The sequence below is a fragment of the Microcaecilia unicolor genome, unplaced genomic scaffold (genome assembly GCF_901765095.1).
Source record: "Microcaecilia unicolor unplaced genomic scaffold, aMicUni1.1, whole genome shotgun sequence".
In the NCBI taxonomy this organism is placed as follows: Eukaryota; Metazoa; Chordata; class Amphibia; order Gymnophiona; family Siphonopidae; genus Microcaecilia; species Microcaecilia unicolor.
In genome coordinates, this window is record NW_021963668.1 from 268,423 (window position 1) to 340,511 (window position 72,089).

The following is a 72,089-nucleotide window of genomic DNA, read 5'->3' on the forward strand; positions in this document are numbered from 1 at the left end:
AAATTGTCTGTAGTTCCTGAAGATTGGAGAGTGGCCAATGTAACGCCAATTATTAAAAAGGATTCCAGGGGTGATCTAGGAAATTATAGACCAAGCATGACATCAGTGCCGGGCAAAATAGTGGAAACTATTATAATGAATAAAATTAATGAACACATAGATAAACATGGTTTAAGGGACATAGCATGGATTCAGCCAAGGGAAGTCTTGTCTCACCAATTTGCTTCATGTCTTTGAAGGTATGAATAAACATGTCAATTAAGGTGAGCCAGTTGATGTAGTGTATCTAGATTTTCAGAAAGCTTTTGACAAAGATTCTCTTGAGAGACTCCTGAGAAAATTAAAGAGTCATGGAATAGGAGACAATGTTCTATTGTGGATTAGGAATTGGTTATTGATCAGAAAACAGAGGATAGGGTTAAATGGCCACTTTTCTCATTGGAGGAGGGTGAATAGTGGAGTGCCACAGGGATCTGTACTGGGACTGGTGCTATTTAACATATTTATAAATGATATGGAAATCGGAATGACAAGTGAGGTGATTACATTCACAGATGGCACAAAACTATTCAAAGTTATGAAAATACATGTGGACTGTGAACAATTGCAGGAAGACCTTAGGAAATTGGAAGACTGGGTATCCAAATGGCGGATGAAATTTAATATGGACAAATGCAAAGTAATGCACATTGGGAAGAACAATTTGAATCGTAGTTACCTGATCCTAGATTCCACCTTGGTGATCAGCACCCAAGAAGAAGATCTAGATGTCATTGTAGACAATACGCTGAAATCTTTTGCCCAATTTGAGGCAGTGGCCCAAAAAGCAAACAGAATGCTAGGAATTATTAGAAAAGGGATGGTAAATAATACCAAGAATACTATAATGCCTCTGTGTCGCTCCATGGTGCAACCTGACCTTGAGTATTGCATGCAATTCTGGTCACCATATCTCAAAAAATATATAGCGGAATTAGAAAAGGTTCAAAGAAGAGCGATCAAAATGATAGAGGATGGAACTCCTCTCATATGAGGAAAGGTTAAAGAGGTTAAGTCTCTTCAGCTTGGAAAAGAGATGGCTGAGGGGATATTGAGGTCTACAAAATACCGAGTAGGTATAAGTGAATTGATTTTTTACTCTTTTTTTTATTTTATTTTTATTTATCATTTTAATATGAAATATACAAAGAATAACTCTTTGATAAGATACACCAATCTAGGAAACATATTCTAACTTAATAGGTAAATTTTACAAACAAAAGTATATATTCAGTTGGTTATTATAGTCCACAAATTGAGAGATTCAAGATATAGTAATACCAAAGGAAGTTGGTACTAAAACACTATTAAATTTAAAAAAAAAAAAACAAGCAGTGGTTATCCATAATTATATAGGACTCATTTATCTGGGATTAAGCCTGGTCTCGCTTCGTATCAAGGAATAACCTCAATTGATCTGGCTCAAAAAACACATACTTCTTCTCTTTAAATATCAAAACACATTTACATGGAAAACGTAGTTGGAATACTGCTCCTATATTTAATGATTCCTGTTTCATAAGCAGGAATTTTTTCCGTCTTTGTTGGGTCCATCGAGCAATGTCTGGAAATATAGAAACTTTGCTTCCCTTAAATTCAGGACACAAGTTTTTAAAATAAAGTCTCAATAAAGATTCTTTATCTTGCAGAAAGACAAAAGATACTATCAGGGTTGCTCTAGTCTCTGTATTATCCTTCGATTGTTCTAGAAAGTTTGTCAAATCTAGTATTTCAGATGGTATATCCTGTGGAGATTTTTCCTGTAATGGAGGAGTCTTCACATCCAAATAGTAAATTTTTTGAATTGGGGGAATTGTTTGTTCAGAGTATTTATATATTTCCTTCAAGAATTTAGCGAACATGTCTTTAGGAGCCACAAATTGAGATCTTAGAAAGTTTAATATTCGCAAGTTCAGATTTCTTGAGTAATTTTCCATATTTTCAATTTTTCTGTGGATTAATATACGATCCCCAGAGATCTGAGCTTGTTGCCGATTCAATTTTTCAACTTGTGTTTCCAGACTAGTCTGCTTTAGTGAAATTCCCTCCATTTGAACTTTTAAGGAATTTATCTGAGAAGAATTATTCAGTGACAACGTAATGAATGAAGTACAGACCTTGTGAAGTGATTCCAGGGCTGCCCAGATAGATTCCAACAACACTACTTGAGGCTTAATCAGCGGTTCAATCGCTAAAGCGCAAGCCGTAGCCTGCGCTGTTGTTTCGGGTGAGTTCCCACCGATTGCCCCAACTAGATCTTCTGGAGTTCGTTGGTCTCCCTGCGCCATCCCAAACGTCTCCACGGGCAGCACGGACGTCTCCAGGGAGCGCCACTCCTTCGAGCTCTCCTTTCCTTCAGGGCTCGGCACAACACCTCCAGGCGTCCGCGGCGGCATTGGGGTCAAAGGTCCAAGCGGACTGAGTGATACGTCGCTCTCCTGAGCAGGGCTCTTCCCTGCCCTGCTAGCAGATACGTCCACCGATTTTTTACTCTTAAAAAGTACAAAGACTATGGGATACTCAATGAAATTAAATGGAAAATACTTTTAAACAAATAGGAGAAAATATTTTTTTCACTCAACGAATAGTTAAGTTCTGTAACTCGTTGTTGGAGGATGTAGTAAGAGTAGTTAGCACATCTGAGTTTTAAAAAGGTTTGGATAGGTTCCTGGAGAAAAGTCCATAGTCTGCTATGGAGATTGACATGGGGAAGCCACTGCTTTCCCTATGGTTGGTAGCATGGAATGTTGCTACTATTTAGGTTTCTGCCAGGTACTTCTGACCTGCATTGGTCACTGTTGGAAACAGGATACTGGGCTAGATGGACTATTAGTCTGACCCAGTATGGCTATTCTTATGTTCTTATGTTCTAAGTGCTTTTGAATAACAGACCAAATACTTTTGTTGGGGAAAACACTGGTGCAAAACCGGTGCAATTTGTGCACTGGTATAGGTCTTTGATTAATCTCATCCACTGTCAGAAAGTTAAAAATATTATAACCAAAAAAAGGGAATTTATATTCTGCATCCCTACTGTGCTTTAATCTATTGAACATGTATGAATTCTAGGATAGTGTATAAGCTATATACTGTTTTTCTTATTCTCTGCCTATTCTGAAAGCAGAACGAGTAGAACTGCCCAGCAAAACCGATGGCAAATTTTTTAAATATCTTTCAAGCAGCTGAGTTAAAATTAAATGCTGAAAATAATCTGAAAACCTACAGAGAATGTTCCATTTCCCTTTGCTTCCCACTGAGAAGGTGATGGGATAGTTGGTACAATTTCTAAGGTTTCCTTCTGCAATGCCGGACTTCCTGGGCTCTGGCTGTGCAGTTTGATCTGCACTAAAGCACTGTAACTGTTTTATTGTGTTCCCCTTGAACAGAAAATTTTAATTTCAAGGTTCTTTGAAAGACAGTCTGCATAATGTCTGTATACCAAGGAAGCCGTTTAAGGAGCTCTTCCTTTCTACCACAGACACACAGCGGAGACCATGAAAGATAATTCTCTAACAGGATGCCTAGGAAGAGAAGGCACATAAGTGTATAGTGTATGTTGTGCTGGTTTTGCACAGGAAAAAAAGCTCTCCCCTATAACAGATCACAAGAATAAAGAATAACTTTTTAAAATTATATATCTACTAGTAAAAGAGGCCCGTTTCTGAGCAAATGAAACGGGCGCTAGCAAGGTTTTCGTCGCCTATACCCCCTCCCCCCTCCCTGCCCAACCCCTTCGGTGTTCTGCCATTGCTCTGCCCTCAACGTCATGACGTTTGACGCAAGGGCGGGGCCCAGAGCGATTTCCCAACACCCCCCCTCCCTGCCTCCCTCCCTGCCAACCCCTTCGTTGTTCTGCCATTGCTCCGCCCTCGAGGGCGGGGCCTGGAGCGATTTTGGTGGCTTCACCACCACGAACCTTCGAACCCTGTTTGAAGGAAGTCAGTGGCTTGGATTCACTGACGTCACTGTCTTCAGAACGTTGAGGGTGAGTTTTAGATATATATACTAGTAAAAAAGGCCCGTTTCTGTTTGAAAGGAAACGGGCGCTAGCAAGGTTTTCCTCTGAGTGTGTATGCTTGAGAGAGTGTATGTGAGAGTAACTGTGTGAGAGAGGCTTCTGTTCCTGCTGCTGTGCATTCCCAGTGTTGTGCTGATTCGCTGCTCCCTGTATCGTGGCTCCACCCCTCTCCCTTCTACTGGCCAATCTGGTGTGGGTTATGTGATGTCACTATTATCTACTACATGAGGGACACCACCTCCAACAGAAACAATGGTTCCAGGCAGCCTCAGAATGTTGGAGGTAAGAATTATTATATAGGATATATATATATATATATATATATATATATATATATATATATATATATATATATATATATATATATATATATATATATATATTTATTTATTTATTTATTTATTTATTTATTGTTCACTTATATCCCACATTTTCCCACTCATGCAGGCACAATGTGGCTTACAAACATTAAATAAAATACAGAATAGAAAAATATATAACATAATATTGAATTAAACGGAAAGGGGGCCTCAATGTCTGAACCAAATGACCTGTTTCAATGGGCTATCGTAACAAAACTGCAATAAATTTGGCTGATCATTAATGCCCTGCGCACATCATCACAGGTCACCCCAGTGAACTGCATAACCGCAGTGAACAAAATAAATGAAATAATAAAATGTCAGTCACTAATTCCTCAATTCTTTAATCTTAGCACCTAAATGTAAGTGTCATTTGTGTGCTAAGGTTATAGATAGTAGCATTTACACGTATGAATGTGACATTCATGCTCATATATGCCAGTTGAGTGGTAAGTGGTATTCTTCAAGCTTAGTGTGCAACTCACATAGGAGACCTTTTACTAAAGCTATTTTATAACTATGGGCCGCTTAGCATTTAGTATGCGCTAATTCCATTAGTGTATGGTAAGTAATAATAAAATGGGCCCTTCCCCCCCCCCCATTTCTATAAGTTACCAAAAATTGTGCATGTAAATTTGGGCGTATGCCCAATTTGCATACGCAATATAATTAAATAATGAGCTAACTAGCGCCAATAATTGGCTTTTTAACAAACATTTATTGGCACTAATTAGATTTAATTAGAATTTACAAATGTAAATTTAGGCAAGGGATCTGCGCTTAAATTTTACACATGAGTAAAAAAAGGAGCACGGAAAAGGGAGGGTCATAGGTGGAACAGGGGCATTCCTAGCATTTTCGCGCATTGTTATAGAATAACGGATGAAATGCACCCAATTTAGGAATGTACATTTGTACCACCTTTCACTTGGTTCAAATGGCCATTCCTAAAGTTAGGTGGGTTTCCCCGGCATAAGCACATTTCTATAAACCATGCCTAACTTTAAGCATGCCTTAGAGAATAGCACTTTTTTTGTGTCAATTTTTTCAGCACCATATATAGAATTCACCCTATACCCTCAGATTCTATATAGGGCACCTAGAGATCTGCACCAAAATCCAAGCATATTGTATAACAATGCGTGTAATTTAATTGGCTTAACAATCTAATCAGTGTTGATAACAGGTCTTAACAATCAATAATGCGCACTAATTGGCAATAATTAGAATTTACGCACACATCTCACCAAGCGTATTCTGTAATGCAGTGGAACTAACTTCTAAAGCGTGCAGGCAAAAGGGGGGTGGTTATGGGGAAATGGGTGTTTTGTGGGCATTCTGAAATTTATACACGGAGTTATACAATATGGCCCAGTGCGCATAAATCTGCATACTGGGAATTATACCACGTTTTAATTGGCGCATAGTGTTAGGCACTGAGATATCAACTAAGCATATTCTATATACCACACCTAAATCTAGGCACCGCTTATAGAATACGTTTAGTCGTCATTGATTTCCGTGCTGATTTTTTAGGCACCATATATATAGAATCTCCCCCTTGGTGTGCGATTGCAAGGGCCGAGCATGGGTGGGTCCTACAATTATGTGCATAACTTATAGAATATTATAAGTTACGTACCAAAGTGTAACATTTATAAGTTAACATTTATGCCTGCATTTTACACTTTTCTATAATGGAATCTGGGCAGCCAGATGATGTTACAAAATTCACGCTCAACGCCCTGCATTTTAGTACCCAAATTTGAATAAAGAATTGGCCCCATATGTTCCTTGTAAAGTCCATTTAATTATTATCACACTTCAAACTGCCCAAATGCAAATCATTCCATAGAATTTCTTTCAATAAATAAAAATATGCTGAAAGTTATCTAATGCACGTTGATGTCATCTGTTCAACAGAGCACTCCATTTCGGATCTCCTTCTTTGGGAACAGTCATCCAAATATACCTCATGGAAAATTATTAGTGTCTCCTTCTCCAAATTAGCATGTTCTATTTCAAAACATAGTGGATACCCTAGGAATGTCAAGCTGTAGAGTAAAACAAGATATGACGACATAAAACAACAGCCACATTTACGACATTTTTATTACAGTAGCTCACTGAGCCAGCTCATTTGGTTCACACTCAGGTCCCCTGGTTTTTCACCTTACTTTAATGTTACATTACGGGGCTCATTTTCAAAGCAAAAAAAGTCCAAAAAACGTCATAAGTTGGCAGAAGGACGTTTTAAGCTCAAGAATGTCCAAGTTGTGAATTTTGACACTCTGATTTTAGAGGTTTCGCTCCACAATTCGTCCAAATTTCAAGTGGGCATGAGTCGGTCTAAATGAGCCAACATTTTCCAGTTCTGTGGTATATATTTATTTCTTCTTCAAGTCTGTTTGGCTGTAAAAGGCATGTGTTTTTTTGGGGGGGGGAGGGGGTTAATTTTTGTATATAGATGAGTCCCTGGAATAATGATGGCTAAAGGAAAGCAGCAGTAGAACAGTTGGAGATGAATGACATTTATGTTCCTACAAAGTTAATTATTTTCAGTGGAAATTAAATCTGTCTGCTTGCTGTGTGAATATTCCACCAATTTTCATTATTGCTACCAAGTATTATGTCCCGTCTTCCTCCGGGACCAACGTGCGCCTGCTCGCCACTGGCGCCGGTGGACCGTGGGACCCGGGGCCGCCAGGGATGGCCGGCCTTCACTGCGGGTCCTCCAGTGGCCGGCCATCGCCAGCCAGAAGGGAAAGGCGGCCATTACCTTAGTCCGGCGGCAGAGGATCGCCGGTTGTTCCCGCCGGTGGCCGGCCTTCCAGTTCCGCTAGGGAACCTCTGCGGGGCCAAGCAGAGGAAGCGGTGGCTGGCGTCATCTTGGATTGGATACAGAAAGGCTCATCCACAGGAAGCACCAGCTGGGGCCCCACACTAATGGGAAGGCCTACTTAAGGAGCACCACTCCTCTTGGCCAGTGCTTCAGCTTCTCGTTCCTGAGAGCTCCGCATCGTTGGATGGAACTCTGTACCTTGCTATCAGACACTGCCTGTCTCGACCATTGCCTGCTACTGACTCTCCTGGACCGCTGCCTTTCTCGACCATTGCCTGCTACTGACTCTCCTGGACCGCTGCCTGTCTCGACCATTGCCTGCTACTGACTCTCCGGGACCGCTGCCTGTCTCGACCACTGCCTGCTACTGACTCTCCTAGACCGCTGCCTGTCTCGACCATTGCCTGCTACTGACTCTCCTAGACCGCTGCCTGTCTCGACCATTGCCTGCTACTGACTCTCCTGGACCGCTGCCTGTCTCAACCACTGCCTGCTACTGACTCCCCTTGTTCGCTGTCTGCTTCTTCCAGAAGCCCTGTCCGCCCCCTGTTCCCGAAGCCCTGTAGGCTGCCCGCACCTGGAGGCTCAACTTCCAGGGAACGGCGGCCTTCCCAGGCGAAGAGTGGGGGTGGGTCGGCTGTCCTCTGGAGAAGGAGGGGTTTACTCCGGATCCAAGAGCTCACACCCGTAATCTACTCAACCTTTGGCGGAGCAAGACATATTACATATTTAGGGCACATGCCTTCAACATTGATTATTTAAATTTGTTTACCTAGACCCCATATGCAGATGGTATTACTTGTTAAAACCTAAGGGTGTTTAAACAATTTGGTATAAACTGTGTTGTTTATGACTTTACTTGTTTTGTTTTGTTTTGCTCTGCTTTGGGTCCTACTGGATGTTCAATGCCAGTCACCGGAAACAGCCTGGCATTGAACATCCAGGGTCAGTGCCAATCACGGCACTTATGTGGGCTAACTCCTGCGGTCTGATTATCGGGCCCACTGTGTCACACATTTTTTTTATCATTTCATGGGTATCTAGGTAATTTATTTATGGGTTTTATTTGAGGGTAGAAAGTGATCTTGCATTTTGCTTCTTACAGTAGATAATGCATTTTTATTTCTCCTGTGCTGTACTGCCTATAGAGAATGTAATTTCTTAAGGTTTTCTTTTCTAATTTTTGGTCCTTTATTCTGTAATTGGTGAAGATTGGTCTGTGTTCTGTGAGTGACTGGTGTAAGAGATTTAAAAATGTCAGCGTTTCCAAAGTTTCCATAAGTGTGAATGTGGTTTATATGGATGCAGAACAGACTGTTTACTTAGCAATCCATCATAAAGTTTGCTCTAAGGCATTCTTTGTTATATTCCTAAACACTAGTCACACCTATATGCCTAGTGCCCCCGATGTCAACTCTGACCCCCTCTGGTGGAGGTGGTAATGGGCCAGTGGAACATGCAGATCGGATGTGGGGCTGCGGGCGGAGCCACCACGGAGGATATAAATTTGAACATTAGCGCCGACCAGGAGGTGTGGAGGCTGGAGAAAGAGAATGAGCAGCTGTGCAGTCTGCAGATTGAGCCCAGCCAGCTGCTCTCGGGCATCTGCCAAGCGGCAGCGGTGATGACGACAGCTGCTGGGAGGACCCGGGGCCTGAGCTCCTGCATGAAGATGCCGCCGTTGCCTCAGGGCGGTGAGAGGGACCTGGCAGGGCTCAGGCTGGCTGCGGACGGTGAGAGCTCGCTGCTGGAAGATGTGGAGCCCTTGAGACCTGAAGAGCTGGAGCGTCTGACCAGAGGTGGAGGCGAGCAGGACGAGAGCTGGTGAGTGCAGAACCGGATAGGAGACCAGGCTGGCCGGCAGGCTAGCGGGGTTGAGAGGCAGAATGTGTGTGTGTGTTCTCCTCTCCCTGTCAGGGACTGTCTTTACACTGGAATGTGTATATTGCACATTAAAGGTCCCAGAAAACAACAAGGCAAACGATCTGCAAAATCCAACGTGGAAAACAAACCAGCAGATCAGTATAATATCCAAAAAGACTTTATTGAGGATACTGTGTATGAAACAAATGCCCGACACAGGCCGTGTTTCGCCCAACAATAGGTCTGCTTCAGGGGCTAATCTGTATCTTTCTTTGTTAGCAGGCTATTCATTGTCTATCTGGCGTCATCCAGGATATTCTATTTTATGCTGCTCATGCTGGTTTTTTATGAAGAAGGTTCCTTATATCCTTGCTTTGACATATAATTTGATACCGATCTTATTTAAGAAAGATACAGGTTAGCCCCTGACACAGCCCTGTTGTTGGGCGAAACACGGCCTGTGTTGGGCATTTGTTTCATACATGGTATCCTCAATAAAGTCTTTTTGGATATTATACTGATCTGCTGGTTTGTTTTCCATATTGCACATTAAATACATAATGATTATTTTCTGCCCAAAGTTACATGTAAATTCATATAAAGTAAAGTAACTTTATTTACTCAAGTCAAGTTTCCTGGATTTTCCAGGAAAACCTGGGTGGCTGCTGTCCATCTCAAACCCTTTGTACTCTCTCCCTCTCACTTTCTGTCATCAGTCGTCCCCCCCCCCCCCCCACACCATCCCCCTATAAGTTTCCCAATCAGGTGCTCAATACTGGAAGGAAATAAGGTGTGGTGGCAACATCATTCCAGAATGAGCAGAAGGAAGAGGATGAGCACAAAGACTGGCAGAAGAGCTTCCCGTCCTATCCTCACAACATCTCCTCCTCCTTTCCTTTGTGATGCTTTTCCTCCTGGAAAATCAACAGCAAAAAAATAGTGGTCTTCAATTCTGCAGAAGATCTAGGTGACAACTCCTATCACCACGGGAGGCAAAAGACCTCAGAAACCTAAGGCTGTTTGACTCCAAGCTGCGTTCTTCTAGCCCAATTGCCAAAATCAGTCACTGGTCAAAAAGCTTCCCAGTGTGGAATCACTTTGAAAATTGTCACTTCTTCAATTTTTAATTTATAACTCATATTTCATTCCATGAATGGAACCAACTCTTAAAAGTTAGAGAAATCAGCACTCGCCTGTATTTTAAAATTTATGGAGAGGGAGAGAATTCCACATTACAGAATTTGTGCAAAATTTTCCCTCCTGCCTGCAAGGGTATGCCTTGCACACCAACGGGGGGGTGGGGGGTGGAGGGAAGGAATGCATTGCTCCCCGGGTCCACCCCTGTGCCCCCTCCCCCAAATTGCAGTGCTGGCTATTCCTGGAGAGAGAGAACCTGGTGTTAATAATTTACCAGCACACCACTGATGATACTCCTGATTTGCAGGATCTCCATTGGCTTACTGTTTACTATCGAAACAGATTGAAATTGTTGACTGTTGTTCAAAAAGCAGTTTATGGCTTGGCTTCATTCATTGTACATGACTAAGGTGCTACAGATTTATCATCTATCTGGGAGATTAAGATCAGAAGGGATGTACCAACTTTCTTTACCCTCTTTTCAGAACTGGCATTATGTAGAAACTAAGTAGAGGAGTGTGGTAGCCGTGTTAGTCCACTCTTAAGGTTATCAATAGAAATCAAACAAAATAAAACATGGAAAAGAAAATAAGATGATACCTTTTTTATTGGACATAACTTAATACATTTCTTGATTAGCTTTCGAAGGTTGCCTTTCTTCGTCAGATCGGGTTCTACATGGAACGTTGCTACTCTTTGAGATTCTGCTGTGGAATCTTGTCACTCTTTAGCATTCCGGAATCTTGCTATTCTTTGGGGTTCTACATGTAGAGAGGTGTGGTAGCCGTGTTAGTCCACTCTTAAGGTTATCAATAGAAATCAAACAAAATAAAACATGGAAAAGAAAATAAGATGATACCTTTTTTATTGGACATAACTTAATACATTTCTTGATTAGCTTTCGAAGGTTGCCCTTCTTCCTCAGATCGGAAATAAGCAAATGTGCTAGCTGAGAGTGTATATAAGTGAAAACATTCAAGCATTACTATGACAGTCTGACAGGGTGGGAGGAGGGGGGTGGGTAGGAAGTATGCATGGGGACATCAAAGCATATCATTGATATTCTAACAGGATGGGTGTGGATAGGTGAGGGGTGAGGTGATCAACAGAGAAATACAGCTTTATGGTTTATGATGGGCTAGGAACCCCAGATCCTTGTTAAGTCCTTTCTGTTGGGTGTTAAAATATTCAATCATTCTGACTTCAAAGGTCTTACGTTCTTGTATGGTTTTAAAGTTACCTTTCAGGATTCTCATGTAGAAACTAAGGAAGCAATATTTTGTATTGCTATGGAACAGCTTGTCTTGGTATTTAAGAATGTGCTTGCTGATTTTTCACAATTGAAAAGACAACTGAAGATATATCTGTTTGTACGTGCATTTTTAGCATGAAGTTGTTACTTCGCTGGCATCCTGCTAACACACTGTGTTTGCTGTAGGAAGCATGCTTTCATCTACTGGTTTGTTTAATATTGTGACTGTTGAATTTACACAGGAAACGCTGCATTGTCGTGACAAAGAATTTTGACCCCTGATGCAGGCACTCGCCAAAACACAGGCTGTGTCGGGCCCTTCAATAAAATCTGCTTCCTCCATTCTTGTTGTTCCTTCAGCGGCCCACTTCACTGTTACTGCTCCATGCTCAAAAATAGGCACCAGGAAAAATCTGCACCAAATGCTATTCTATAAAGAGCACCCCAGGATGAGCATCCTTCATAGAATAATGCACAGTGTAGATTTCCATGCCCAGCTTTGGGAACCAGGACTTGCTCCTCCTGAAACCTGGTGTAAATCCAGGTACGCAAGTTGGGTGTGCTACTCCGGGAATCTATAAAACTGTGCCTAAATATTTGGAATGCCCTTGACCCAGTCATGCCCTTCCCATGGCCATGCCCCTTTTGGTTGCACATGAAATACTTTGGATGCACAGCATTATAGAACAGCGCATAGGCAGATATATGGGTAAACCCCAATTAGGGCCAATTAATTCTAATTAATGTGAATAATTGTTAGCACCCAATTGACTAATTAGTTTATGTCACGTTACAGGGTGAGAGAGCCTTTGGACCGTGGTGGCTTAGTACTACCTGCCTGCCCAGGGAACAGACAGCCTGTAGCAAGTGATAGGCGAGTCCCTGCTAAAGGACTTGCTCCATTAGAGGCGTCGGTCGAAAGAAGCTAGAACCGGAACTGGAAGCTGAAGCCATGTGTGAGCTGGAACCAGGACTGGAAGCAGGAGCTGCGCTGAAAGCTGGAACTAGGGCTGGAAGCTGGAACCTGGACTGGAAGCTGAAGCCATGCTGAGCGCTGGAACCAGAACTGGAAGCAGAAGCTGTGCTGGAAGCTGAAGCCAGAGCTGGAAGCAGGAGCTGAGCGGACCGCTGGAACCAGAATGACATGTTGCAAGGCAAAGAGGCAGAGAGCAGCAACTACAGAAGAAAGCCCAGGGTAATGACGCAGGCGAGGGGTGGCCTCGAGCAGCATCACCCAAATCCAACCTCCCCCAAGCGAGCAAGCACAGCCGTCGGCAGGTCAAGGGAGGGAGCAGCGCGGGAGGCAGCGGAGTGTGTTAGAGGGGCCCCAAAGTGGAGGTAAGGGAGCATGAGGGCAACCATGACAATTTACACGTACATATGGGCTTTAACTTTGGGCAACATATATAGAATTCATGGATATGTGTTGTATGGTTTTATTGTTTTGTGACTTTTATTATTGCATATGTACTTCTGTTAACCACTTATTTGCAGACAGGTTAGATGTAATTTAAATAAATAATACATTTTTGTGATACAACAAAAGTGGTTTGCAAAATTGCATACAGGTACCTTTTATGCCCCTGGTGGGTTCACAATAGAGGGTTAAGTTACTTGCCCAGGGTCACAAGAAGCTATAATAGAAATCAACCCAGTTCCCCCAGGTCTCAGCCCACTGCACTAACCATCATGCTAGTCCTCCACTCTGTGGACGTCCTAGGCTTCCTATTATCATGGAAACGGTAACCCATGAAGTGGAGATAGTGGGATACTTCAGATTCTGACAACACAGAAGGGCATATAGGCCCTGTGCTGAATTTGCTATTGGTATTGCTGCTGTTGATCAGGAACTGGCCTCTATACAGGGCAGAGGTACTGTGTGACCTCAGACCCGGAGCGAGGTATGGCAATGGCTGTGATACTCAAATGCCTATCAAACTTTGGTCCCAGAGGTCATTGTCTGGGTTGCCTATACTTAACTCTGGGTCTGTTTCAATGGAAGGAAAACTCTAGAATGAAGAGTCATAGGATGAGGGTGAAGGGGGGATAGACTCAGGCATACTCTAAAAAATTATTTCTTTACAGAAAGTATGGCTGATGCTAGAACAGCCTCATAGTGGAGGTGGTAGAAGTGGTGGAGATGAAGATCTGAATTCAAGCATGGGACAAGCATAGAGGATCTGTAAGGGAGAGAAAAAGGAATATAGATCTTGTTAGTGGGTATGGATGAGCAAACTAAATAGGCTGTATGGTCTTTATTTGCCATTATGTTCTATATTTCTGTGTTTAAGCTTCCTTTCTCCTTGTGAGCTTTGTACGCCAACAACACTGCAACCAGGTGATATAATTTGCTCAGTACTCAGTGTACTAAGAGTGCTATATGGATAATTATATTCTTCTTAATTAATGAGCATCATCGCCTAGAATACAGATGTCTGGGATTTCCTGAAGAATTAATAACCTGACAACAGAATGTTCAACCATTTACTGAGCTGTCACTCAAGCCCTTCTTAAGACAACTCATGTCATGACAAGAAGCCATAATTCAACTAATGCCATATTGCATCAATGGTGCTAGCACCTTATGGTTGACAGAAGAGCAATGGAATAAAGTATGTATTAAATCATTCAAAGGATGCTACAAAAATTTTTTACTTTTATCCCTCGTGGGCCCCACTCAACTTTTGCTAACCTCCTTCCCAGATTACTGTTAGAAGTTTTAGGAACTGATTTTTCTTTTAGGGAGGTATTTGGAAGCATGAGAGTGCAGGTTTGCAAAGTACCTTGCTGGTGCATCATTTTTGGGATGAGGTGTGTCTGCCAGCATCAGTCACACAATCTGACTAATAACAGTCTGTGTTATACAACACTAGTAAAAAAGGCCCGTTTCTGAAGGCAAGGAAACGGGCCCTAGGCAGGCAATTCCTCCCCCACCCCCCCACCCCCGCGCTACAGCCCCCTCGCCCCTCCTTCGGCGAACCTGTCGCCCCCCTGGACCACCGAAAATCGCCCCCCGCCGCCGTTGTGTACTACCTGTGCTGACGGGGGACCCAAACCCCCGTCAGCCGAAGTGTTGTTGTGCCCTTCGCGTTCCTTCCTCATCTTCTCTAGAAGTTCCTCTGCGTGGCGTTTTTCGGCGGCGGGGGACAGTTTTCGGCGGTCCGGGGGGGGGCGACAGGTTCGTGGAGGGGGGTCGAGGGGGCCGTAGCGCGGGGGGTGACAGATGATTCCGAGGCAGGGGAGGAGTAGGGAAACACGCTGCGCGTTTCCCTACTCCTCCCCTTGCCTTGGAATCAGTTGTCATGACGTAAGTGACGTCAGTGCGTGTCTGCCTAGCAGACCACCTCCAGCCTAGGGAGCTACGGTCCCAGGCACAGAACGTTGGAGGTGAGAACTATTATATAGGATGGTGCTGTCAGCTCAGACGTAAGAGCTTGAGAGCAGTTTGTTTCCACAAAGCAAGTTTCCTGGAGCATTACAAATGCTGGATCTTTTCCTTCAAATTTTACCGTTCTGCACAAGGTTGATTCTTGCAATCCAAAAATAGTTATAATTTCCACTCCCTGAATGATTCCACAGATAAAGCAAGGTACGACATGGTGCAGCGTCCTACGAATCATACCTCCTGTGATTATGGGGGTCCTTTTACAAAGGCACGCTGAAAACTGGCTTGCGGTAGTGTAGGCGTGGGTTTTGGGCGCGCACAGAATCATTTTTCAGCGTGCCTGTAAAAAAGGCCTCTTTTTTTTCCCTGAAAATGGACGTGCGGCAAAATTGCCCCGCATCCATTTTGGGTCTCTGACCTTACCGCCAGCCATAGACCTAGCGGTAAAGAATTTGGGTGGTAAGGACCTACGCGCGTCAGACGTGCGTAGCGGATGCACGCCAAAAATGAAATTACTGCAAGAGCCACGCGGTAGACGGGCGGTAAGTCCATTTTGGCAATTTCATTCTTATTTTGTGCCTAGTAATTTTTTTTACTGTTTTTAAGACATCTAAAGTTTAGCCACCACTATTCTATACAGAGGGAAGGATTTAATCTGTCAATTGAGACCAAGGAGGTGTCAAGCTAAATAGCCTGAACAATTTGTTAACCTCCCTTCTCCTCTTCAAGCCTGGCAGGACTGAGGCTGGACAGTAGGATTTCAGCTTTTGCAAGAAAGGAAGGCTCCAGCAATTTGCTCAGGTTGCACATTTATCACTGTCATGCGCGTACATCCATTTTGCAAAGTGAATCATTTTTAAATTTTAAATAGGTATGTACATGAATAAAATTGGCATGTGACGAGCCGTAAATGGTGAGGCCAATTCAGTCAACTACTTGACCATTTACTTGGATTAGGTTTTGAAAATGCAGTTCGTAGTCTCACAGAAATGATGTTCACAGCTTCTATCATGCTTTCCATAGGCCTGATTTAAAATTAAAAAAAAAAATTAAACTGAGGAAGTGAGAGAAGCATATCCTAAGGGACAGTTTGACTTTTTTTTTTCCAGCAACCTTAAGATTTTTTTGTCTATGCAAATATGTAGATTTGTTTATCCCAAAACCCAACCCTTGTGACTATGGTCCAGAAGTTTTTGAAAATAAAGTGCTTATCTGTAACAAAATGTTCTAAAAAATATCCATTACTTAAAAAGACAATTTTTAAAAGACGCAAACATTGTCTTTTGATGCGAAATGTTTTTGCGCTTTCTATTAATTCTTTTAATGCTACCACTTTGCTGGGTGAGATAATTGCGCTTTATTTTCAGGGGCTGATTTCCAGCATCAGTTGGAAATACAATCTATAAAGTGCATGTTTTTAAAATAAGTGTTTGATACCCCTGTTTGCTCTGTCTCTTGTTTGTTTGAGACATTTTGCATATGTGAACTGGATTTGTTCATTCCTTCATGCATTCATGAAACCAAACTTTTGCCTCAAAAATATTATGACACCGCTTTAGTAAGCTGCTTCGATAGAACTAACTGTTACATAGCTGGTGTAGTTTTGCTTTGGTTGTATGCAAACTAGACTACAGTGGGGTCTGGGTGTTTGAGAAGCAGAAGTTTAAAGAGGCCATTTTTTTTTTACTTGCATTTAAAATCATTCAATGTTGCATTACTTATGAAAACAGACAAAATAAACAGAAATGTGTATTTTCCATGAGCCATCCATGCTAGATATTTTTAAAAAGAGTGCTAGACAATATTTTTGCCGAAGTACAATCAATTTATGATATAAAAGGAAGCCATAACCAGGGATGTACTGAACCACAGCGTATGAGAATAGTCAGCTCCCCAAAGAATCAAAATGAAATTATGAATTTGAAATGCAATTAATACAATTCCATTGAACAATGACAATGAAAAACAAGGGATCTTAATACAACAAGGCCTGGTCCTGCCTAGCCACATTTCAGGAACCACAAGCTTGCTTAGAGGAGACCAAGCTCCTGAATACTTCAGAGAAAACTCATTGTGAAATCCTACAGGCTGCCCACGTTATGCTTCTTATGGCTATAATCATAGGGTTCAGATCTTCATTTTTAAAATGTCTATTTATAATAACTCCAGCTGAATTGTTTCTATTGTCCCTGCCCCAAAGGCCTTACAACCGAATTTCAGAGTGCAGCGATGGGTCTTGTTTAGAGTCATACACAGTAAGAACGGGATGAGAAATAAAATCAAATCAACTTGCCTAAATCTAGTGGAGGAGTGGCCTAGTGGTTAGGGTGGTGGACTTTGGTTCTGGGGAACTGTGTTCAATTCCCAGCACAGGCAGCTCCTTGTGACTCTGGGCAAGTCACTTAACTCTCCATTGCCTACCACATTGAGCCTGCCATGAGTGGGAAAGCACAGGGTACAAATGTAAAATAAAAAATATATATATATACCTATCTGCTGTACTCACTCTGGTGATTTTACCATCTGCCCATGTGGTTTGCAATGGATCTCAGCAGCTACTCATTCAGCTCCTTGTTATTTTCCATCCTGAACAGAACCTGAATGCACCTGGATTCGCTTCTTTTTCACCCAGGCATCCTCATTCATATTTCAAAGATCACCTTCTCCTTGAGACTGTGATGCACAAAGCCAAGTCCCTCAACCAGCATCCAGGCAACATCCCCTCCAGTGTCAGCTTCCCAAAAGATGGATAAACTTTTGATTCCGGCGGCTACTTCCACAGAATACCAAAAAGCCCTCTTTATTCTCCATAAACGGAGTCTTTACTTTGATCTGGCCAAGGGAAGGAGCCAAAGGAAATGCTATCGCTTATCCTTTTTAATTAGTTGGGGGGGGAGGTTGGGGGGGGGAGAAGAATTCCTAAAATGGGTGGGATGCATTCTTTCTCTACTGAATAGTGACTTTATTGCACATGGTTTGATCCATGTTTCCATGAACCCATGTTCTCTATTATTGATACACCAAAATCGGAAGCCATTCATTTGCCCTTTGGTTTCCTTCCTATTTGCAGCCCCTCGGAGTCCTGGATGGATACCAGCCTGTCATGGCCCTGTTGCTGTGACAACCAGCTCTTTAAAGAGCATGAAAAAGGAATGATAGTGACTGGCAGACCAGACTTGCCCCACCATGTAACACAAAGGAAGACAAACTGAAGAGGAAGTGGGTTTCTTATTAGAGCTCTGAGGCCTCTTAACCTTGCTGCACCTGGTGAATGTCAGGAAGCAAGCTTTAAGCCTCAAAAGATTAGAGCAATGTTTGAGTGTTGAATTCAAAGGCCCCAAGGTCCACCAGCAACACTTAATCTTTGATCATCTTTTTTAATTGGCAGGACGTCTATAAATAACCACTGTTTGAGCACTAGTTTCTGCCACCAGTTTTAATGTTTGCAATGATGATATCACACCTGCTATACCCCCGGAATGATCTCACAGCTGCTACATCATCTGATGATGTCATACCTGATGCATTCCGTGCTTACTGTTCTATGCCTGCAACCTAACATCATTTGGCATGAAAATTGCCTCATGTTCATTTTCTTTTAATGTTTCCAGGCCAGGGATTCGCCAATAAACTTTGCATTACTTTTTGAAGGAAGCTGCGGTGGGATGAAGGGGTCAAAATTAATGTTTACCCTGTCTAAAACAAAGCAGAAAAATGAAACTGAGGAACTGAGTTCGATTCCCACTTCAGGCACAGGCAGCTCCTTGCGACTCTGGGCAAGTCACTTAACCCTCCATTGCCCCATGTAAGCCGCATTGAGCCTGCAATGAGTGGGAAAGCGCAGGGTACAAATGTAACAAAAATGAAATAGATACTATTGGAGATTCTAGATGGAATGTTGCTACTATTGGAGATTCTACATGGAATGTTGCTATTCCACTAGCAACATTCCATGTAGAAGGCTGCGCAGGCTTCTGTTTCTGTGAGTCTGACGTCCTGCACGTATGTCAGACTCACAGAAGCAGAAGCCTGCGTGGCCACATTGGTGATCTGCAAGGGCCGACTTCTACATGGAATGTTGCTAGTGGAATAGCAACATTCCATGTAGAATCTCAAATAGGAGTGGCCTAGTGGTTAGAGTGGTGGACTTTGGTCCTGAGGAACTGAGTTCAATTCCCACTTCAGGCAAAGGCAGCTCCTTGTGACTCTGAGCAAGTCACTTAACCCTCCATTGCCCCCTGTAAGCTGCATTGAGCCTGCCATGAGTGGGGAAAGTGTGGGGGTACAAATGTAACAAAAATAAATAAACTGCTAAATATGAGCATCTGGCATAGGGGCTAAATGTGCCCTGTTGGGTATAAAGAAGTAGCATTACTTCATCTCCTCCTCCTTCCCCCCCCCCCCCCCCCCCCCCCCATGTGCTTTTGTCTCATAAGCTTGTGTGTCAGACATGGTCTTCAGATGATGGATGTAGAACAGACTGGACTGCAAAAAGTATGTACTTTGGGGCTTTCTGTTTTGTCCTTTTCCTCCTTATTGTGCAAAATGAAAAATCTGACTGTCAGAAATGTGACATTTTTCTTTGCAGGAAAATTGGCATAAGATTTGGCAAAGCTCATACCTCGAAAAAAAAAAAGAAACCTGAGTGCTTGGTGATGTAAATGTTGCAGTCAAAATTAAAGTACCATAATGGGTTGTGCATGTACATTAAGCTTGGACAGCTTGAATGTAATTAAAAGTCTAAGCAAGTGGGTGATAAATGTGACAGAGTACTATGCCATGAGATGAGACCAAGGGCTTCAATTTATTCTCACTTTCAAAGTCATCAAAGATGAACATGAGCGTTCTTCCTCCCTCCCTCCCTCCTCTCCCCACTGTAACTCTTTTATAGTCTGTTATAATAAAGCACATTTACAGAAAAAAAAAATAAAACAAACAAACAGAGATGCAAATTTGGGCACACTGAGACTTTGAGCTGATTTTAATGCATCAATTTTCTTCCTGTGTTTATCCTGTTGAATTCACTCTTTTCAGTCTGAAGCATCTGTAATTTTGCCAGCCTACGAATATGTTTGGATTGTAGATTGCATTACTGCCTTTCCAAACTTAAGCTCGAGGTGGCTTACAGTCAAGTACAGTAGATAGTTCCCTGCAGCAGAGAGCTTACAGTCTTAAGTTTTGCACCTCAGGCAACCAGAGGGTGAAGTGACTTTCCAAAGATCAGAAGAAATTTCTAAAGATGTTACTCTGCCTGAACTTTGGAGATCACAGACATTCTGGAGAGAATTCTCTACAAATCACCTAAAATATAAGTGCCCAGATGATGACCACTAAGCACAACTTCTATAATGATAGTTCCATGCAGAACTATCATAACTCCACTGCCACGAAATGCCTAGCCACCCACCTGGTGTTAACTCATGGCCACTTAGAGGAACTATCCCCAGAACAGCTCAGGTCTGCCTGCACTTGCCACTAGTGCTCTACACTAGCACCCTCCTCCCACCGACTGGGTCTCAAACGCCTCTGGGCGAGTCTCCCACTCTCAAATTATCCCCCGATTTCTAGGTTACTGGAGCCATACGCCCAATGGTCCCACAGTTCCTAGAAAGCACTCACAGGCCCAACACACAAACCACCAGGATTCTTTATCAGTCCAGACAAACAGGGCGAACAAACAATTATGTTTATGCTCTTAAAAATATTGAACAGTGGAACAAAATAGTGCAATTGGCAAGCAATAACAGGTAACTGAAATATGGATCAATTTTAACACTAACTAAACACTTGCATACTTCTTAGAAAGTATCTGCCTTCAAATCTAGGCTAAAAGTCCACCTTTTTGATGTTGCTTTTAACTCCTAACCCTTACTCACTTGTTCAGCACCCACTTTTATCATTCCCACCTTTGTAACTCCCTTATCTCTTATTTGTCCTGTTTGTCTGTCCTAGTTAGATTGTAAGCTCTTTCGAGCAGGGACTGTCTCTTTATGTCCAGTGAACAGTGCTGCATACATCTAGTAGCACTATAGAAATGATAAGTAGTAGTAGTATCTGGGGAGATCAGGACATATATCTGTTCACAGAGCTTCAGCAAAGAGATCTCTCTTCTTCTCCCAGGCTGAAACCAACAGCCAGCCACTGCTGGATAATTTCAAAACTCCAGGCCAATCAGAGCCCAGAACAGTCAAGTTTCAAATAAAAACTAGTTACATCACTGCAAGGCACTTCCTATTATCTGTGTGCCAACTAAAAGAAAGAGAAGTCAGTCATCTGTAACAGCTTTAAGCATAAACATGCACTATCTGCTGGCCAAAAGGGAGAAATACACTTCAGACATATCCAATACATTTTACAGACTTAAAACACACTGTTTCTTCACATCCACAGTTTCATGTTTAATTTTAGGCCTGAGCACTTAAGCCATGTCAAAGGCTGGTATAAGCGCACATACCTAACTGTTGGCAGTTAGGTGTGTAACTCCTAGTATTCTATAACCTGTGTGCTAAACTACTAGCCATGCCCCTACTGTGTCCACACCCCTAGGAGTTGGGTGCAATTAGGGTTACCATATTTTGTCCCCCCAAAAGGAGGACACTTGCCCCGCCCCCTTTCACGCCCCACCCTGCCCCTTTCATGCCCCACCACACCCACTTTCACACCCTCACTCCGCCCCCTGTCACACACCCCGTCACTCCCCCTCCCTGTCACCCCCCTCCCCTTACCATACTACTGCCCTGGTGGTCTAGTGACCTCTTCGGGGCAGGAAAGAGCCCCCTCTTTCCTGCCTGGAGTGCTGCCCTGCATGCAACCTTCCTGTTCGTGATCTCGGCGCTGATTCAAAATGGCCACTGAGCGTTGAAGTCTCGCAAGGTCACGTCAACTCTCGGCGGCCATTTTGAATCGGGGCTGAGATCACGAGCAGGAAGGATGCATGCAGGGCAGTGCTCTGGGCAGGAAAGAGGGGGCTCTTTCCTGCCCCGAAGGCGGAAGAGGTCACTAGACCCACCCGCCAGCCTGCCCGTTTATCCAGAAATCCGGACAAACGGGCAGATTGGCAAAACCCGCCCGGTTGCCCGGACATGTCCTCAAAATGAGGACATGTCCGGGTAAATCTGGACATATGGTAATCCTAAGTGCAATAGAATATGACATGCAACTTCTAGAATAGCAACTAAGGGAAGCTGGGTGCACGTTTGCTAATTGGTGCCAATTAGAGCTAATTAACACCCATTTAAGACAATAATTGGCTGTTAGCTCTAATTAACAGCCAATTATTAAATTAAGTTACACTCGCTACTGACCTTATTCAATAACTTGCATGCACAAATTTGGGCTTGATGCATAAATTTGGGCTTGCGAGTTTATAGAATTAGAGGGCTTACACCTTATATATTAGGAAAGGGGTGGTAAATATGACCAAGAATATTATAATGCCTCTATATCGCTCCATGGTACAACTTCTCCTTGAGTATTGCTTTCAATTATTTATTTATTTATTTTATTTATTTGTTTCTTACATTTGTATCCCACATTTTCCTACCTATTTGCAGGCTCAATGTGGCTTACATAATACCATGAAAGCGTGTGCCAGGTCCGGTAAAGAAACGAATACAAGTTGATATTGTGGTCGAGTAAGGTATTGTGTTTCAGATACAGAGGGGGTCGAGGAGAGGGAAGGCTATAAAGAGTCCATTTCGAGCTTTGATTTTTCTGTGTTGCAGAGTGTGGGTATTTATGTTGGATCGGTGGCATATGCCTTTTTGAACAGGTAGGTTTTCAGTGATTTCCTGAAGTTTAGATGATTGTAGGTTGTTTTCACAACTTTTGGTAGTGCGTTCCATAGTTGTGTGCTTATGTAGGAGAGGCTGGATGCATAAGTTGCTTTGTATTTAAGTCCTTTGCATTTTGGGTAGTGGAGGTTTAGGTATGTTCGAGATGATCTGGTTGTGTTTCTGGGTGGGAGGTCTATAAGGCTTGTCATGTATCCTGGGACATTGATGTTAGATGATTTTCTGGACCAGGGTACAGATTTTGAAAGTAATACGTTCTTTGATTGGGAGCCAGTGCAGTTTTTCTCAGGGGGGTTTGGCACTGTTGAACCGCGATTTGCCAAATATGAGCCTGGCTGCTGTGCTTTGAGCGGTCTGGAGTTTCTTGGTGGGTTGTTCTTTGCATCCAGCATAGATATTTAGATACATTAAAAGCAGGAAACCGGCCAAAGAGTCGGTTGGGCCGCTGGACGAAAATGGTGTTAAAGGGGCGATCAAGGAGGACAAAGCCGTAGCGGAGAAATTAAATGAATTCTTTGCTTCGGTCTTCACCGAGGAGGATTTGGGGGGGACACCGGTGCCGGAAAGAATATTTGAAGCGGGGGAGTCGGAGAAACTAAACAAATTCTCTGTAACCTTGGAGGATGTAATGGGTCAGTTCAGCAAGCTGAAGAGTAGTAAATCACCGGGACCTGATGGTATTCATCCCAGAGTATTAATAGAACTAAAAAATGAACTTGCGGAGCTACTGTTAGAAATATGCAATCTGTCCCTAAAATCGAGTGTAGTACCGGAAGACTGGAGGGTAGCCAATGTTACTCCGATTTTTAAGAAGGGTTCCAGAGGAGATCCGGGAAATTATAGACCGGTGAGTCTGACGTCGGTGCCGGGCAAGATGGTGGAGGCTATTATTAAGAATAAAATTGCAGAGCATATACAAAAACATGGACTGATGAGACAAAGTCAGCACGGATTTAGTGAAGGGAAGTCTTGCCTCACCAATCTAATGCATTTTTTTGAGGGGGTAAGCAAACATGTGCACAATGGGGAGCCGGTTGATATTGTATATCTGGATTTTCAGAAGGCGTTTGACAAAGTGCCGCACGAAAGACTCCTGAAGAAATTGCAGAGTCATGGAATCGGAGGTAGGGTATTATTATGGATTAAGAACTGGTTGAAAGATAGGAAGCAGAGAGTAGGATTGCGTGGCCAGTATTCTCAGTGGAGGAGGGTAGTTAGTGGGGTCCCGCAGGGGTCTGTGCTGGGTCCGTTGCTTTTTAATGTATTTATAAATGACCTAGAGATGGGAATAACTAGTGAGGTAATTAAATTCGCCGATGACACAAAATTATTCAGGGTCGTCAAGTCGCAGGAGGAATGTGAACGATTACAGGAGGACCTTGCGAGACTGGGAGAATGGGCGTGCAAGTGGCAGATGAAGTTCAATGTTGACAAGTGCAAAGTGATGCATGTGGGTAAGAGGAACCCGAATTATAGCTACGTCTTGCAAGGTTCCGCGTTAGGAGTTACGGATCAAGAAAGGGATCTGGGTGTCGTCGTCGATGATACGCTGAAACCTTCTGCTCAGTGTGCTGCTGCGGCTAGGAAAGCGAATAGAATGTTGGGTGTTATTAGGAAGGGTATGGAGTCCAGGTGTGCGGATGTTATAATGCCGTTGTATCGCTCCATGGTGCGACCGCACCTGGAGTATTGTGTTCAGTACTGGTCTCCGTATCTCAAAAAAGATATAGTAGAATTGGAAAAGGTACAGCGAAGGGCGACGAAAATGATAGTGGGGATGGGACGACTTTCCTATGAAGAGAGGCTGAGAAGGCTAGGGCTTTTCAGCTTGGAGAAGAGACGGCTGAGGGGAGATATGATAGAAGTGTATAAAATAATGAGTGGAATGGATCGGGTGGATGTGAAGCGACTGTTCACGCTATCCAAAAATACTAGGACTAGAGGGCATGAGTTGAAGCTACAGTGTGGTAAATTTAAAACGAATCGGAGAAAATTTTTCTTCACCCAACGTGTAATTAGACTCTGGAATTCGTTGCCGGAGAACGTGGTACGGGCGGTTAGCTTGACGGAGTTTAAAAAGGGGTTAGATAGATTCCTAAAGGACAAGTCCATAGACCGCTATTAAATGGACTTGGAAAAATTCCGCATTTTTAGGTATAACTTGTCTGGAATGTTTTTACGTTTGGGGAGCGTGCCAGGTGCCCTTGACCTGGATTGGCCACTGTCGGTGACAGGATGCTGGGCTAGATGGACCTTTGGTCTTTCCCAGTATGGCACTACTTATGTACTTATGTACTTATGTAGATTCCATTGCAGTAGTCTGGGTGACTTAGTACCATTGATTGTATTAGGTTGTAAAATATTTCCCTCGGGAAGAAAGGTTTTACACACTTAAGTTTCCACATTGAGTGGAACATTTTCTTTATTGTGGAATTCACTTGGGTCTCGAATGTGAGGTTGCGGTCGATTGTAACGCTGAGTTTTTTCAGGCTGTCTGAGATAGGAAGGGTGTGTTCTGGGGTGATTAAGGTTGAGGGTTTGTAAGTATTATGTTGAGATGAGAGGATGAGACAATGTGTTTTTTCAGGATTCAGTTTCAATTGAAAAGCGTTTGCCCATGAGTCCATGGTATTCAAACCGAGCTTGATTTTGTTGTTGATTTCTGTTAGATCATGTCTAAAGGGGATATAGATTGTGGCATTGTCTGCGTAGATGAACGGGTTGAGGCCTTGCTTTGCTAAGGACTTGGCCAGTGGTATCATCATTATGTTGAAGAGTATTGGTGATAGTGGTGATCCTTGAGGTACTCCACAGGCTGCTTTTCATGGTGGTGATATGGTTGCCATATCTCAAAAATATATAGTGGAATTAGAAAAGATTCAAAGAAGAGCGACCAAAACGTTGGGACACGTTCCTGGAGGAAAAGTTCATAGTCTGCTATTGAGATAGACATGGGGGAAGCCACTGCTTGCCCTGGGATTGGTAGCATAGAATGTTGCTACTATTCTGGATTCCGGAATCTTGCTGCTCTTTGGGGTTCTACAAGGAATGTTGCCACTATTTGGATTTCTGTCAGGTACTTGTGATTGGCCACTACTGGAAACAGGATACTGGGCTAGAAGGACCATTGGTCTGATCCGGTATGGCTACTCTTATTTTCTTATAGATTCAGGTTAGTTTTAGTCATAAATTTTGAATTACTTGACCATTCAGTAGTAATTTTCTCTGTGTTTGAGTATAGGTTTTAATATTCTGCTGCTTCTGCCACAGAAGGATTTAAAGTTAGGTTATAGCAGTGTAACCAATAAAATACTTCCAGGCAATATTCAGCCCACAGCAGGTGCCAGTTTTAAAGCCATGGACTGCTGTGGGCTGAATTATACCCAGATATTCAATGCCGAGTCATGCATGGGCATCGACATTGAATATCTGTGATTTCGGCAGACCGGAAAGTTTTTTTTGTTTTGTTTTTTAGTTTAAACACACCTACAATCCTGCACGGGGAACACTATAAATTCACAGTATTAAAGGTATACAACATAATTGATTAAAACATTCCTGAATACATCATTTGTATTAATTCTGTACGGGGAGCACTACACATTCACCGTATTTAAGTCATGCAACATAATCAGTTAAAACATTACTGAAGACGTAATTTGTATTAATTCTGCATCAGCATTGCATCAGTGGTTGACAGCTATTCTTCGAAGAGGACTCTGAACGCTTGCTGGAAGAGGACTGTCCTTAGTGCCTTTTTAAATTCGCCCAGGTTGCGAAGGGCTCGTAGTTGGTGAGTTCCACAATCTGGGACCAGCGATATAGAAAATTTAATTTCTGTTTTTCTCCAGCGGGTGCTGACCAGTATTCAGAGCTGATACCCAAATAATTAACTTGGCAATGACAGGACCGCTTTTTGTGAGGGTCTATCTGCCCAGTTACGTACGTGAGCAACAGCATTGGATATGGCCGGAGCTCATATATCTCCCAGCTCTGCCCCGACTGTACCCACGAACTGCCAGCCGGTGCCATCATGGACAGATGAGATATTCAGTGGCACCTCCCAGTTAAGATCTACTGAATAATTCATCCCAGCCACTGATCAAGGTTTAAGCAGCCAGGAGCCTCTCCTGCCAGCTTAAACTCCTTGAATATTTACCCTTAAGGTTTGTTTGCAACCTACGCTTCCCTTGGTACAAGTTCAAATTCAGGCTTATTAATTTTTATTGTTTTACAAGTTCAAATTTTTATTGACACTTCAGAACAAACAGTAGAACCAATAAGAACATTCAATATTAAACAAGATACAGTCCAAATATATTACAAAGATCTAAATGGTTTGCATCTTGCCCACAAATTAACAAAAGAAACATAGAAATATAAGTTACAATGTATACATAAGAAAAGGAAAAAAAAAGAGAAAATCTCAAAATAATTCTAAAATCAGATAGATTAGCTCTGCTGCATCCCTGGCTCCTCTCCCATAAACACTAGTTAATCTAACTATCCAGCGCTAAAGACCTGTTTGAAAAAAAAATAAGTTTTCAGGCCTGCTTTAACTTTTGGAATGACATCTCCAGTCGTAAAGGACTTGGCAAATCATTCCAAATGTTGGGGCTGTTACTGCAAAAATCACCTAGCGAATGGTATCTAGGTGAATAACCCAACGAGAGGGAAGTATCAAAATGTTCTGCTGGCTAGACCTAAGGGTATGAGCAAAAACTAGGTGGAACTATATAAAGTGGTAAACAAGAAAAGACAGCTGTCCAGTATAATAGAGTTTATGAGCTAGAATCAAAATCTGAAATGGAATACAGTAGATCACTAGTAACCAATGTTCCTCCTTGAGAAGCAAAGTAACATGATCAAATCTGCCTGAACCTGTAGTACATTTGAATAATTTTCAGATGCTTAATATCTTGTTCAAGCATTACAGTAATCCAACCGATGAACAATTAACGCATGTGTAAATAGTAAAGGATTTCCTATCAAAGGGAAAGGGAATGGGACTTGATATAACACCTTTCTGTGGTTTTTTTTGCAACTACATTCAAAGCAGTTTACATATTATATACAGGTACTTATGTGTACCTGAGGCAATAGAGGGTTAAGGGTTCCTTTTACTAAGGTGCGCTGAAAAATAGGCTACGCTAGTGTAGGTATATGTTTTGGGCGGGCGCAGACCCATTTTTCAGTGCATCTGTAAAAAAAGGCTTTTTTTAAAAAAATTTTGCCGAAAATGGACATGCAGCAAAATCAAAATTGATGCACGTCCATTTTGGGTCTGAGACCTTACCGCCACCCATTGACTTAGCGCTAAGGTCTCACGGGGTAACCGTGCAGTAATCTTCTACACGTGTAGAATGACGATTACTGCCCAGTTTCTACCGCGCACCAGAAAATAAAAATTATTTTCTGGCGCACATAGCGGATGCACATAAAAAATGAAATTACCATCCAGGCCATGCGGTAACTCCGAATTGACATGCGTTGGGTGTACAAAGGTAACTCTGAATTGACATGCGTTGGGTGTATGAAGGTGCCTAAGTGGCTTAGTAAAAGGGCTCCTAAGTGACTTGCCCAGAGTCACAAAGAGCTGAGGTGGGAATCAAACTCAGTTCCCCAGGATCAAAGTCCACTGCACTAACCACTAGGCTACTCCTCCACTAGCAACAGTCCATGTAGAAGCCTGCCCTTGCAGATCAGCAATGCGGCCACACAGGCTTCTGTTTCTGTGAGTCACAGAAACAGAAGCCTGCGCGGCCGCGTTGCTGATCTGCAAGGGCAGGCTTCTACATGGAATGTTGCTAGTGGAATAGCAACATTCCATGTAGAATCTCAAATAGTAGCAACAGCCTCTCAATAGTAGCAACATTCCATCTAGAATCTCCAATAGTAGCAACATTCCATCTAGAATCTCATATAGGGAAAGGGAAATGGGACTTGATATACCGCCTTTCTGAGGTTTTTGCAACTACATTCAAAGTGGTTTACATATATTCAGGTGCTTTATTTTGAACCAGGGGGCAACGGAGGGTTAAGTGACTTGCCCAGAATCACAAGGAGCTGCAGTGGGAATCAAACTCAGTTCCCCAGGATCAAAGTCTGCTGTACTAACCACTAGGCTACTCCTTGCATTTGTATATAGAAACTCTTCCTTGCCAGTTCAGAGAAATGGTTCTGGAATGACAACATGAAATCCTCCTGGTCATCACAGTTAACCAGTCATTAACAGTGCATGGACAATAAAAGTCTCTCTTTCAAATTTTAGCTTAGAGGTAGCATCTTACAGAAAGTGTCCATTACTGAGAAAAGAATTCAGTCTATCAGGAAAAAGCAGCTGTCCTCACTAATTTATGTTAGCTACAGAAAAATATGTCCTCTGTTCAATACTCCTCTCGTATATCAATGTTTATTCAGAGGGAACTTACTGCAGATTTTGACAAAAAATTGTCTCATTGGGACATAACTGTCTTTTACTAGGATGATGGGTTCTCTAAGAGTGTGTTAACAAATGCGACCAGGGTCATTGTACTGATTCAGCTTCCCCGATGAGAATGCAGATCTCTGTACACAGAGCTAGCTAGAAATGCTGGAGAAAGAATGTCAGAGCAGACAGACCTTGTCAACTTCTGGGTCAGGGGAAAATCCTTCCGGATTTAGGAAGGAAAACATTCCAGCATTGGTGGGGGGGAAGGGGTGGAAGGGGAGATCACTGGGAGTAAATCTTGGACAAACTGTAGCTTCTTTGGCTGCTTGGAGTGATAATGTGGGAAAGAAAACTCCCAGTGCTATGCCTCATTATGCCAAGAGAGTCCCAGTGACAGAGTCAACTACAACGAGGGCCGGCTGTAATTGTTTTTTCAAGAATAACATTTGACTATTACACATTTTCTTGTCAGAGCATTATCAGTTTCAGGTAAAAAGTGTAAGAGGAGAAAGCTGACCACAGTTGGCTACGAAGCCCAGCTACAGGACAATTTATTTTTCTGAGCAGCAATTGTAAATATTTTTTTTCTGCTTCTGAAATTGGCAAAATGCATAAGTCAAATTTGTGTTATAGTCATGCTCACACAGAAGAAAATAAAGTATTTCAAACACAGCTGACAGCCACCCAAATACTAGTGTGATCCTGAGGAAGTGACAGGGAAAGGAGGTGGGATTTGAAATACTGCCTTTCTGAGGTTACAATCAAAGCGGTTTACATATTGGAAAAATTCTGTATATGGCACCCAAAAAATTGGCACTGAAAAAAGTTCTATTCTATAAACCAAGCTTAAAGTTAAGCGTGGTTTATAAACTAGCATTTATGCCTGGGAATCGCACCTATCATTAGGCACGGCCATTTGCCCCAACTAAAATGAGGTGCAAATGCCCTTGCGTAAATTTAGAAGTGGTTGTCCTTATTCTATAATTACGCATATAACTTAAAGGAATGTCCCCGGTCTGCCCATGACACGCCCATCACCCTCCCATTTTCATGCCCCCTTTTTGGCTCACATGTACAATTTAGGTGCAGATCCCATGCATAAATTTATGTGCATGCATTTTAATTAATTCTAATTAGTGCCAATAATTTCTTGTTAAAAAGCCAATTAGCAGTTCTAATTAGCTTGTTATTCAATTAAATTGCACAGGCAAATGGGGAAAGGGAATGGGACTTGATATACCACATGATTGATTAACCCTTTTCTATTAATGATCAAGCATTACCCATTAAACCTAAGTTCAAATAGGGTCTCTCTATAGTCGATGACCTAATGTATGTTACAATCCAATGTATTACTTAGATACCTTCATGCGATACCATAATGTATTCTGTTTTACCATATATGTATACACATGATATACATATACCCCAGGATCTGTTCCATATATGTATATATATGTATATGTTCCATATATGTTATATACCATGATCTGTTCCATATATGTTATGTTCCATGTATGTTACCATGTATGTATGCACCTTAACGCAACACCAACTGTAATTCTGTTACCCGGAAATGGCAATCACCATTATGGCAAATGTAAGCCACATTGAGCCTGCAAATCGGTGGGAAAATGTGGGATACAAATGCTACAAATAAATAAATAAAATAAATAAATACCACCTTTCTGTGTTTTTTTGCAACTACATTCAAAGTGGTTTACATATATATAGGTATTTATTTGTACCTGGGGCAATGGAGGATTAAGTGAGTTGCCCACAGTCACAAGGAGCTGAACCCAGTTCCCCAGGATCAAAGTCCACTGCACTAACCACTAGGCTACTAAAACGGGCACACACCCAAATTTGCATGCACAATTTTTAGCAATTTTTTATAGAATTTGGAGGATTATATACAGGTACTTATTTTGTACCTGGAGAAAAATTACCATAGAGTTATTTTGGCTTTGTGGACCCTGATTATTATTTTGCATAATTAAGGGAGATTCTATGATTTTTATCACTTACTGTGTTTCAATAGTACTCATCTAGTATTTCATGAGCAGGATGTGAATCACAGATGCTCCCTGATGGTACCAGTGACTGGGAGGTATTTGCATTTGGCTGTCTAGAATTTGGGAACATAGGGTCCAATATTCACCAGAACTTATCCAGGTAGAAAACCTACCCAGATAAGACCCATTCACCTGGTCATCATTGGATTTTCATTGTCAACCCAGATAGTACCATCTTGGCATTATCCGGGCACTGGGAACTTTGAACAATGATTTTTGTATAAACTTTGCACAGATTCAGATTCAAAAGTATTACAGTGACCGAGAACTTACATCATCTCTTGCACTGGAACATTAATCTATAACATCAAGAAGACCAGTAGATCCGTCCACACTCCACCTAAGCTAAGTGGCCTAGTGGTTAGGGTGGTGGACTTTGGTCCTGAGGAACTGAGTTCGATTCCCACTTCAGGCACAGGCAGCTCCTTGTGACTCTGGGCAAGTCACTTAACCCTCCACTGCCCCATGTAAGCCGCATTGAGCCTGCCATGAGTGGGAAAGCGCTGGATACAAATGTAACAAAATAAATAAGTAGCCAATATATATTTTCTATTATTATACCATTATATTGTTTACTGCTAAGTGCTACAATTAGGTTGGAGGAAGGGTGTGCAATGATTTTAGCAAGGTGTTTATATACATCTCAAATCTTTGGGTCATTGTAATACACCAAAAAAACTGAGCACAAATTAATATTATATAAAAAGAAAATTTTTATTTTATTTTTACTATTTTATTTTTTGCAATGTTAATATGTTAATCATCACTTGGTTTCTGTAACAGTTCATCAATTGTGATATTAGAAACCAACCTTTATAGGACACCCAGTAATTTGGTTAGTGCATTATCTGGGCAGTGCCTGGGTGGTGCGTGGGTAGGTCTTGGGGTGTGGAGGCAGAAGTTATCTCAAAGCTGCCAATATCCAGCGCTAGCCACTGGCCAGCACAATAGTTGTCCTAATATGCCTGGATGGCTATCCAGGTACCGGCGGTGAGTATTGGTGGTACCCTGGTATCTTATGGCCACGAAATACCCAGATATTCAGTGCTGGTATCTGGGTACAGTATCCAGGTACAGTAAAGCCCACAGCGACCAGCGTGTAGGAAAACGGATGACCACAGCAGGTTTAATCCAGTATTGCCCCGATAGTTATTCCCAACAAAATTCCAAAAAAATAAAATATGATCATATAACCAAGGAGGAAAATAGATGGAAGCATATTTGGAGTTTTTTCAAAAATGCTGTCGCTTAATCAAAATTTTTGAATAAAGTGGTGTGGTAGCCATGTTAATCCACTTTTAACAAATATAAATAAAACAAAATAAAGAAAAGAAGATGATACCTTTTATTATTAGACTAGCAATACATTTTTTAAATTAGCTTTTGAAAGCAATACCTTCTTGTTCACTTCTGAAGAACTACTAACTACTAACTAACATTTCTAAAGCGCTACTAGGGTTACGCAGCGCTGTACAATTTAAACATAGAAGGACAGTCCCTGCTCCAAGAGCTTACAATCTAAAAGACAAGAGAACAATCTAAAGACAAGTGAACAATCTAGAGGACGAGTGAAGAGTTAATCTGATAGGGTGGATAGATTGGGGCATTCTATATTTCTCGAACGGTTAGGCGCCAAAGGCAGCATTGAACAGGTGAGTATTAAGCAGAGATTTGAAGAAGGAGGCATTGCCTTCGAAAGCTAATCAAAAAAATGTATTATCATCTTTTTTTTATTTTCTTTGTTTTGTTTTACTTCTATTTATTACCTTCAAATTATTTTGAAAAGGACCACTAGCATAGACTTATTTATTTTTGTATTCGTTACATTTGTATCCCACCTATTTGCAGGCTCAATGTGGCTTACATAGGACCGCTATGGCATTCGCCAGTTCCGGTATGAACAAATACAAGGTGTTATTATGATAGAATAAGGTTCAAGTATGGTAGATACATTGGTGAAATTTAGGAAGGAAGTGGGAGGTTGGGGTGTGTCCATTGCGATCTTTAGTTTTGTTGTGTTGCATGTGTTCAGGCTTTTATGTTGGGTCAGTGGGATATGCCTTCCTGAACAGGATTGTTTTTAGTTCCTTCCGGAAATTCAGGTGGTCGTACGTCGTTTTTACTGGTTTTGGCAGAGCGTTCCATAGTTGTGCGCTTAAGTAGGAAAAGCTGGATACATACGTTGATTTGTATTTGAGTCCTTTGGTGCTTGGATAATGAAGATTTAGGTATGTCCGTGCTGATCTTGTTGTGTTCCTAATTGGCAGGTCTATAAGGTCTGTCACGTATCCCGGGGCTTCGCCGTAAAGAATTTTATGAACCATGGTGCAGATTTTGAAGGCAATATGCTCTTTGATTGGGAGCCAGTGCAGTTTTTCTCGGAGGGGTTTGGCGCTTTCAAAATGCGTTTTTCCAAATATAAGCCTGGCTGCTGTGTTTTGAGCGGTTTGAAGTTTCTTTATTATTTGTTCACAGATAACTATACATTTATGCACTTATAGCCAAAGTGATTAGGGTGGGGGTGAATTTATCAAAGTGCGGTAAAGGGGGACTTTGAATTACCATGGGATTTAGCAACGTGTGGAATCTCAGTCCTACATAGTATCAGAATAGCTGCTTGCAAGCCACTTCACAAGCAACGTTATTCCAGCAGCCCGGGACCATTAGGCTGCAAAGCCTCAGCCCAATGCTCCCGGGTCAACAGAGCAGGCCCCCATCCCTGGCTTAAGCCCCACCACCCCCAAAGGCTCCAGGTGTCCCCCAGCTCCAGATCCCCTGCAAGGCTCAAGCCCCCCCCCCCCCCCCCCCCCCCCACTCCCCCCAGCCCTAAAGGTCCTTAGACTCCTAAGAAGGCCTACCATAATCAAGTATTAGTGGTCCAGGAAGGGCAGGAGCGATGACAAGTCCGGCATCAACCTCAAAACGGCACCCCTAGTGGTAGTCTCACAAACTACCGCTAGGGGTCATGTTTCCATGTGAAGCACATGTGAGTGGCATAGCAAGTAAATGCAAGGGGGTTGTCCACATGGATAGAGCATGGGAAGACCATGGGCAGAGCTACCACTTACACGCACAACTTACAGAATACTGTACATTGTATGCTCCTTTGCCGCATTTACATCTATGGCTGATGTAACTGTTGAATACCCAGGTAACAATACTCAGTAGGGGAACTACCGCTCAAAAAATCCAAAATATCAAACAAGAAAAGAGCTATTTTTTGCTTCCACACACAGAGTCTGGAAGGTAGTCTGCAAGATTGTCCAGTTGTCAAAGTATGGTCATGCTGAGGGTCCCCCCATTTGCCCCTGAAGAAGCCCTGTGGTGGTGAAACGGGTCCGATGGGCAGGGAAGCCCGATGGCGACCGCTTTGCAGCTAAGTGATGTTTAACACTATGGGCAATGTAGCTTTTGATATTTAATATTTGATATTTAATATTTGATTTGTTTGTTACAAAATTTGAGCACACAGGAGGATGGTGAGAAAGTGACCAGTGATTGATTTGTAGTGACGCTCATGTAGAGCACAATTTGTTCAGCATTATTGCTGTATGTCACTTATCTGAGGGCCTTTCCACTTTTCCTTATCACTGTTTTTGAACAGGGTTCCCATTCATATAAACCCGTTCTTTTCTTGTTTGATATGATGTAACTGTTGATACATAAACATTAGGTACACACTAATATTATTTATTTATTGATTTATTTATTTATTTATCATTACATTTGTATCCCGCGCTTTCCCACTCAAAGCAAGTTCAATGCGGCTTACATAGTAATAGGGAATACAGAATATTGTTAGAGAGAATAACAATTAAGTATAACAGAATAATAGAGGAGATAAGTAGGTAGAGATAGGTGATGGAGAAGGGAGTAAGGTGGGAGATATAGTTTGGGTCAATGTCATTGTCTCCTGGGTATGTGTAGGGTAGATGGGTGCCCAGGTGCCCTTACAGAATAGGCTGTCACCACATGGCATCGAGATTCCTAAAAGGAGTAACATAGTAACATAGTAGATGACGGCAGAAAAAGACCTGCACGGTCCATCCAGTCTGCCCAACAAGATAAACTCACATGTGCTACTTTTTGTGTATACCTTACCTTGATTTGTACCTGTCCTTTTCAGGGCACAGACCGTATAAGTCTGCCCAGCACTATCCCCGCCTCCCAACCACCAGCCCCTCCTCCCAACCACCGGCTCTGGCACAGACCGTATAAGTCTGCCCAGCACTATCCTCACCTCCCAACCACCAGCCCTGCCTCCCAACCACCGGCTCTGGCACAGACCGTACAAGTCTGTCCAGCACTATCCCCGCCTCCCAACCACCAGTCCTGCTTCCCACCACCGGCTCTGGCACAGACCGTATAAGTCTGCCCAGCACTATCCCCGCCCCCCCAACCACCAGCCCCGCACCTTTTATAGCAGTACCTCAATTGTGCCAAATATTGTCATTTAGATTTATTTTCTAAATACAAGTTCCAAGGCAAGAAGGCTTAAAAATTTAAGTCCTACCTGAGGCGGTGATGATTAAAGACGACAAGTGAGAGAGGCAGGATTTGAACCCCGGCTGTCCAGCTTGCTGCTCTCACCATTGAAACAAACGTAAGGTAGACCTCTACAGTGCTGAGCTTTATCAAATGAATGTAATATATTAATTGAAAAATGGAAAGCTCCCACGAATACCTTTCCAGAAAGTGGAAAATTGACATTTCCATACTTAAGTCAATCTATACTTGAAATATCTCATGAATATATTGTTTGTTATATTGTTTCTGAACTAGGGCTCACACACACAACACCAGTACAAGTAAAGCAATAGGAATTTCTTTCAAACAGCTTTAGAAAGATATAGCTGCATGCCGGTTGATAGACTAACCAGCAGAAGTTTCTGCAGCTTAGTCCCCTGCTCATGTGAAATTCTGCTACTGATATAAATGACCTCCATAGCCAACTTTTGCAGAAAATCTTGCGACGAGGAAGCCAGCAGAAATGATAACTTGACCTACAAATTCAGAATTAATGAGCTGTTTTCCATTATCTTGCATTGTAGCAGCTTATTATTTTTGAATTTAAATGAAATTTCACATGGAGCAAATACATGCAGTGGTGTACTATTTGCAGATTTTCTTGCAAATGGATCATTGCATGAAAAAACTTGACAGGGCAGCATTTCTTCCATGTTTTTGGGGTGCTTCTGCATATTTTTTTCTTGCAAAAACCCCATTTGTAGAAAAATGTATATAGCCAGCAGCAGTAGAAAGGACTTCGGTTTGATTTCCAGGTCAGATATTCAGTTTTTAGGTTGTCTGGACTAGAGGATGCTGGGAAAGTGAGAGCTGAGGATGTTATAGTCCTTGCACAATGGTGCCACCTAGTGGCTGAAAGTAGGGCCTAAATACAGGGTAAGGTTTCAGAAGGAAGCCTAGTGCATGCTGAGGACTGTCCCTGCCATGACTTGATTAACTGAGGGGTCCTTTTACAAAGCCACGCTGAAAAATGGCTTGCAGGAGTGTAGGCATGGGTTTTGGGCGTGCGCCAATCCATTTTTTAGCGCGCCTGTAAAAAAAGGCCTTTTTTGGGTTTTTTTGCCAAAAATGGATGTGCGGCAAAATCAAAATTGCCATGCGTCTATTTTGAGTCTGAGACCTTACCGCCAGCCATTGCGATCAAGAATCCGGATGGTAACGACCTACGCACGCCAAATGTCACTTGGCACGCGTGAACCCAAAAATAAAAAATATTTTTCAGACGCGCGTATCGGATTCGCAAGAAAAATGAAATTACCAAAGAGCCACACGGTAGTCAGGTGGTAACTCCATTTTGGCATGTGTTGGGTGCTTGTAGACACGTGGCTTAGTAAAAGGGCCCCTGAATTCCTTAAAAGCTTGGGAGAAGTTGTAAACTAAGGAGGAAAATCTCTTTGTAGCTTTTGGTGAAGACCAATGATGCTAGTTCTCTACCCCATTCCTACTGAGCTTGAAGTCCTAAGGAACGGGGAACAACTGCAGGACCCTCCTTCTGTCCCATAAAAATACACTGGAAATAAAGTATTACTGATTTACTTCTGACGTTTTCTGAACATCAGTGGAGAATTTCACAAAGCAGTTTGTAAAGGTGACAGTAACTCACAATAACTTTCTTCAGTCCAATTATAGACGGCCCTGGATCAGAGTTTGTGGCTTTTAGATCAGTACATTTGATGCCCCTAATAATATTTACATTAATTGTCCTTGATTGTGGGCTTAGGGGCCCTTTTACTAAGCTGGGCAAATAAATGGGGCTTACTGTGCTCTTGCGCCAGTCTCTCCCGCATGCCAACCCAATTTCTAAAAGAGGCAATGTTCTAAAAAATAAAAATATTACCATAGGAACACTTACCACCTCCTGTTTAGGGGGCACTAATGGCTCCCATGTTACTCCTGGACTCTATAAAAGGTGCCCAAATTTAGAGCCACTGAGAGGGGGGATGGGGGGCAAAATTCCCTGGGCCCAGGCCTCCAAGGGAGGCCTGGCACCGGGGTTTCACTCTCTCTCTCTCCTGCTCCTGATGGGACTCAGGTGATCATGTCCCATCAGGAGCAGGAGAGAGAAAACTCCAGCGCCGGGCCCCCCTTGGAGGCTGGGGAGGACCCTGAGAAGAAGCCACAGCAGGACCTCTGGTTTGGCTGACAGGGGTCCCCCCAGGACCTGCCAGCAGAAGAGGTCTTCCTCCAGCGCTGCTCTTCACTCTGCCGCATTGCCTGCCAAGCAGCTGCTTTTCCCCTTAGGCCGCGCATGCTTGGTTTTGAAACTAAACATGCGTGACGTGAGAGAAAAAGCAGCCACAGGGCAGGCAATGCAGCAGAGGAAAGAGCAGCACTGGAAAAAGACCTCTTCTGCTGACGGGGTCTTGAAATCCCCATCAGCCAAGGTATTTGCAGTTCCGGTGGGTGGGTGGACAGGAGCTGCGGCAGCTGCGGCAATCCTGTGGTGGTGGCAATGGCAACAATCCTGGGGGGGGGGGGGGGGCGGCCCAGCTCAGTCTCTCGGCGGCCCTGCCCAAATTTGCAAGCGATCCTGAGATCCACGCACAAATAAATTAGATAATGAGCCATTAATAACAATAATTGACTTTTAACAAGCAATTATCGATGTTAATTGGCACTAATTTAGATATGCACACAAATCTTGCTGTTCACGATTCTATAAAGATCCGCATCCAAATCCTGTCGTGTGTATGATTACCATGTGACTCCAGAAAAAGGAAGACAGATTGAGCCAGTCTGGGTTTCACTTCCATTTCTTTCAATGGAAGCAAAACCCAGACTGGATCAATGTGTCCTCCTTTTTCTGGAGCCATATGGTAACCCTACTCATGTGCAACCAAAAAGGAGGCGTGGCCATGGGAGGGGCATTTACAAAAGATGCACGCAGTGTTATAGAATTCCTGGTTTTGCATGCCAGAGCGCCCTTTATAGAATAGCGCCGTTCGCTGAGTTTTCCCGGTGCCTATTCCTCAGAGCCATTTACTGAATCTGGACCTTAGCGTGGCAGTAATGTCAGTGCTCTAGCTGATTAGCACTTAGCACATACAGATGGCTAAACTAACAGAATGCTTTAGCGCGTCCTGCATTTGGCTCATGTTCGTGCCTAACACAACTTAGTAAAAGATCCCCTAAGGCTTTTTTTTCTATCATCTACATTACAAATAGTGGATGAAAGTTTCAAAGTACAATTCTTCTGCCATTGTCTGAATAATTTTTCCATGTATCTTTATTCCCTTCTGAGCATCACCATTATTTACATGGCACCAAATCACAGTACCACACAATTTAAGTCACATATAATTTAATTTAAGGCTGGATTTCAAGGTTAAGACAATCGATGTGGATTATAGTCAGTGTAATATAACCCACAATACAAAAAAATAGATATATAACAAAATAACAAAAAGAACATAAGCATTGCCATATTAGGAGAGACCAAAAGTCCATCATGCTCAGTATCCTGTTGACAGCAGTGACCAATCCAGGTCACAAGTACCTGGCAGGATCCCAAAAGAGTAAAATAGATTTTATGCTCCTTATTCTAGAAATAAGCAGTGGATTTTCCTGTGCCCATCTTAATAATGGCTTATGGACTTTTCTTTTATGAAATTAGCCAAACTGTTTTAAAACCCTGCTAAGCTAACTGCTTTTACCACATTCTCTACAATGAATTCCAGAGTTTAATTATACAATGAGTGAAGAAATATTTTCTTCAATTTGATTTCAATTTACTACTTAGTAGCTTCATTGTGTTCCCCCTAGTCCTTGTATTTTTGGAAAGAGCAAACAAGTGATTCACATTTACCCATTCCACTCCAATCGGGATTTTATAGACCTCTATCATCTCTTCTCCAAGTTGAAGAGCCTTAGCCTCTTTAGCCTTTCCTAATAGTGTAGCTGTCCTAACCCCTTTATCATTTTCGTTGCCCTTTTCTGTGGCTTTTTCTAATTCTGGTATATCTTTGTTGAAATGCACTGCCCAAAACTGCACACAGTATTCAAAGTGCAATCCCACCATGGAGCCGTACAAAGGAATTATATTATTCTCAGTTTTGTTTTCCATTGCTTTCCTAATAATTCCTAACATTCTATTTGCTTTCTTAGCTGCTGTTCCACACTGAGCAGTTTTCAACGTATCATCAACGATAACACCTAAATCCTTTTCCTAGGTGGTGACTCCTAATGAGGAACCTTGCATCATGTAGCTATAATTTGGGTTCTTCTTTCCTACTTACATCTATTTGTACTTGTAACAATACAGCTATAATTTGTGAAGGAATAATACCAACAATACAACAAAACAACATAAAACTCAATTCATTAAAAATTACACTCAACAGAATGATAACCAACAGGAGGAAAAAGCCTCAAAGTTTTACATAAATGAAAAACTCTAAACCGCTTACTCAGTCACAACACGGGTATAACCCCCCCCCCCCCCCCCTCCTTAGATTACTATCACTTTGCACCTGCTCACTTTACATGGCCAATTAAAACTAATTAATGTTATACAAAATACAGTTAAAATCCACCCTACCATAAGAATATTAAAACTGTAAATGACCCTGTTCTAAGGAACCTACAGTCCGAGTTTGACCAGAGGAAGGTAAACACACAGTGTGAAAAAAACGAATCAAACTGAGGCCTTTGAGGTTTGCAGCTTTTTACCAACCTGCTGCTTCGCCAGCTGAAGGCAAGCATGCTAGAGAAATAGAGAGACTGATGAAATGTCCCAGAAAACGATAAGGGATAGGTAGCAGGTCACTGTCTCAAAAGTTTACCAGAACAGGCTACGTGTGCTGAAACTGCAATGATTTTGCGCCACCTTCTGGTTTATGAAAGAATATCAAAAACATCAAACAGAATCATGGCTGCAGGTTAGATTGAAGAATCCCAATCATTGTGCGCTGTCATAGGTTATGGCCTTTTGTTATAACCCCTGTATCCCTATCATTTCCTATTAATAATGCACAGCTGTCATCTACAGTATGGCTGTGATTTCAAGTTGGTTAACATGGAAAAGAAAATAAGATGATACCTTTTTTATTGGACATAACTTAATACATTTCTTGATTAGCTTTCGAAGGTTGCCCTTCTTCGTCAGATCGGAAATAAGCAAATGTGCTAGCTGACAGTGTATATAAGTGAAAACATTCAAGCATTACTATGACAGGCTGACAGGGTGGGAGGATGGGGGTGGGTAGGAGGTATGCATGGGGACATCAAAGCATATTATTGATATTCTAACAGGATAGGTGAGGGGAGGGTGATCAACAGAGAAATACAGCTTTATGGTTTATAATGGGCTAGGAACCCCAGATCCTTGTTAAGTCCTTTCTGTTGGGTGTTAAAATATTCAATCATTCTGACTTCAAAGGTCTTACGTTCTTGTATGGTTTTAAAGTTACCTTTCAGGATTCTCACTGTGAAATCACTGGTACAGTGTCCTGGTCCTGTAAAATGCTGACCAACAGGGGTGGGAGCCCTACTGGCACCAGTATTGTTCATGTGATGTCTATGTAAATTGAATCTTGTCTTAAGCATCTGGCCTGTTTCTCCAATATAGCATCCTTCGTTACATTTTTTACACTGAATGATATATACCACATTGGAAGATGAGCAAGTGAAAGATTCCTTTATGTTGAATATCTTTCCTTTGTGGATGACTGTGGGGTCCTGTGAAATATTTTGGCATAGTTTGCAACTGGATAAATTACAGGGAAGTGTGCCCTTCTGTTCCTTTTCAGTCTGTGATGGACTGAAAAGGAACAGAAGGGCACACTTCCCTGTAATTTATCCAGTTGCAAACCATGCCAAAATATTTCACAGGACCCCACAGTCATCCACGTGCTATATAAGTTGGTTAACATAATTCCAAAGAAGGTTTCCAAACAGAAAGAGGCATAAAGGGCCATAGAGCAGTGTGGCATGTCTGCCCTACCCTGTGTTCAGTGCAGTTGTCCTATGGCAAATGGAAAAGCACAGAGAGAAGAGTATAATCATCTTATTTTTATACCTCATATATTTGACGCAAAAGAAGAGAAAACAAAGAATTCTACACCATTTAACAAAATGGCCGTCATCCACGATATCATAAAATAATCATTATCCACAATTAATCACAATGATGCATTGTGTTCAGGGCTTTAGTAAGGCTCCAGCTAGAAGTGTACAGACATGGCCCTTTTTGCCTTCCCATTCTTCACTGTTATTTATGGATACAAAAAGGAAAACAAATGAGTGGGCAAAATGGCATCCACCTACCTTTTATTCTGCTGGGTTTCTTTGGCAAAATCTTACCAGATCACCCATGACTGATTTGCCTTTTGGTCATCAGAGAGTTCAGCCCTTGTGCCTCCTTCTACCACATCCAGCGTGACCTTGAGAAAAACATCTCAACACTCTGGAAACCAGTTTGACAAAAACTTAACTGGTTAACTTCAGATACTGCTTTTAAAAATGTTTCCCCAATGACCAGCTAAATTCATTCATCTAACTTCACAGAGTGAGAAGACTGAGCCAGACTTTAAAAAAAATGAGCTGCTTCAGGGTGTTTCCAACAGTGACCTATCCAGTTCACAAGTACCTGGCAAGATCCCAAAACAGTACAATACATTTTATGCTGTTTATCCCAGAAATAAGCAGTGGAGTTTCCCAAGTCCACTTTAATAATGGCTTATGGACTTTTAGGAAGCTATCCAAACTTTTTTAAAATCCCGCTAAGCTAACTGCTTTTACCATATTCTCTGGCAACAAATTCCAGAGTTTAATTACACGCTGAGTGAAGAAATATTTTCTCCAATTCATTTTAAATTTACTAATTTGTAGCTTCATTGTGTTCCCCCTAATCCTAGTATTTTTGGAAAGCGTAAACAAGCAATTCAAGTCTACCCATTCCACTCCATTCAGTATTTTATATACCTCTATCATACTCCCCCCCAGCCATCTTTTCTCCAAGCTGAAGAGCCCAAGCCATTTTGAGTCTTTCCTCATAGGGAAGTTGCCCCATCCTCTTTATCGTTTTCGTCATCCTTCTCTGTACCTTTTCTAATTCCACTATATCTTTCTTGAGATGTGGTATCCAGAATTGCACACAGTATTCAGGGTGCGGTTGCACCATAGAGCAATACAAAGGTATTATAACATCCTCGTTTTTATTTTCCATTCCTTTCCTAATAATACCTAACATTCTATTTGCTTTCTTTGCCGTTGCAGCACATTGAGCAGAGGGTTTCAAAGTATCGTCAACGATGAGTCCTAGATCCTTTTCCTGGTTGGTGACTCCTAACGTGAAACCTTGCATCACGTACCTATAGTTCGGGTTCCTCTTTCTCACATGCATCACTTTGCACTTACTTTCCTTTGACTGCAGCTGCTCTTTGCCACCCTCCACAAGCTGTTTCCCTAGGCAACAGAATAGTCTGCCTAGCGGTTAAGCCAGCTCTGATCATAGCACAGTATAGACTCACTTATCGGACCTTCACTTTTCCGATGCTCTGGGTTATCTGACATACCCCAGTAATATCACAGCATTGTCAATGAGATGTGTGCAGAGTTCTCTTTCTCTTGCCTGGCATCATGATTAGTTAATAGGCAGTAGTGCTAGTGGAGGAGTGGCCTAGTGGTTAGGGTGGTAAACTTTGGTCCTGGGGAACTGAGGAACTGAGTTGGATTCCCACTTCAGGCACAGGCAGCTCCTTGTGACTCTGGGCAAGTCACTTAACCCTCCATTGCCCCATGTAAGCCGCATTGAGCCTGCCATGAGTGGGAAAGCGCTGGGTACAAATGCAACAAAAATAAATAAGATTCTGGAACCAATAAACCCTTTTTACTGCTTCCTCTTTTGAAACATGCATTCAATATACTTCTACTGTATCCCTCATCCACTTTTTTTCTGTAATATCCGACTTTGATTATCCAACAATCTGTCATTCTTGTTTACGTCAGATAATCAAGACTCTACTGTATTGCTTTTTCTGTCTTAACCAGCTAATTTCATCCAGGCAATCCTAACCATACGTAAAGGACGCCTAAATCTAGCTAGTCAAATTTCACACAGCTAGATTTCAGTAAAACTTTTAACCTAAAAACTAGCTGGCTTGGTTTAGATAAAAACTTGTCTAAAGATAACCAGATAAAATTGACTGTTATCATACCCACTCAATGAGTCTTTCAAAAACTGTCATGGTCCTTGCGCAATGGTGCCACCTAGTGGCTGGAGGTAGGACCTAAATATTGGGCAAGGTTTTGGCTGCCATGACTTGATTAAGGGCCCTGCTTACAAAGGCGTGCTACCGTTTTTAGCGTGCAGTAAAAATTAGCACGTGCTAACCCTGTACACACCCATAGGAATATTATGGGCTTCTACATGGTTAGCATGTGCTAAAAACGCCAGCGCGCCTTTGTAAACAGGGCCCTAAGTGAGTTAAAAAATTTGGGAAAAGATATAAAATAAGGAAGAAACCCTCTGTGTAGTCATGGGTGAAGACCGGTGATGCTAGTTCCCTTCTGAACTTTTAGCGTCGTTTCCTGATTGTGGAGCCTTCCGCATGTTTGCTCTTCACAAAGGTATTTCATCCCTCATCTTCCAGCGAGCGTGGAATGACAGCTGCGACTCACCTCTTTCTCGCAAAGTGCAGAAGGAATGCAGATTGCGTGAAAATGCTCCAGAAGGCACAATTACATATTTTTTTCTCCAGAGCAGTACATTTATATTTCCAATGCCCCTTGCTATCTATATCAATTCAGTCCTCTTTGATGTCATTCATCCCTAAGAGCATTAGATGTGAACTTTAAAAAGCTGTTAAGGGAAAATAAACCGCATTTTTATATCTCATTTTATGCCATTGCAGGTCCTTGTATTGTGATGAAAATAGGCAGGTCATATATTTTTTTACGGCCTAGACGGTATATTCTGTTTATGAAAAAATACATGACAAGCTGTTGCCATAGAGCTCCATTCTTCAAGAGTTCTGTGGAAATGTTTTAGGGTATTAAACTGAATAAGCATATGATTCATGTCAGAGCCCTACGTTTCCATTTGATTTAAAAAAAAAAAAAAAAAAAAGAGACAGTTTTCAATGTTCTTGAAGTTGGAAGGTTAACAGCACAAGATGGCTGAAAGTCAGGCACACTGTCCAGTATAGTAAGGGGAAGGGTCTGGGCAAGGGGTAATGCATTCGATATACCGCCTTTTTGTGGTGGCACTGCCCAGGTAAGTCTTTTTTTTTTATTACATTTGTACCCTACGCTTTCCCACTCATGGCAGGCTCAATGTGGCTTACATGGGGCAATGGAGGGTTAAGTGACTTGCCCAGAGTCACAAGGAGCTGCCTGTGCCTGAAGTGGGAATTGAACTCAGTTCCTCAGGACCAAAGTCCACCATCCTAACCACTAGGCCACTCCTCCACTGTTGCTACTATTTGAGATTCTACATGGAATGTTGCTATCATTCCATGTAGAAGTCGGCCTTTGCAGATCACCAATGTTCACATATATGCCACTTAATCAAGAATTGAGAGAGAAAATAACAGGTACATACGTCAGAAATTTCACCTACTGGTTTAAACAGAGTACATAGAAAATCACAGAAAGAAAAAAAGGTCCATCTCTTGATTCAAGCCTTTAGGTTTGACTAAACATCAGTCTCTGTTACGTCCTCAATAGGATCTTGTCAAGGTCGCCTCCTCTCCATGAGGCATCTTGTCTTGCAATTTTTCATTCCCCTTCGCAACTGTTGTGATCGCTCAATGATCATAGACTGGATCTTCCTTCTCCATCTCAGGCATGTTGGGAATCTATGAGATCCTCTGCCTTTTTCTTCCTGTCCCCTTGCCTCTGAAATAATTTACCTCTGGACTTGGAGCTGAGTAATCTTTTCAGTCCTTTAAGAAAAAATTCAAGACCCATCTTTTTGCTGTGACTTTTAATATGTGTTAGTTCTGGTGAACTTTTCAGCAACAACAGTAACATAGGCAGGCTGCACTCCCTCTCGCTCCGGCCCTCGCTTTGCCCCTGGCGTGCTCACAGACCAAACATGAGACAGGTTTTAGGAATAAATGGCCACAGCTTTTATTGAAAACACATTAAACAATCCCTAGGAAGCACCCGAGCCTTGGGTTTAACGTTGCAGATGCTTACGCACTCCGCCGTAGCTTATCCAGCTAGAGAGCAAGCATCCCAGCCCATGCTGCGGCCAGCCTTTCTCTGCCTCCAGTGTGGCCAAGCCTCCATCTGCCTGGGGCATCCCCCCTAGACCAGAGCCCCACCTGCCATGCCTAACCAGCGAGGTGATTGGTCTGCCAGCAGTGAGTGCTCCTGCACTGCTCGCGGCCGACAAAGGGGCCCTCATCACCTTGTCGGCAGCTCTTATGCAGTGCACGGGGCTCCCGCTGCAGCCCCGCCCTTTCCAGCCTCCCAACCAACAGCAGGCAGGGTCTCTGGCCGCATCATCCAGACCGTCGGTGGGGAAGCCGGAAGGGAAGGGTCGCTCCGGCTAGGGAGCTGCCATGCGGCAGCCGCCATGTTATGTGCGGCTGCTCAGCATGCTCCTCGCTGGCCTTCCTTTACTTACAATTTTTATTTGTTAAATTTTAGTCATCTCTGCTTTCCTCTGTAGCTTTCTAAAGTTAGTTTTGGGTGTGTCTGTTTTCTGGTGTACCTGGGACCTGTCCTGTCACTCAATGGCATTCTGTTTTCTTTTTATATATTTGTGAAATTTTGTACATTGCTTAGATATGGGATTTCCCAGGATTTGGCAATTCATCAAATCATTAATAAACATAAACAAACATAAACATAATGCCAGACTCTCAAATCCCATAGTGTGCAACTCAAAAGGGGGTGTGGCCTTGAGAAAGACACACCATGGGCGTGTCAGAGGTGTTTCGAAAAGTTGCATGCGTTGTTACTGAATAATAGGCCAGTTAGGGCATGGGAATTGGCAGTAAGTGGAATTGTACAAAGCACCATTTATAGAATCTGACCCTATCTGCACATAGTTTGCACTCTTAATGACATTTGTTTGCCAACAGGGGAAAAAAAACACAAACACATTTTTGGGTGCCCATCCCTAATAATCAGACAATGTAATAAAGCAACCAGGATAGTATGCTTGGACACATAAACAGAAGCATCAGTGACAGGAAAATGGAAGTAATACTTTCCTTGTACAGGTCACATGGAAGGCAATTTTGTAACAATGCATCTATAAATGGGTGCTCTCTTTCCTTTATAGAATACTAGTGCAACAGGTGAACTATGTACCTAGAGTTTAGGTGTGAGCTGAAGTAACTTTTAGTATTCTTTAATTAAGAACATAAGAATAACCATACCAAGTCATATTGATGGTCCATCTAGTCCAGTATCCTGCTTCCAACAGTGGCCAATACAGGTCACAAGTACCTGGCAGAATCCCAAAGAGTAGCAACATTTCAGAACCCCAAAGTGTAACAGGATTCCGGAATCTCAAAGAGTAGTAAGATTCCAGAATCCCAAAGAGTAAAAAGATTCCAGAACCCCAAAGAGTAGCAAGATTCTGGAATCCCAAAGAATAGTAAGATTATGGAATCCCAAAGAGTAAAAAGATTCCTGAATCCCAAAGAGTAGTAAGATTCCAGAACCCCAAAAAGTAGCAAGATTGTGGAATCCCAAAGAGTAGTAAGATTATGGAATCCCAAAGAGTAGCAAGCTTCCATGCTACAAGTCCCAGGGACAAGTAGTGGCTTTACCCATGTCTATCTCAATAGACTTTTCCTCCAGAAACGTGTCCAAAACTTTTTAAAACCCAAATTGCAAGTAGTATACCATGCCATACTTTGTATTGTTATTCGAATAATTTTACTGCTCTAATTGCCTACTGCTCATGTTTGATCTGTTCTTACTGAACACTACCTTGAGTGGATTCCTTCAAAAAGGTGGTAAATAAATTATAATAATAATAATAATAATAAATATGTTCTGTTCAAGCTCCGCCCAGACTCTACCTATGTATATGCCTACCTGAAAATTACACGCTATATAACATATGCACATGCTTACAGAATAGCGCTCAGGTGGAATTTTGGCATTTCCATGTGTATGTGCACATATATGTATTTCTCATTATTCTAATTATTTACACATGTATTCAGCACATAAATGTTAGTGCACACTGTACAGAATTACCCCCTAGTACCATGTTCAGTTATGGAGGCCAGGCCTTCGGAAGGGCATTGAGGAGATGAAAATGGTTCAGAGGAGAGCTACTAAAATTCTACAAGACACACTACCCTTCAAAGAGGTTTGAGACACTCAAAATGTACTTATTGAGAAAACAAGGGAAAGGGAGATATGAGAGAAATATTCAAATATTTGATAGGTTTCAATATATTAAAGAAATGCAAATATTTCCAAAGAAAAGTAAGTTGAAGGATAGGGGAAAGCAGTTCAGAGGAAACATGAGAAAATGCATCAGGGTTCATATTCAGCATGTTTTATTAATTTGGATTTTGCTCACATCTTTTCAGTACATAAGTACATATAAGTACATAAGTAATGCCACACTGTGAAAAGACCAAGAGTCCATCAAGCCCAGCATCCTGTCCACGACAGCGGCCAATCCAGGCCAAGGGCACCTGGCGAGCTTCCCAAACGTACAAACATTCTATACAATCAAGCCATTGTGACATCACTAATGAGGTTGGCTCTTATTGGTGGAATGAGCCACTATGACATCACAATAGGTTAAATCACTGCTCTATGTAATAAAAGTGAGCCAAGTAGAGGACATAAGTACATAAGTAATGCCACACTGGGAAAAGACCAAGGGTCCATCGAGCCCAGCATCCTGTCCACGACAGCGGCCAATCCAGGCCAAGGGCACCTGGCAAGCTTCCCAAACGTACAAACATTCTATACATGTTATTCCTGGAATTGTGGGTTTTTCCCAAGTCCATTTAGTAGCGGTTTATGGACTTGTCCTTCAGGAAACCATCCAACCCTTTTTTAAACTCTGACAAGCTAACCGCCTTCACCACGTTCTCCGGCAACGAATTCCAGAGTTTAATTACGCGTTGAGTGAAGAAATATTTTTCTCCGATTTGTTTTAAATTTACTACACTGTAGTTTCATCGCATGCCCCCTAGTCCTAGTATTTTTGGAAAGCGTGAACAGACGCTTCCACTCCACCTTTTCCACTCCACTCATTATTTTATATACCTCTATCATGTCTCCCCTCAGCCGTCTCTTCTCCAAGCTGAAAAGCCCTAGCCTCCTTAGTCTTTCTTCATAGGGAAGTCGTCCCATCCCCGCTATCATTTTAGTCGCCCTTCGCTGCACCTTTTCCAATTCCACTATATCTTTCTTGGGATGCGGCGACCAGAATTGAACACAATACTCAAGGTGCGGTCGCACCATAGAATGATAAAACAGCATTATAACATCCTCACACCTGTTTTCCATACCTTTCCTAATAATATCCAACATTCTATTCACTTTCCGAGCAGCAGCAGCACACTGAGCAGAAAGTTTCAGTGTATTATCGACGACGACACCCAGATCCCTTTCTTGGTCCGTAACTCCTAACGTGGAACCTTGCATGACGTAGCTATAATTCTGGTTCTTTTTTCCCACATGCATCATCTTGCACTTGCTCACATTAAATGTCATCTGCCATCTAGCCGCCCAGTCTCCCAGTCTCGTAAGGTCCTTCTGTAATTTTTCACAATCCTGTTGCGAGTTAACGACTTTGAATAACTTTGCGTCATCAGCAAATTTAATTACCTCGCTAGTTACTCCCATCACTAAATCATTTATAAATATATTAAAAAGCAGCAGTCCTAGCACAGACCCCTGAGGAACCCCACTAACTACCCTTCTCCATTGTGAATACTGCCCATTTAACCCCACTCTCTGTTTCCTATCCTTCAACCAGTTTTTAATCCACAATAGGACTTTTCCTCCTATCCCATGACCCTCCAATTTCCTCTGTAGCCTTTCATGAGGTACCTGTCAAACGCCTTTTGAAAATCCAGATACACAGTATCAACCAGCTCCCCTTTGTCCACATGTTTGTTTACTCCTTCAAAGAATTGAAGTAAATTGGTCAGACACCATGAATTGGTCTGGTGCACCGAAAAGAGGCCTGCGCAGGTGTAGTCGCGTGTATTGGACACATGCAGGTCCATTTTTCGGTGCACCTTCAAAAAGGCCTCTTTTTTTTTTTACCAAAAATGGCCGTGTGGCATAATAAAAATTGGCGCGCGTCTATTTTGGGCCTGAGACCTTACCGCCACCCATTGACCTAGCAGTAAGGTCTCACATGTTAACCGGGCGGTAATGGTCTACATACGTACAATGCCGATTACCACCCGGTTAGTGCCATGCACCAGAAAATAAAATATATATAGTGAACGTGCATAAAAAATGAAATTATCGCCTGGGTCACACGAATGGAATGGAAAAGGACCCAAATTAAGAAAATAAGAAGCAACATAAGCACTGTGAAGTTAGATGCAAAGCAATGATAAAGAAGGCTAAAAGAGAATATGAAGAGAAATTTGCCACAGAGGCAAAAACTCACAGAAACAACTTTTTCAGGTACATCAGAAGCAGAAAGCCTGCACGGAAATCTATGGGACCGTTAGATAGCAGAAAAATGGAATGAATTTTTTGCTTTGATCTTTTCAGAAGAAGATATAAGAGATCTACCTGTACCAGAAATTTTTTTCAAAGGTGATGATGCAGAGGAACTGAAAGATATCTCAGTGAACCTGGAAGATGTACTGAGCCAAATCAACAAATTAGAGTAGTAAATCACCTGGATTGGATGGCATGCGCCCTAGGGTGCAGAAAGAACTCAAACATGAAATTGCTAATCTGCTGTTAGTAATCTGTAGCCTGACTTTAAAGTTGTCTGTTATCTGTAGTTATCTGAAGATTGGAGGGAGGTCAGTGTAATGCTGATTTTTAAAAACGATTCCAGGGGTGATCCGGGAAATTACAGACCAGTAATTTGCAAGACTTCTGCAAACTCTCGGCAGCCATTTTGAAGCGGCACTGGGAGCAAGAGGTCTGCAGCTGCACAGGGCAGGAAAGAGAGGCCTCTTTCCTGCCCCAAAGAAGCCACTAGACCACCAGGGCATGACAATAAGGTACAGGAGGGGAGGGGAGGACACATCCGTCCGTCCGCTAACCCGGATAAACGGTCAGTCTGGCAAAACTCGACCAGATGTCTCACAGTGTCCTCAGAAAGAGGACATGTCCGGGCAAAACCGGATATATGGTAACCCTGTTCTTAACAAAACAGGAAGTAGGTCTGAAGAATAGACTATTGGTCAGTGCAGAGGATTATAAACTAACTGACCCATTTTTTTGGAGGTGGGGTAATTGGGAGCCCTCCAAAAACAGTAAAAATACCTGCTGTACCTAAGTATATAAGCCACCTAGAAGCCTAAAGGCTATCGAAGCAGTGTACATAGTTACATAGTTACATAGTAGATGACGGCAGAAAAAGACCTGCGTGGTCCATCCAGTCTGCCCAACAAGATAAACTCACATGTGCTACTTTTTGTGTATACCTTACCTTGATTTGTACCTGTCCTTTTCCGGGCACAGACCGTATAAGTCTGCCCAGCACTATCCCCGCCTCCCAACCACCAGCCCCGCCTCCCACCACCGGTTCTGGCACAGACCGTATAAGTCTGCCCAGCACCATCTCCGTCTCCCGCCACCGGCTTTGCCACCCAATCTCGTCTAAGCTCCTTAGGATCCATTCCTTCTGAGCAGAATTCCTTTATGTTTATCCCACGCATGTTTGAATTCCGTTACCGTTTTCATTTCCACCACCTCCCACAGGAGGGCATTCCAAGCATCCACTACTCTCTCCGTGAAAAAATACTTCCTGACATTTTTCTTGAGTCTGCCCCCCTTCAATCTCATTTCATGTCCTCTCGTTCTACTGCCTTCGCATCTCCGGAAAAGGTTCGTTTGCAGATTAATACCTTTCAAATATTTGAACGTCTGTATCATATCACCCCTGTTTCTCCTTTCCTCCAGAGTGTACATGTTCAGGTCCACAAGTCTCTCCTCATACGTCTTGTAACGCAAATCCCATACCATTCTCGTAGCTTTTCTTTGCACCGCTTCAATTCTTTTTACATCCTTAACAAGATACGGCCTCCAGAATTGAACACAATACTCCAGGTGGGGCCTCACCAACGACTTATACAGGGGCATCAACACCCCCTTTCTTCTGCTGCTCACACCTCTCTCTATACAGCCTAACAACCTTCTAGCTAGGGCCACCGCCTTGTCACACTGTTTCGTCGCCTTCAAATCCTCAGATACTATCACCCCAAGATCCCTCTCCCCATCTGTACCTATCAGACTCTCCCCGCCTAACACATACGTCTCTCGTGGATTTCTACTCCCTAAGTGCATCACTTTGCATTTCTTCGCATTGAATTTTAATTGCCAAACCTTAGACCATTCTTCTAGCTTCTGTAGGTCCTTTTTCATGTTTTCCACTCCCTCCGGGGTGTCCACTCTGTTACAGATCTTAGTATCATCCGCAAATAGGCAAACTTTACCTTCTAACTCTTCGGCAATGTCACTCACAAATATATTGAACAGAATCGGCCCCAGCACCGATCCTTGAGGCACTCCACTACTCACCTTTCGCTCCTCCGAGCGAATTCCATTCACCACCACCCTCTGGCATCTGTCCGTCAACCAGTTCCTAATCCAGTTCACCACTTCGGGTCCTATCTTCATTTTGGTACTGTAAGTATTTTTCTGTTCCTGGAGAGCTCAATAACAAACAAACAAAAAAATAGAGTTAAAGTAGGATTTGAACCAGGATCTGTTGGTTTATAATCCACGGCACTAGACACTAGGCTTACACTCTGCTCTGCAAGGCTGGTTGTGTGACCATTTTTAACAAATGCTGCCATACAGATGTCCATGCTCCCCCCCCCCCCCCCCCCCATTCATAATTTGGACATTCCAGTTTGTAAAATGGACGCTCATACTGGATGTTTCGAGTATATGGATTTTCATCTCATGTATTTCCAAACACAAAATCTTAACGTATATCCTGTTCAAAAATACATGTGAGATGGACGTCCGTTTCAGATTTCGGACTTGGGCATCCTTTCAAAAATGCCCCTCCACTGGCAAAGAGTGCACCCTCTTTCTGATAAGTACACACTGTTTATGACACAGAAACCATATAAAATTTGGTGACTTTTACTGTTGTTTTAGGCTTTGAATGAAATGAAAGGAGGGGTTGCTCCAGGCTCATACAGGAAAGTGAGGGGCTTCCTCCACGTTGCTCAGGATGCAGACTCAAAGCTCAACATCCTGCTTCCCCTCAAATTGCCATCTTAGATTTTCCCACATAACCCAGTAGCTCTGCAGGATCTAGCCTTGGCTGCTCAACTGACAATGCTGAGTCCTGTAGCCCATTTGTCACCAGATGCCAAGGTGCTCTAGCACCTGAAGTGGCCCTTGTCTTGGACAATGACCAATCTGGTATGGGATTTGGTTTTTTTTTTTGTTGTTGTTGTTGTTGTTGCTTGTACCATGTTCTGATGGGTTTTTGGACACTTAGTTTGGCTTCTCCCCAGAGGTCCATCTGATACAGGTAGCCCTACAGCATAGCCCTCTGATTAATAGAAGCACACAAGCCCCTCCATCACAGCAGGGTTGTGTCCCCTTGAAAGGGTTATTGTTGTTATTATTATATTTCATGTTGGACACATCAATATTGACTAGTTTTAACTCCATTAACTTGGATCCTATCCAAGGACCTAAGAATCATAGAGGTATGGGTTTTTTTCTTGTTGGGGCTAACTGCTGATTTTCAGTGGCACTTAACCCGTTAGTGCTGCTGAAAATAATTGGTCAGTGCCAAACTCAAACACCTTGGGGGCGGAGTCAGCACTTGGCTGGTTAAATGCTGATATTCAGAACTTAACCAGCCAGGTTAACTACGAAAATAGGACATAAATACATAAGTAGGACGTCAGACGCACAGAAGCCCTGCAGCGTACAGCGAAGATCAGCTGAGAGGAGCGCGTCTGTGTGGGCCGCGCACGCCGGAGTCAGAAGACAGCACTTCTGCTGGCAGGGGTTCGGGTGGAAGGGGCCCGGCCCGGGGGCGGAGGTGGGTAGGATTGTGGTGCCAGGCCCCCCTCAGGGGGGGGGGGCGGCGACAACCTGGAGGGTGGCAGTGGGGGCCGGGCTGGGGGCAGCCATGTCCCGGGCCCGGCCCAGTCTCTCGGCGGCCCTGGTGAAGGTCTACCAGCGCTACAGAAATGAAAAGTAGTAGTAGTATTTAATTTTTCAACGAAACCTGACACAAATTACTGCTTCTCCTCTGCAGGCTCCAGCCTTGTCTGCCACGCTTATGAGTTACTTAGCCTTTAGTAAACCTAGCAAGAGGAGGGATAAAACAAACATTTATACATACTGAGGTAAACACATTTACATTCACCTCTTCACACTTTATGCCTGTGTCAGGTAATGAATAGTTTTAGAGGTATGTTTGTCCTAACTCGCCGGAATTTTCACAGTCTGCAGGACACAAAATCTCTATAAAGTAACTTAACTGAAATAGAAGCAGATTGGCAAAACCGTTTTCTCTCTTATGAGCTGTGAAGAACGATCCTTTAAATGAAATCAGGAAGGAACTGGACAGAATCTTGTTTAATGGAGTGACAAAATGAATCACAAGGAGTCCAAACATCCATCACTGCTGGAAGGGGACCACAAATGATCTGTGAACCACTATATATTGATTACTCATGTAGTACAAGTGTCGGATTTAATGTTCACACACCATGGAAAGGCGGCAGGGACAGATGGTGCCTTAACTCTTCTTTGATAGATTTTAATGGTGAAATATTGATTTCTATCTGGCCAAGGCCTTCTGTTAGGGGCCAAAGTCATTTGTTGGGTATTGCTGGACACCCAGTCTCTTTGTGGTGATCAATCATTTTTGGCATCGCAGGTGAAAACGGGAGGGAGAAGCACCTTGGATCCCCCAAACTGTATCATGAAGATGAGACGAAAAAAAGAAAAAAAAATCCCTGAAATTCAAGCTGCCGGGACATTATTAATGATAAGACATGTTTACTGAGCAGAGTCACAGCGAATCACAGCTGACATGAAATAGTCTGGGCACCAGGCAGAGAAAATGGCCATCTTGGTAAAAGGGGCTATATTTTATTTAAACATCCGTCTAGGGCTGGGAAACTCAGGTAATCTGTTGTGTTACAAGCCAGTGGCTGTTCTTTCCACCCCGAGAGATAACAGTGAGAAGCTAATAGGAATGCATCAATCACAATCAGGGCTGCAATTCCACCGGTGTCTTTCCTTCCCAGCTCCTGCTTAAGCTGCTTTAATAAGGATGATAACATACTCCCTGTACTACTGAGTGCCTCTCCTCTCTGAGGGTCATGTTCAAAAGCTCGGTGACTGCAAAGCCAGCATCTTACTCTTGGAGGAATGCATACATGCCTCCCCTAAAAAAAAGATTTTATTTATTTATTTATTGCACTTGTAGCCCACATTTTCCCATCTATTTGCAGGCTCAATGTGGCTTACAGAGACCTGTTATAGCAACCCCACATCAGGTTAGAGAAAACAATTGTTGTTACAAAGAGGTAAAGATCTAAAAAGATGTTAATGAGGTGGCATTCAACCGCTTGTGGTCCCCCAGTCCCCCCCCCCCCCCCCGACCTGGGCAGGTAGAGGTTCCGCAAAGACCTTGGAATTGTCAGGGTACAGCGTACACAGATGTGTGACTGATAATGGCTGTTTCGTTTAGATTATCTAGCTTACCTAATGATTTTTGCCTCACTGCTCAGCTCGATTGTGTTCACTAGGACGGCATGCTATTAAAATGTCAAGGCGCATTGAATTGTTGTTAGGAGACCTTTCCAATCACCCTGTGTTCTCCAGGTTGCATAAACGTAAAAGGACTGGAGGAAGACCTTAGAAATGAAATAGATTTAATGTGTCTCGTGTGCTCCGGTAATTAAAATGCCATCTTTTATAACGGGTATGAGACATTTCTCATCTGAATTTACAGTAGCGAGGGCCCAGCCCGGAACCATGATCTACCTTCGTGCACTGCAGCTTGTATAGAAAATACAGTTAGGAAACTGCCCCTGTGTTGGTCAGCAGCTCAGCATGTAACTGGGACTGCTGTGTTACAGGATAGAAAGCAAATGATCGTTCTATAGGCGATGCCTTATGTATCAAAGGCGTCCTTCTACTTGGTAAGAAAATATGGGCATTGTCCCCCCAGTGAGAAGCACTGAGAAGCTTCCACTATTAAAATAAGAAACCACCGCGAACAGGAGCAGACAAAGCGAGACGGCATTCCTATAATTGAAGAGCTGTTTATTACCCGGAGACATGTCAAATAATGCCATGAATTGATTTTTTTTTTCTCCCTCTCATAAAGCATGTATCATATTTATTGCCAAAATTTTCTTGGATTTAGCTCTCTTCATCTTTTAAATCATTTGGCAAATATTTTGCTTCTCCCTGTCATCTCCTTTTCATTTTTATTTAAAACCGATGCTTTCTCCTTTTTTTTTTTCTGGTATCTGCCTTCCTGGAATAACTGCATTTACTCTTCCAGCATGCATCAAGCATCATTGATTGCCTGCAGCATCATTGTGAACATTAGGTGTTTGTTTTCCTACTGTCCCGCTGTCTTCCCATCATCTACTGTAACTCTCTCTGTTCCCCCTTCCTCTCTAGCCTAACACCGTCTCCCCCCCACGCCCCACCCCCGTCTGCTCTATATGCTGGCCACCTTACTGCAAAGCTATTATTTTTTATATAATATGAGGTCCCTGTAGGCCTGGCCTGGGGAACCTCTTGTCCTCCAGGACTTCAAACCAATCATTATTTGCAGAACATGTCTGATGAATATGCAGGAGATGGCTTTGCGTGTGCACAACCTCAATTATATGCAAATCCGTCTTCTGCATATTCAAGAATGGGGATGTGCAAGCAAACTGGAAAATGCCACGAAAGAGACCTGGCTTTTGTTTTGCTTCATTTCGAACCTGAACAAAAAGAAATATGTTTTCTTATGTTTGTAGTGTGCTCCGTTTGGAAACAGTATGTGCTAAAACTGAAAACAAAAGAAAATGAATGAAAAAAAAGAACCCCCCTCTGCTGGGCACACACCTATTCACTAGGGAAATTAGGGAGTAAGAATGTGATGGGTAATGTTTCAGAGCATGCCATGGTGATCTTGTGGCACGTTCTGGGTAGCACGATAAATCAGGTCACTGTGAAAAATGGGTAGCACTTTGGTTTAACATTTCCTATTTCCAGTGCATTTTGTCTAGCAAAAAAGGTGCCGGTACTCAAATGCCAGGCCACCCTTCAGGGGTGGAGTGATCATTGAGAGACCCACCCTATAATAGCCAGGACCTCTGCAACCAGTCATAGAATCTATGACAAGGCAAAATTTGTATGTTAAAAACCTGCCACTAAAATAAACATGCACCCCATTCACCCTCCTCGCCCTCCCCCCTTGAACTTCCCCCTCCATCTTACTTTATAATCATTGGGGCCTAGCTCCTGGCCTGCCTGTGATGTATCTTAAAATATCATTGGCTGATCTGTGGTCAGCACCCTTATGGAACATGAGTCAGATTGCAAAATGGCCTCAGTCAGGTCAGAGGACATCATTTTGGACCAAGGCAGCCGGGGAGCAGAAGCAACTGCCGATTGTTCCTGTTGCACCCTGAGGATGAAGAGAGGTACAGGAGTATCCCAGGGATTGTAAAGATGGTGCCAACACTGGGGAGGAGCAAACTGAGACACTGACAGCTGGTTTAGTCAGGGAAGAGGAAGGCTGGCTGGAAGGCTTTAGTTCATGCTGTGGGCAACTTGCATGCTCTAAAAAAATGAAATTTCAATTAAACAACAACAAGCCCACACTAATGAAATATATCTCCTTACTCTTGTCATACAAGCATCTCGTTTTTTGTTCCTGTGGTCCACAAGCAGCGAATGACTCATGGAGCCACCACAAGTGTGATGGTTTCAATGGCAGGCCCTAAATGGGGGATGGTTGCCAGCATCACCCTGGCCATTCCAAGGAAATGGACTGTTAAGTGGCCCAAGGCCACAAAGAGCCACTGTGGGATTTGAATCTAGGTCCTTCAGTTCCCAACCCATTGCTGAAACCATTAGGCTACTCTACCCATACAAACATACAGTAACTCATTTTGAAGCGTATTTTTTGCTAGTACTTTCTTTATACCCTTCTCTTTTAACACTTTCTTATTCTGTTAGCGTTTTGCTGACTGCCACCAGTGTTAAACCTGAAAATTCAATGGTGGACCATGTCTGGCATATGTATGGCCAGTTAAATGTGACATTCAGCACTTAACTGGCTATGCTGAACTAAGAGGTAATAAAATTTGCTGATGCCACAAAGTTATTCAAAGTCGTTAACTCGCGACAGGATTGTGAAAAATTACAGAAGGACCTTATGAGACTGGGAGACTGGGCGGCTAAATGGCAGATGACGTTTAATGTGAGCAAGTGCAAGGTGATGCATGTGGGAAAAAAGAACCCAAATTATAGCTACGTCATGCAAGGCTCCACGTTAGGAGTTACGGACCAAGAAAGTGATCTGGGTGTCGTCATCGATAATACACTGAAACCTTCTGCTCAGTGTGCTGCTGCGGCTAGGAAAGCGAATAGAATGTTGGGTATTATTAGGAAAGGTACGGAAAACAGGTGTGAGGATGTTATAATGCCGTTGTATCGCTCAATGGTGCGACCGCACCTTGAGTATTGTGTTCAATTCTGGTCGCTGCATCTCAAGATAGATATAGTGGAATTGGAAAAGGTGCAGCAAAGGGCGACTAAAATGATAGCGGGGATGGGACGACTTCCCTATGAAGAAAGACTAAGGAGGCTAGGGCTTTTCAGCTTGGAGAAGAGACGGCTGAGGGGAGACATGATAGAGGTATATAAAATAATGAGTGGAGTGGAACAGGTGGATGTGAAGCGTCTGTTCACGCTTTCCAAAAATACTAGGACTAGGGGGCATGCGATGAAACTACAGTGTAGTAAATTTAAAACAAATCGGAGAAAATTTTTCTTCACCCAGCGCATAATTAAACTCTGGAATTCGTTGCCGGAGAATGTGGTGAAGGCGGTTAGCTTGGCAGAGTTTAAAAAGTGGTTAGATGGTTTCCTAAAGGACAAGTCCATAAACCACTACTAAATGGACTTGGGAAAAATCCACAATTCCAGGAATAACATGTATAGAATGTTTTTACGTTTGGGAAGCTCGCCAGGTGCCCTTGGCCTGGATTGGCCGCTGTCGTAGACAGGATGCTGGGCTCGATGGACCCTTGGTCTTTTCCCAGTTTGGCATTACTTATGTACTTATGATTTATGTACCGCCTTTTTGAAGGAATTCACTCAAGGCGGTGTACAGTAAGAATAGATCAAACATGAGCAACAGACAATTACAGCAGTAAAAATATTCGAAAACAATACAAAGTATGGCATGGTATACTATTTACAATGTCAACACAATACGTAATAGAACATTATAGGTGATAGCGAAGGGTAAAGCAAAGATGTAACATATAGAAAGGTAAGAAAGTAGGAAGAGTTAGAAAGTAAGGTGACTGATTTAAAGAAAGTTGCACATGAGGTCAGAGAAATGGTTAAATGTTATCTCAGCAAGGGTAGGAGTGGATAAACATGTCCTGCTGCAGTATATGCAGCCTGAGTACTCCTTGTGTGTGTGAGTGAGACTTAGGAGTTAGTTACGTCTTCCAGTAAGTCCTGGTTGAGGAGCCTTGGATGTTAACAAGCAATTATCAGCACTAAAAGGCATTAATTAGGACTACATGTACAACTCACTAAGCATATTCTGTAATGTGGTGCACTTAGGGGCCTTTTACTGACCCACGTAAGTATCTATGCGCACCCAAAGCACGCCAAAATGGAGTTACCACCCGGCTACCGCTTGGCTCTTGTGGTAATTTCATTTTTAGTGCACGTCCAATACGCATGTCCGAAAAATAATTTCTATTTTCAGACGTGTGTATCGGACGCACTCCAAGTGGCATTTGATGCACGTAGGTCATTACCGCCTGGTTACCACATCAGACTTTACCACTAGGTCAATGGCTGGCGGTAAGGTCGCAGACCCAAAATGGACACACGGCAATTTTGATTTTGCCGCACGTCCATTTTTGGCAAAAATTTTAAAAGGCCTTTTTTTACAGGCTCGCTGAAAAATGGATCATCGTGCACCCAAATCCCGCACCTACACTACCGCAAGCCATTTTTCAGCGCACCTTAGTAAAAGGACCCCTTGAATTCTAAGTCACGTGGTTGAAAAGGGGGTGGGGCCATGGGTGGGTTGTGGTCATTTCTGCACCTAATTTAGGCGTCAGGATTTATGCCAAGTAAAACGTGGCATAAATGGCCGTGACTACAATTGGTCATGTGGACAGGCGTTTTGCATTATTGTATATACTGCACAGAATTTAACCCTATTCTATAGAATTTAGGTATACTTTACAGAATACGCCTAGGTGTATTTTTTTCAGTGTGGAATTTTCAGGCGCCTTATATAGAATCTAGACCAAAATGTGCAATATTAACCAAAAATTACATCAGATATCTAAAACCAAATAAAACTGTTACCGGTAAAAATAGTAAAATAACAATCAAACTCAATTAAAAAATATACAAAATACCCAAGTTTTTAGTAACTTACGAAAACTCAAATAATCATATTCATGTCTGAGTCTGAAAAGCATAAATTAGGCACCACAGCAGAAAACAATTTCATGCTGGATGTTGCTAGATGTATCTGAGAAATTACAGAAACATCTAACTTATTAGCATGAAGTGACTTCTCAGGTCTTGATTGTAATCTTAAAGATAACAGAGATGCCAAGCATACAGGACTACCAACAGTCTGCAAGAATAGGGAACAAATACTACAGGTGGTAGAGTCTTCATTTTGTTCAGTTGCGATTGCTTTCTAAATTGAAACCAATGTTATCTGGTAAATGATTTTACAATTGTGGTACAGAGTTTGGATCTATAAACGCTCGATTATTGTAATACTCTAAGGGGCCCTTTTACGAAGCTATGGTAAAAAGTGGCCTGCACTAATTTTGGCGTGTGAAATTAGCCCGTGCTGGGCCATTTTTACCGCAGTGGGAAAAAGGCCTTTTTTTTAAATGGTGCACTAAATGGTCGTGTGCTAATATTAAAATTAGCACATGGCTATTTACTACCTGAGCCCTTACACACTACTCATGAGATATTGGGATATTATTATTAGCATTTGTATAGCGCTACCAGATGCACGCAGCGCTGAACACCTGACACAGAGACAGTCCCTGCTCAATAGAGCTTACAATCTAAAATAATACAGACAGACAAGACAATTAAGGGCGAGGGAAGTACTGGGTGAGAAGGAACAAGGGGAGGGCAATTGAGTAGTGGCTAGGAGCCAAAAGCAGCAGTGAAAAGGTGGGTTTTCAGCATAGATTTGAAAACAGGTAGAGATGGAGCTAGACGTACAGGCTCAGGAAGTTTATTCCAGGCATAAGGTGCCGCGAGAGAAAAAGGAACGAAGCCTGGAGTTAGCAGTGGAGGAGAAGGGGGACGACAAGAGAGATTTGTCCAGTGAGCGGAGGTCACGGGGTGGGGGGGGGAATGTAGAGAGAGATGAGAGTGGAGAGGTAATGGGGGGCTGCAGAATGGATGCATTTAAAGGTCAGTAAGAGAAGTTGCCAGGTATTTTTGGGATATTGCCAGGTATTTGTGACATGGATTGGCCACTGTTGGAAGCAGGATGCTGGGCTTGATGGACCTTTGGTGTAGAGAACTGCACGGGAACAGGTTTCATGGGAATCCCGTGGAACCCGCGGGATTCCCGCAGGGACGGAAGCAGTTCCTGCAGGGTTCCCATGGGGACGGAAGCAGTTCCTGTGGGGTTCCCGTGGGGACGGAAGCAGTGCCTGTGGGGTTCTCGTGGAAGTGTGTGCTGCACTTGCGCCAGCCTCTCACTTACTGAGTACCAAGTTCTTTCAGTGCTGGCTTCTCCTCCTCCTCCTCCTTGCTTTAACAGCACAGATGTGGAAAGTCTCCATTAGGAGGTGGTAGACATACAAATGGAGATGAAATTCAAAAAGGCATTTTGTGAACACAGAGGATCTCTAATTAGAAAATGGAAGTTATAAAAAACCTAAACTTAAATGGCTGCATGTGTGTGGATGTGTCGTGTGACACTTAGATGGTGACTGTGGTGTGATGAACTAGGGTCGATACCGGGAGACCTGTACGGTCTGTGTCTCATATATGGCAATCTGGTTTAGGATGGGCTGGAAAGGGTTTAGACAGCAATTTTAGTGGCTGGAACATGAGGACAATGCTGGACAGACTTTTATGGTCTGTGTCCCGCAAATGAGCGAATAGGCTTTGAGAGCAACTCCAGCAGTTGGAACATAAGGATAGGGCCAGGCGGACTTCTATGGTCCATGTCCCAGAAACACTACAGAAAGACCATAATCAAGTATATAATATCAAATTCATTGTTGATGTAATCATGAATTGATAATGATTGTGACTATTGCGCAGACTGGATCGACCGATCCGGTTTTTATCTGCTGTCATTTACTATGTTACTATTAATCCTCTCTGCTCCCGGGCTGATGCGCAGACCTCAGCTCTGACATAGGCACAAGCATCAGATGTCACCTGACCTACTGGCATGTGCATGTGGTGATCTCTTAGCACACAGTGCCAGTGAATCAGAGAAGTCTTACATGCGCGCACCAGAGTGTTCCAACTTCCGTTCCTTCCTTGCCTGCAGTGTTGCGGCTCAAACCCAGAGACTGAGAGAGCCAACAGGAATTTGTTTTTATGTACCATTAAATTCTTGTGGGACTGGGTGAGGACAGGTTAAATTCTTGCGGGGACGAGCGGGGATGGGTTAGATTCCCCACGAGGACAGGCAGGGATGGATTAGATTCCCTATGGGGACGAGTGGGGACGGGTTGGATTTCTGTCCCCGTGCTACTTTGGTCTTTCCCAGTATGGCAATACTTATGCGGTAATGACAGTATGTGTAGCAATCTGGCTGCGCTGTCGATTTCCACCAGGAACGCCCCCCGCAGTAGAAAATAGAAAATTATTTCCTACTGCAGGAAACTGCGCTCACCAACTTCAGAACTACCACTGGACGCCTGCCATACCCCGGCGGTAGGGTCAATTTGTAGTAAATTTAAAACAAATCAGAGAAATGTTTTCTTCACCCAACGCATAATTAAACTCTGGAACTCGTTGCCGAAGAACATGGTGAAGGCAGTTAGCTTGGCAGAGTTTTAAAAGGGGTTAGACGGTTTCCTAAAGAACAAGTCCATAAACCACTACTAAATGGACTTGGGAAAAATCCACAATTCCAGGAATAACATATATTGAATGTTTGTACGTTTAGGAAGCTTGCCAGGTGCCCTTGGCCTGGATTGGCAGCTGTCGTGGACAGGATGCTGGGCTCGATGGACCCTTGGTCTTTTCCCAGTGTGGCATTACTTATGTACTTATGTACCCGCGTGGTAGCCCTACCGTGGTTTAGTAAAAGGGGTACATGTAATGCATGTACCCTAGAGTTAGCAATTCCAAGTAGTTCAGAATGTGGCAGCCAGGATGATATTGGGGGCAGGGGTGTCTAGATTTGAACAAGCAATACCTTAGTTAAAGCAATTATACTGGTTTCCAACAGTATATTGGGTGCAGTACAAGGTTTTGTCTATGGTTCATAAAACCTTGTATGACAAGGTGGCATGGTACTTTTCACAGGCATTGATCGTTTATCAGCCAGGGAGACAGTTAAGGTTGGGTCAGCAATGAGGCTAGCGACAGACGGTTGATGGCAACAAGGTATGCAGGAACTTGTGCAACTGCTGTCTTGGTTGCAGAGCTGCATTTGTGGAATGCCCTACCGGGAATGTTGAGACTGTGCCACTCTGTGCAACAGTTTAAGAAGCTTTTGAAAACTCATCGTTTTGTGAAAGTATTTGTTTGAGAGGTGATTTTGAAGTAAGGAATCCTGATTGAGGACTAGGTAGTGCAGGGGTGAGTGGTGGGCCTCTCTTTTTTTTGTGTGTGTGTATTAGTTTTATTGTATGGTGTATGCATTTTAATGGAATTATGTATGTAATTTTGTACTCTGCTTATATTCTTTGGCAGAATAGAAATTTTTTAAAAAAAGGTCTTTGAATGCAATATTGTAAATATTTTATTTATTTTTGTTACATTTGTACCCCACGCTTTCCCACTCATAGCAGGCTCAATGTGGCTTACGTATTATATACAGGTACTTATTTGTACCTGGGGCAATGGAGGGTTAAGTGACTTGCCTAGAGTCACAAGGAGCTACCTGTATTGGGAATTGAACCCAGTTCCCCAGGACCAAAGTCCACCACTCTAACCACTAGGCCACTCCAGCAGTACCCACAGTGTGTGCAGTAGGGGCCCAGTAACTCCTGCACTAACAGTATTACCATGAGGCCTCCTGACATCTGTATCAAATATCCAACTTCTCCCTCCCTTTCCTCCCCCAGCTGCCAAAAAAGTACTTAAGCACATTATCTCCTGCTGCTGGTCTAAGTCTTATAATCCTTTAGCTAATCACGTTGCCAGAGTTTTAGTTAAAATGTTATAGTCATGTTAAGTAAAGAAATTGGTCTATAATTCTGGACTTTAGTGAGATTGCAATTGGCTTTGGGAATTAATATTACGTTAGCTTTTTAGGATTATGATATAGATAGGTAAAAAGTTGTTTCATAATGGGGGACAAAGTTTTCCTAAAGTACTGTAGAATTCAGATATAGGCCCATCCGGGCCTGGAGCTTTATGTTTCAAGTTTTTTTTTATTGAAAACCAGTACAGAAATACAGCTATTACAAATAAGCCTACAATAAAAACAAAGGCAATTATCATCTGTGTTCATTATCATAGACTAACATTTTTTTCCTTTTTCACCCTCTCCCCCCCTACCCTCCCCCCTTTTCCAATGATGTTCTCAAAGTCTCTCATTGCTAGCATTTAACATAACTATAATTCCCATCAAAATCTTCGCCAATCCCCATTCGTTAAATATGACCTCAGACGCATGTATGTACTAGTACCCAGCGCTTTGGTGCACCCCTCCCCCCATCCCCCTCTAGACTTGTGTTCTGATAGCCCAGAGGAGTCCCCCCCTCCCCTCCCTGCTAAATTAATAATTTTCAAAATATGCTTTTCAGATCTGGCATCATCTATGACAGTTTGTTGATTAGGAGAGAAGCCATTCATGAAATGGCCTCCTGAAGATAGTTTATAGTCTATTATTTATAATCCACCCTTATCTAGGGCAGAGAAGAATAGTACATACATAAAAAAAAACACATAAAAAAACAAATGCATCAACAAAACACTAAGGGTCGGATCTCAGGGCTCCAGGCAGGGTCAGTAGTGCAGTGGGTCATCTATGTCATGGTCTTTAGCACTCCAGGGTGCCCGCAAGGCGTCCGGTCTCTGTCCTCTCCATCCTGCCTATGCTGAGTCACCTAGGCGCGCACACATGCACAGCGAGGCATTTTAAGGGACCTTTGGCGGGAAGCTCCGGGAACATGGTGGAAAAAGGTAAAGGGCTAGGATTAACTTGGATAGACAGGAGTAGTAAGAGGTGGGATGAGGTAAAAATTAATGCCATGAGTTTATTTGAGAAGAGTGCTTATTTCCTTAAAGGCTGGACTGAAGAAATTAGTGTTCAATAACCTTCGGAATGACAAATAATCATTGGTGCATTTGATGGTTTTAGGTAAGGAAGTCCAGATTTTAGTGCCTTGTTGTGATATTAAGAGCGCTGTCTGATACTTTTATTTTTAAAAGGCAGCTGAAGGCTTTCTTGTACCCGAGAGTCTATGGAGTAAGTATCCAATAGTGTTTGCTTTAAATGATGCTATGTACCTGACCAGTAGTGGAGGACTGGGCAGGTTGCTATATAGGTATGAGATAAAGATGTTGCTTTGTAAAGTTTTTGTGTTTTAAAATGTTTTATGATCATGAATGGTTTTATTGTGTTCTACCTAGTTATAGGTGGATTATAGCCTGGTACTAAACAGTAATATGAGCAGAACTGGAACAGTTTCGATGTTTTGCAATTAAACTAATGTGTCTGTACACAGGAACCTTATTCTACCACAACATTACTGTATTTGTTCATACTGGAATTGGCGAACGCCTTTACGGTACTATGTAAGCCACATTGAGCCTGCAAATAGGTGGGAAAATGTGGGATACGAATGTAATAAATAAATAAATAAACATCTCTCCTGATGACATCACTGGCTGGGGCCTATTTCTGAAGCCCAGGAAAGCTGTAAACTCATCTTCATAACAGGTCACCTAGCTGTGTGTTGAGTGTGTTCCTGCCTACCTTGCCTCACCTGCCTTGTCTCCAGCTCCAGCCCCACCTCGTCTCCAGCTCCAGCCCTGCCTGTCTTGTCTTTAGCCAAGCATTGCATGCCTTGTCATCAGCCAAGCCTTGACTGCCTGGTCTCCAGTCTGCTTTGCCTATTCCTCTGTCTAGTGCTGTGCCTTGCCCAAGTGACTCACCTGCCACTAGCTGGTTCCAGACAGTGGCCCAAGGGCTCACCTTCCCTGAATTCATGAAAGCAATTATGGTCACCACATCCCAAAACAGATATAGCAGAATTAGAAAAGGTACAGAGAAGGGCAACCAAAATGATAAAGGGGCTGGAATGACTCCCCTGTGAGGAAAGGCTAAAGGGGCTAGGGCTCTTCAACTTAGAGAACAGCCAACTGAGGGGAGATGTGATAGAAGTTTATAAAATCACGAGTGACGTGGAACAGGTAGATATGAATCGCTTGTTTACTCTTTTCAAAATGTTCAAGGACTAGGGGGTACACAATGAAGTTACTAAGTAGTACTTTAAGAACAAGCTGGAGAAAATATTTCTTCACTCAACATGTAATTAAGCTGGAATTCATTACCAGAGAGTGTACAAGTGGTTAGCATAACAGGGTTTTAAAAAGGTTTGGAAAGTTCATAAAAGAAAAGTTTGGAAACCAGTATTAAGTTGAACTTGGGGGAAAAATCCGCTGCTTATCTATTTTATTCTTTTGGGAACACCAGGTACTTGTGACTTGGAGTGGTCACTGTCAGAAACAGGATGCTGGACTTGATAGGCCTTTGGTCTGTCCCAGTAGAGCGATGCTTATGTACTTGTAGTATGTTCCTATGTAATTTGCAACTCAATGATACTTATCTAGCAACCGTTGACTATAAAACCAATGAATCTGCCATATATCTTTCTATTCTTCCATGGCACAGTCCAAACCTTCCGTCTTTGTTTTAGGAACTAGAATAGTTATTGATTCTTGTTAATAAACTGCACATCTTTGACTCTATTATTGTAAATCCCTCCTGTCAATGAACAATAGGATAATGGGGAAGGGACTGGAAAGGGAAGTGAACAAAACTAGTCCAGACTTTGCCATCAAAGCAAATGGATCCAATTAGTAGCTATTAAGGAAGAATTTTATGGCATTGTGCACAGTGAAAGCTATTATATCTAGTGGAAATTAATCTTAATTATTTGTACCTGTGTATATACATGCAAAGAGAAGTCACTCACATTAATCTATATTAAAATTAATACACAGTTGGCGTATTATTTATTCTGACTTAAAAGACTGCAGGTTCCTTGCATATGTATCTGAGATGCTATAGTCAGCTAGCTGGGGAACTGTGTACTTTAACCCTACAGTTTGCTTTGTGGTGAATAAATCCACAGCTACATTTTAACTTTCTATTTAACTACTCTTTTCGGCTTCTGGTCCTCCCACCTCTGAATAACATATATAACATATATAAGTACATAAGTAATGCCACACTGGGAAAAGACCAAGGGTCCATCGAGCCCAGCATCCTGTCCACGACAGCGGCCAATCCAGGCCAAGGGCACCTGGCGAGCTTCCCAAACGTACAAACATTCTATACATGTTATTCCTGGAATTGTGGATTTTTCCCAAGTCCATTTAGTAGTGGTTTATGGACTTGCCCTTTAGGAAACCGTCTATCCCCTTTTTAAACTCTGCTAAGCTAACCGCCTTCACCACGTTCTCCGGCAGCGAATTCCAGAGTTTAATTATGCGTTGGGTGAAGAAATATTTTCTCTGATTTGTTTTAAATGTACTACACTGTAGTTTCATTGCATGCCCCCTAGTCCTAGTATTTTTAGAAAGCGTGAACAGACGCTTCACATCCACCTGTTCCACTCCACTCATTAATTTATATACCTCTATCATGTCTCCCCTCAGCCGTCTCTTCTCCAAGCTGAAAAGTACCATTTTCTCTGGCAAGAATGTAAAATATGGTTATAGGGCTTAGAAGAAAAAGACTTGCTATCATGCTCGGGGAAGAGGCAAAATTGATAACGCTTGAAATGAATCTGGTAATATCAGCTGGTTAGGTTGTCCATGCCAGTAACATAGTAGATGATAGCAGAAGAAACAGCTGGCCCAGCCCATGTGCCATTTATCCTGTCTCCATGTGCTAAGCCACAGAGTGTGACCACCTGTCAGATTCCTGCTGATCCAGGAGAGGGTTTTTTGTGTTTCTGCTTTAAATACTACTATTTTCAGTGGAAGAGCATACAGTAGAGATGGGCATAAGTACAAAAACATTTTGGTTTGTTGTTGGATTTTTTGGACTTTTCCTGATTTTCAGGCTTTTTCCAGTTTGTATCAGTTATTCATTGATTAACACTTTTAATGTGCATTACAACTTTTTGCAGCAGCAGCCAAAAAAGCAAACAGGATGCTAGGAATCATTAGGAAAGGGAAGCAAAATAAGACCAAGAATATTATAATGCCTCTATATTGCTCCCTGGTGTGACCTCACCTTGAGAATTGTGTTCAATTCTGGTCACCGTATCTCAGAAAAGATATAGTGGAATTAGAAAAGGTTCAAAACATAGTGACCGAAATGATAAAGGGGATAAAAACCTTCCTATATGAGGAAAGGCTGAAGAGGTTAAAAGAGGATTTTTGATAGTGTGTCTATGTTGGACTTTGGACATTTTGTCCTATATATACTAAATCCAAATAGGAAATATACCCATTTTTTTTTAAATAAAAATATCTATCTTTTTTTTAAAATACTGTTTCAAGCAAGGTTTTGTTCTTTGTGCGTTTATTCTTTTAGGCCATTTTCGGAAAAGAAAAACTGCACAAGTTAAAAATGCACAAAATCAAGCCATTGGAATGTATGAGGAGGCCAGCATTTTTAGCAGACTGCTACTACTACTACTACTTATCATTTCTATATCGCTACTAGACGTATGCAGCACTGTACACTTCAACATGAAGAGACAGTCCCTGCTCGACAGAGCTTACAATCTAATCAAGACAGACAAACAGGACAAATAAGGGATAAGGACAAAGAGTAGCAAGATTCTGGAATCCCAAGCAATAGCAAGATTCCGTGCAGAATCCCAAAGAGTAGCAAGATTCCGGAATCCCAAAGACTACTACTACTACTTATCATTTCTAGAGCGCTACTAGACGTACGCAGTGCTGTACACTTGAACATGAAGAGACAGTCCCTGCTCGACAGAGCTTACAATCTAATCAAGACAGACAAACAGGACAAATAAGGGATAAGGACAAAGAGTAGCAAGATTCCGGAATCCCAAACAATAGCAAGATTCCGTGCAGAATCCCAAAGAGTAGCAAGATTCCAGAATCCCAAAGACTACTACTACTACTTATCATTTCTATAGCGCTACTAGACATACACAGCACTGTACATTTGAACATGAAGAGACAGTCCCTGCTCGACAGAGCTTACAATCTAATTAGGACAGACAAACAGGACAAACAAGAGATAAGGGAATATTAAAGTGAGGATGATAAAATAAGAGTTCTGAACAAGTGAATAAGGGTTAGGAGTTAAAAGCAGCATCAAAAAGGTGGGCTTTTAGCTTAGATTTGAAGACGGCCAGAGATGGAGCTTGACGTACCGGCTCAGGAAGTCTATTCCAGGCATATGGTGCAGCAAGACATCACAGGAGAGCAATGGAGCACCCTAGGGGCTACTGCTGTGGACTTCATATAAATGCCCCCCAGGTACACATAAGTACATAAGTACATAAGTAATGCCACACTGGGAAAAGACCAAGGGTCCATCGAGCCCAGCATCCTGTCCACGACAGCGGCCAATCCAGGCCAAGGGCACCTGGCGAGCTTCCCAAATGTACAAACATTCTATACCACGTTCTCCGGCAGCGAATTCCAGAGTTTAATTATGCGTTGGGTGAAGAAATATTTTCTCTGATTTGTTTTAAATGTACTACACTGTAGTTTCATTGCATGCCCCCTAGTCCTAGTATTTTTAGAAAGCGTGAACAGACGCTTCACATCCACCTGTTCCACTCCACTCATTAATTTATATACCTCTATCATGTCTCCCCTCAGCCGTCTCTTCTCCAAGCTGAAAAGTACCATTTTCTCTGGCAAGAATGTAAAATATGGTTATAGGGCTTAGAAGAAAAAGACTTGCTCCCTTATCTTGTCTGCTGAGCCCTCTAAAACCCACTACCCCCAACTGTACACCACTGCAATAGCCCTTATGGGTGAAGGGGATACCTATATGTGGGTACAGTGGGTTTCCGGTGAGTTTTGGAGGGCTCACAGTTTCCACCACAAATGTAATAGATAGGAGGAGGTATGAGCCTGGGTCCACCTGTCTGCAGTGTACTGCACCCACCACTAGACTACTACAGGACCTGCATGCTGCTCTGATGGGCCTGGCTATAACATCTAATGCTGTCACAGATGCTGGTGAATACTAATTTTATTCACATTTTTTGGTGGTGGGAGGGGGTCAGTGACCACTGGGGGAATAAGGGGGCATGCGATGAAACTACAGTGTAGTAAATTTAAAACAAATCGGAGAAAAGTTTTCTTCACCCAACGTGTAATTAAACTCTGGAATTCGTTGCCAGAGAAAGTGGTGAAGGCGGTTAGCTTAGCAGAGTTTTAAAAGGGGTTGGACGGTTTCTTAAAGGACAAGTCCATAAACCGCTACTAAACGGACTTGGAAAAATCCAAAATTCCAGGAATAACGTGTATAGAACGTTTGTACGTTTTGGAAGCTTGCCAGGTGCCCTTGGCCTGGATTGGCCGCTGTCGTGGACAGGATGCTGGGCTCGATGGACCCTTGGTCTTTTCCCAGTATGGCATTACTTATGTACTTATGTACTTACAGTGGTCATCTGGTTATTTAGGGCACTTTTTTGTGCCTTATTCATTAGAGAAACAGGTCTAGACCAAGACATTGAAGTTTTCACTGTAGACATTTTGGTTTTGTTCCATTATGGCTACGCTTTCCAAAAATACTAGGACTAGGGGGCATGCGATGAAACTACAGTGTAGTAAATTTAAAACAAATCAGAGAAATTTTTTCTTCACCCAACGCATAATTAAACTCTGGAATTCGTTGCCGGAGAACGTGGTGAAGGCGGTTAGCTTAGCAGAGTTTAAAAAGGGGTTAGACGGTTTCCTAAAGAACAAGTCCATAAACCACTACTAAATGGACTTGGGAAAAATCCACAATTCCAGGAATAACATGTATAAAATGTTTGTACGTTTGGGAAGCTCGCCAGGTGCCCTTGGCCTGGATTGGCCACTGTCATGGACAGGATGCTGGGCTCGATGGACCCTTGGTCTTTTCCCAGTGTGGCATTACTTATGTACTTATAAAATGTCCATGTGTTAGGCATGCCCTAAGCCCACCTTTGAAATACCCCCGACACGCTCCCTTGTGATTTGGATGCACTGCAGATGAAATGTATAGATAGACGCCCGCAAAACAGGTTTCAAAAATATTGATTTGGACGTTTTGAGAAGAAATCCATCCAAATGGTGCTTTATGACACTTTTTTTGATGTTTTTCTCATTCGAAAATGAGTCCCTAAGCGTCTTCAGCTTGGAAAAAAGACAGATGGAGACAGGGTGGGCTGATTGAAAAAGATTGGTAAAGAAAGAATGGGGAATTGAAGTAGACATCGGTGAGGGCTGGGTCGGAGAAGTAGGAGAGACTGAGGGGGAGAAGGAGGACCTCTGCTGTGGATCCCCCAGTCCTCAAAAGGGGACCCCCCTTGAAAACGTATTGGTAATGTACACTTGGCTTCCTTGGCTCTTAAGAGATGGAAAGTTGGTCGTCTGTGGTTAATTTAGTTTCGGCAGGCGAAGTTTTGCATTTGGACACATTCAGTGATTTGGCCTTTA